We start from the raw sequence: 69,702 nt of genomic DNA on the forward strand, positions 1-69,702 counted from the left end.
AAACTAGGAGCTGTGACTAGGATGAAGAGTTGCTTGGTTTCATTAACTTAAGTGTGTATCACACCTCCTCAAATCTTGTTCGTAAAGAATCTGGGAAAAATAAAGTCAAGCAGTCAAAATGAATCAGATTCCAAAATGTTCTCATGACAACCGGGATCACCGTGCACACTTATGCTGATGGGCACGTGGACGGGAATGGTGTCAGCAGCATGCTTTTTGAATATCACCAGTTATGAGAAGTCCAAATTTCCTTGAAAGGACAGAAGGAAGCTGTTTAAATTTCAACTTGAAGTAATTTTCGAAGCCCACTTTGTTGAATTGCAAAGTCACCCGGCTAGGCTTACAATTAAACCAAAAACAAATAGTTTTTAAGTCCTTTAACTAAATGTTCCCTTGTTCCCTCTTTTTGGCTTTTCCCGATAACTTAATTCTTGGGCCCCTCAGTTCTGTCCCTCCGTGGCTATTTGCACTGTTCATACTCCTAGATAATTACTATTTCCTTCTTTAGTCATCACCCACAGTCCATACATTTCATTACCATTATCTTATCTTGGTGCAAGAAACTCATCTAATTATACCTACGCACTTCCCTTTGAAGATGGTATCATACATTAATAATTTGTCTCTCTTATAATTGAATAAGTTACCTAAAAATGATTTCTATATATTATTTCTATTCCTCTCTTTATAAAACCTCTGTCTCTGTTGCTGATTTGTCACCTGCTCAGATGCCTAAGATGAAATCTACTTGTCGGGCAGGCAAGTAGTTGACACATGACTAACAGGCACTTCTCCTCCAGGACACTCGAGATTGTGTAAGTTCGCCTGATTCATGCATCTGCAGCTCATGTGTACTAAGAGTACGACAACAGAGAGCGACTGATGACAAGCCTGTCAAGGCGACTGGTTCTTTAACTCCATAAGCCAACAGGGAAATTACGGCTTGGTAAAACAAATAGCTCCCAAAATCATTCTGGAAATTCCAAAGAGTGATGGGATGTTTCTTCCCATGCTTGCAGTGAAGAGACTATGTTATTTAATTGATGCTTTTCCTTCAAGTGTGCTCCATTGTTTCTAGACTTCCCTCGAAGGCTCTTCACCGTCAGTTCAATTTCTGTTCACCAAAGCATCCTTAAGCCTCTTCTACATGCTAGACCCTGTGTGAGGAGCTGGGCATGAGCCATAAACACCGTCCAGTGGACCCAGACACTAGTCTCTGCTGCTAGATTCTTCTATTCATTGAATCAGATTCACCTATCTTTGAATATTTTGGTAATGAGTCAGAATGTACAAGTATGGGCCGAGAGCATGGGTTGTATCAGACCTGAGTATGAGACGGACGCTCGTCACGGCCACCTGCATGTTCAAGGACAGGAAGGTACCCCTGAGCCTTCGGATTCCCATTTCTAAAACAGAGATCCCATTGTTACCTTGTCCTCCAGGGTGAGTGTGAGGATTCGAAGAGACAGTTCTTATAAAAGTATTTGCACCAGTGCCTTACATTGAGCAAGTGTTCAAAAAGTGCAAGCTCTTATCACTTAATAATATAATTTTCCCTGGTATGTGTACACACACCCAGCTGGTTTTCTGCCAGAAGGCGGGGTCTCCTTGAGCCATCAGCCGGGCTAAACTTAAAAGATGTCAGCAAAGGCTGAATATGATGTGTGACTCATTCCATAACCAGCCTGTGGCTGAGGAGTCCACCAGGGGAATGCTCAAGTGAAGATTTCTCCTGGCAAGTGAAATTAAGAGAATAAGAACTAGAGCTGTGATCTAGAGTTCCCTCTCTCCAGCATGATATTTCCTCAGACTCATTCTGGAGAAAATAAGTCCTGAGAGAAGGTGTGAATCAATTGTTCTCCAGCCAAAAACCTTTGGAAAATGAAATATCACATATTTTGTGCCTTGCATAGTCACAGTGCATAGTAGCATATTCACGATCCACATTCTAGCAGCAGCAAAATATTTAAACTTTCTATCATCTTCAGAAGCCATATTCATATCTGTAGAGAAAATTTTTTTTTTTAATAGCACCAATTAACATCTCAAGAAACATCCTTTGGGAAATGCTGCTAAAAGAAGCTGGAGCAAATTGACCACACGATCATCAAGCAATGAAAAAGATGTATATGCAGGGAACAGGTCAATTATTTTTCTGGCTTTGACCCTTACCTGTAGTGTAATCTTGAGCAAGTCACTTGATGTCTCCACATATCAAATGAAATGATAACACATCCTCCTCAGGTAGCCAAAGATAGTAGAGTCATTATGAAAATTCATGTAAGGGAGAAATGGAAGGTACCAAATAAAAGTTAATATTGTTACAGCGTGCATCCTAACTTTTACCAGGATAAATGCCAGGAAGCATTTCTTAAGAGTAAAAAGACTTTTGATACTAGATGGCTGGGAGGAGGTTGAGGTATGTTTAGGACATAACCATTAACAAAAGCATAGGGTTAGTGTTGGAGATAAGTAGGCATGAACCCCAGGAAGGTGGAGAAAAGAAGGAAGATAAGTCAGTGCTGGCATGCTGAGGTCACCAACAGAAATGTTGGGAAAAAACGAGTCCGAATTGCAGAGGGGCAGAGTGACACTCTTCTTTTGATGGGCTAGTTTTGAAGCTAACAAACCACCCGGTTGGCGATTTCATCTATCTTGTCTTAGAAAAGTGATCAGAGCTTAAGAAATAAACTGGGGAGTCTTTAGCATATTATTGTGAATGTTTTAAGAAAATACATCTTCTTCAAAAATAATGTCTTCCTCAGCTCTTTATCTTCTGTGTTCAACCATGTGTCTGGTATATGGTAGAAGCTTTTAAAATGTTTTGAAAATAAATGAACAGATTAATACTCTGCAAATCTAATCAAGTAGATTCCATGTCAGATGGCCAGAGTAGGGCAAGATAGCAAGGGAATAAATAAAATGACAGTTGAAACAACAGAATTAGGAAGACCAACAATGAAAGGTGTGTAAGGAAAAAGAAGGAGACCAAGGTCTAAGACAGGAACTATAACCAGCAAAAACAGAGGGAATCAGAGAGGCTGATGGGAGAAATCAGTGTTTTTGTAATTTAATAGGAAAGAAAGGAGAAAGTGGGTAGTCACTGATATCAAATGCTCTGGGAGGTCAAGCAAGATGAGAATTCACTTTCAGTCATTTTAGGAAGAGCCTCAGGACAATAAATCCAAAATCCTGATGTCTGGGAGGTGGTGATGTAGTCCATGCAGAAAGAAGTCCCCTCTTCATGCACATATGGTTAGAACATGAACATAAAACAAGCTCACTAATAGGAGGAAAGCCGAGACCTAACTCTTTTTGTTGTTTCTAACACAGGATAATTCTTTTTAAACTTTGGAGTACATAAAATTTTGAACATGCAAAAGTAGAGAGAGAAGTATAATGAACTCCCAGGGACACAGCACCCAGCACCCAGCTTGAACCCCGTCAACACTATCAACTTCATTTCATCTAGACCTCCACCCGCTCTCCCACACACACACTGGATTAGTGAAGATGGGCACAGGATACCATGTTATTCCAATCACAGATATTTTTGTTTCAGACTGAAGGGTATAAGGGCAGGCAGCAAGAAAACCAAAAATTTTATGTGTTAGGCCTCCTTCTGGAGCAGATGACCACAACAAACAAGAATCCAACACCAAGAAAGAGCCTCCCCCTTCCTCTCCCAGAGCATGTGGCTACAAACAGCAGAAAACCATTGGAGTGGGCCTTTTTTTCTGAATGAGAAAGTAGAGAAAAACTGCTACCTTTATTAAAGAAGAGAATGCCTTTGAATAAAGTTGAAATGCCTTTTTAAAAGATTTTATTTATTTATGTATTTATATGTTTATTTATTTTTATTTTTTTTAAGATTTTATTTATTCATTTGACAGATGGAGATCACAAGTAGGCAGAGAGGCAGGCAGAGAGAGAGAGGAGGAAGCAGGCTCCCCACTGAGCAGAGAGCCCGATGCAGGGCTCGATTCCAGGACCCTGGGATCATGACCTGAGCCGAAGGCAGAGGCTTTAACCCACTGAGCCACCCAGGCGCCCCTATATGTTTATTTATTTATGAGAGATTGAGAGAGAGAACATGAGCAGTGGGAGGAGCAGAGGGAGAGGGACAAGCAGACTCTGTGCTGAGTGTGGAACCTGTCACAGGGCTCGATCCCACAACCTGAGATCATGATCTGAGCTGAAATCAAGAGTCAGACACTTAACTGACTGAGCCACCCAGAGGCCCTGAAATGCCTTTCTCCTAGGTAGATTTATTGCGGGGGGGGGATTTTAGGACATGAATTTGAAATAAAATTTTATCTATGAAATTAAGATGAACAGTCTTGAAAAAAAAATCTGAAATCAGAAAAGTTTGGTACTTGAACTTAAAAACATTTAATGATTGTGTATGGAGAGGTATAAAATGTGGATCAGATGATTCAATATTGTTTTGGTGTCAACTGACATTCTCCTAAATTTACCCCTTCCCCTCCCCTTGCTCATGCTTTCTTCCTTGCTTGCTCTCTCTCTCAAATAAATACATAAAATCTTAAAATAAATAAATAAATAAATGAAAGGCTTTCAGATTAGGTCAGAATACCAAATCTAAGTAAATGTCATTTCTATAAGACATTCTTAAATAAAAACAATGCTTAAACATTATAGGATGCGTAAAGAAAAACCAAGAAGGGAAAAGGAAAGGAAGAGGTAGCAACACCAGTAGGAGATAAAACAGGATTCAACAACTATAAACACTAAATAGGATATTAGGAGGTAATAAGTGATAAGTTAATAAATACACAATTTTATACACTAGAGAAAATACATCATTTTGAAACAACATTACAATTTTACAAAAAATTCCAATGCATGGAAGTTGTTCATACTACATTCTCTGATTATAGTCAGAACTTAACAAAATATTTAATAATAATAGAAAAACATTCATATAGATCTAAAGTCACTCAAATAAATTTGGGGTCAAAATAGAGATTACCACTATAATTGAACCTTGTTTGGAACATGGATATAATGAAAAACCCTGAGTACTGAAATTTGTGAGATTACATGCTAAATGAGTAAAGAGGAACCAATATATTTTTTTATAGCAAGAGGGATCTACATTTTATGACATTAAACATTAGAAAGCCATAATAATTAAATCAGCTTTCCTCTAATTCTTTTACACAAAATACCTGATCAAACTCAATCTGGCCTACTGACCTTTTTCCTCCTTTTGATTTCCATCCTCACCAGCAACACCGCACTCCCTACTGGATATTTGATCCTCTCAGTCAGACCTGATTCTCTCTAAAAGATTAGAGAGGTAAATCGTGGAAGGATGGCAAGGGAAAATGACAAAATGAAAACGGCCAAATCCGTATATGTTCCATGAAAGTTCCCTGGCCATGGGGGTGACTTTCCAACCACCTACTACCTAAAGTGAGTTGTACTGACTGGAAGCATCAATAGGAAACTTGTCAAAAATGCAAATTCACAGACCTCACCGAGACCTACTGACTGACTCTGGAGGTAGAGCCCAACATGGACTCAACTATCTCTCCAGATCATTCTTACATATGCTGAAGTTTGAGAACCACGGCTCTAAACTTTAGAACCTCCCTTTGGAGTCCTGTTTTGTCTAGTACCTACCCAGGCTGGGTTTCCCTTACTGAGCCAATGTTCTCTTTAGATAAGCAACAGGTGTGTGGGGTTAGAGTGTTAAGTGTAAGGAGAGGGGAAGGGAGAGATGGGGAGGATGAGGAGGAGGGGTGATTACGTATTTTTCCTAAGAGATAACACTTTATACTTCCCATTCCATATGAATAGAGAAGCTAAACAATTGTTTTAAACCAAATTTAAGCCCAGCATTGGGCTGGATAAGCAGGCAAAAAAAAAGAATCTTGGGAGATTATCTCCCAGTTGCACCTTTCCTTCTTCTCACTCTGGCATCTAAAGATTACTATCATCAACAGCATTGTACTGTGGCTTAAATATTTCTTCCAAGGAGCAGCAATTTTCTTGCATCAGAGTCCCAGTTCTCAGGAAAAGTAGAAGGCCATCTGTTACACTGGGGGTCCTCTATCCATATGCTGTATTGGACCATCGCAACCACGTGAATTCACTTGCCTAGAACACAGATACTACAGTTGTCTCATGTGCATTTCCTGCAATATTATCACCTTAAAAAATACCCATCATAAGACTGAAAAAGAAGCACACATCTCTTTTAAAGTTTGGAGAGACTATGAACCACTCAGCACAGGGGGATAGATCCTAACTAACACTTCCCTTCAAAGGGGGCAGACCCACCCTTCCCAGGAATGAAGAGTAGTCGCTGCTAATCTGTGACAAAACAATCCACGTAGGATTCCTAATATTTTCACAAGGAGTAGCCAGGCTTTAGGAAACTTGGCGTTGCTCATGTGATGTAGTAATTTTGCTGGAGGCTTAGCATAATTATTTCAAACAGGTCCCAGAATTTGCCTTTTGGGCGGAGTCCAGCAGAAACATTAAGTGTTTACACTAACCAAAAAAACAGTTTGAGCACTTTTCAGCATGTTGTAAATACTTTCAAGGAACAATGAGATTTTAGAAATGACTTGGAGCAGATGCAGATCATTTTGTTCCCCTCAAGATCGTTGCTGACAATAGAGTCAGGATGTCATTTACCTTAAATTTTTGAGCCAGTTACTTGTGTGCTGTGTGTCATGATAATTAAACCAAATTTAGTTTCTCTTGCTCTTACCTTTCATATTTCTTTTTTTCCATTTGAGACTAAGGACAATAAAGACTGTCTCACCCTCTATGTCGTTAGAGCACATGTTGTACAAGGTAAAAGCTAAGGATTAGGTTGATGAGTCAGGTGTAGCAATGAAGAATTGGGTGGAGCTTAGCAAAATTTTGAATTTCATGAGGAGAAATTTTATTACCAAAAAAAATTTTTTCCAGGTGCTTTTCTTTAGGTTCGAAGGTAGATTACTATTATATAAGAGCCATAGCATTTTGATGGAAGTGTTTTTTCAAAGACAGTTTATTTGCAAACATAAATGACTAACTCTTACATCATGGTTTTCCTGTTTTCATCCTTGCCTCTTTGTTAAGCTCGTGTCTTGTACCAGAGGCAAAACCAACCAGAACTGAAAAACCTGGTAACTGTAACTCACTGTGGTTTGCCCAGGTGGCCACACCTCACGATAGGAGCCTGGAAATGCCAGTTTTGCTCGTCCCAGTCAAAAATGTTCCACACCTCAGAAACTGATCCTCTCCATTTCCCATCTCGTCCCTCTCTCCTTATGCACCACTTAATTTCCTCCAAGGATATGAATCTGCCTCTCCTTTTCTAGAAGGACCTGTGCTGCTTCTATCCTGAGTCTGATGCTTTGAGATCATAATTAAGAGAAAAAGTCCAGGACGTGGTGTCCTCTCAGGAGGCCCGTGTCTAGCTCCACCTCTGCGCTGTTTATCCGTCTGAGGTGGCTGAGAGGCACAAGCTCCCCTGTCCTCACTTTCCTCACCAGCAGGATGAGAGGGCTGGCATGGATTCTGACCAACATTCTGTGACTCTGGTTCTTCTCTACACTGTCCCCAGCTGACCTCCTCAATACGTACTTTACAGTTTGCAAAGCTCCTTCTTACTTTTACAGTTTAAAAAGCCTTTTACACAGCTGATCTCCTTAGATCTGTATAGCCATTCTGGGGAATAGGCAAAGCAGTTTGTATTACCTTCATTTCGGGAGGCAAGGAGACAGGCCAGCAGAGGATCTGCAACATGCTCAGTGGCTCATGGACTCTAAAGGGTGAATCCAGGACAGGAGCCCCGCTGTTAGTACCCCATCCCCTATCCCACGGAGCTACATCTCATGGTATGTCAGTATGTAACAACGTGGAGGCTGCGTCCTTCTACTCTCATTTCCAATAGCTGAAAACACAAACTCCAATTTATTCATTTTTTTGTTTCTGAAATATCTTCCCTCATCTGAAGCTCAGAAAACTTAAAAGTAATTCAAGGGATACATTCCAAAACTGATCAGTATAAATGGGTTGAACAAGGATTGTTGCAGGAATCGGAATAGGCAGGGACAAGACTGGAATAAAGCAAATGAGGCCTTTGCTTTAGGCACAAAGTTTAAGAGAATATTAAAAAATCAATAATCCAGATAATATTATAATGCAATATTTTTATAAATCAAAATTAATGGAAAAGATGCATCACAAACAAGATATCAACATCTTAAATTTGGAATTAGTAGAGAAAAGGGGATAAAAATTATTTTAAGTCAATACTCCTAACTAAATCAGTAGTTTTGAGTCTCATGGGCTGAACATACCTATTCCCTAGGACAACATCTTATACCAAGGAGATGCACAATAAATATTTATTGATCTGAAAGAAATTTGTATTTAATTGAGGATATTTATAAAATAAAATGTTAACAAGTTATGGGAATAATTTGAAATTTCTGGGGTAGACAGACTCGAGAAGCAGTGTTGAAAGGGCCATAGCAAGTATTCAATCAATAGAAGTATTAATGGTGATGCTTACTATTGATTATGTTTCAGGGAATGTTGACTTTATTTCTGAAGCTTTCTAAAAATGGGATACCCATCTTCTTTTAGTTCATGGATGTAGTCCAAGTTATCAGTTTAGTCCTGAGGTCAATTCTATATTAATGACTTTAGCCACTGTTAAGACTACACAGCAGGTACTTTGACACACCTGGTTTTGCCAAACCCTAAGGCCTGACACATCTATTCAAAGATAAATAAGATATTGCTCAGCCCTCAAAGAACTCACCATCTGATAAGAGGCTTATAACTGGGTGGGATAGAGCTGTCAGAAATGCTGTGTGGCTCCATGGATTCCTGCTTCCAGTGTGGTGGGGACGTCAGCGATGGAATGGGCACCTCAAGTTAGAGCTCTGAAAGCTTTTTCCTAGATAAATACTGTTGAGTTATTTGATGGTTAAGTTTCAAGTACAACTTTTTATTCCAGATTAACTCTGAATTCAGTAGTCCCTGTGGGTATGCCTGAGGTTTGATACCTACATATGACCCTTTTAGCTGGAGTGTCAAACAAATGAATAATTAATACATTTTTGAAACACAACTCAACAATAACTTTAAACTACTGATACAGATGTTTGGTGGATTGTGTAATATCAGCATGCCCAGAGAACATTCCCATAGTACCAACTTAAACTAGTAACAATGAATCCAAACTTGCTTAGCAAGGCAAACTCTGTCATCACCCTTTATGGATAATAAACACCTGGTTAGTTACTATTGCATAAATTAATAATTACAAAATGACCTGGATCAACTTGGTCTTGACTAGCTCTTATTTTAACATGTTTAAAATTTTTCTTAACGTTCACAAGCACTTATTACGTATGCTCTTCTAGCAATATGTTAGCACTTGGCCATTTTCCACAACTACATATTAAAGGAATGGATTAAAATAGAGTGCATTTCCAGCACCATATTAACAATCCTTATTTCTGCAACATTAACTCTAGAAATTTGTAACTAATAGTAAAAATCCACTGTACCAGTTTTAGAGGTTCTTTTTTATTTTTTTAATTTAATTTTATTTTTTTCAGTGTTCCAAAATTCATTGTTTATGCACCACACCCAGTGCATAAGGGTATTCCTTAATACCCTAGAGGTTCTTTTTAAAATTGTACCATGTTCTTATATTAAACCATAATCTTATTTCCAGTAGATATGAAACAAGCTGACAAATTACCTGCTTCTTTGAGCTGATTTTATTCACCTCTTTCCCATGTAGTAATGGCCTCTAATTATTTAAGGTGACAGTACAGATCAGGAAAGAGGATTCTGAGATTCTGGCTGGCTGAAGAGCTTGGTCAAATTTTTCTCATTTGTACTGTATTTTTTTTAAACATAGCCAAAATAAGGTGATTCTTAAAAATTAAATGTCTTCCCAGATTCATGTTTCCATTAACAAGTTTCATTCAATGAATTCTTCACTTAGTTTATAGAAAAGTAGCATGTTTCATTAATGTTGTGTCAATAGCTTCCATTATATCTGTCACATATGAGACTTCAATGGCTACCATAAATGTTAAATACAAATCTCCTCGTGTCTAAGATATGAAAATATTATTCCCAAAAGCTCTTCACAAATTGGAAACAATCTTTCCTGAAGTGGTTAAAACTCTCATCTTTGTCCAGACCTCTATCTTAGCACGTTTTATAATATAATTATTTGTTTCTTTGCCCATCTTCTCCACAAGTCAGTGGCTTCTTCATAAGCATGGGATGTATATTATTATCTCCCTCAGCCTAGTACAATAATTGGTACATAAAATTTGTTTTAAAAAAGAACGAATTTGTTAACTATTTGTGAAATGAATATATGCGACAATAATGTTAGTGTATAAAGTGAAATTACCATAGAAATGATAGTCAAAGTTCTCTTTATACATATATATTACAGGTTCTGACATAACCACACTACTTCTTGACAAGGAAATGTTTCCAGAATTACATTGTTGCCTCTGCCCAAATGTTTATATAAATTATGGTTATAATTTGGAAATCTCTGACTTAAATCTGAATATGAAAGGGTAAAATTTGCATAAATTGTTGCAATTTTAACCTTTAAACAACCTTTACAACTTTTTTAAGTTGTAATTTTTTTAAAAGATTGTATTTATTTATTTGTTAGAGAGAGAGCACAAAAGGAGAGCAGCAGGCAGAGCAGGCAGAAGGAATGCAGTCTCCCCACTGAGCAGGGAGCCCAATGTGGGGACTTGATCCCAGGACCCTGGGATCACGATCTGAGCCAAAAGCAAACACTTAACTGACTGAGCCACCCAGGCGTCCCTTAAGTTGTAATTTTAATAATCTCTGAAGATGTTAAAAATTAAGTCTTTGAAAGATAGTTAATTTCAGGTGGTAATAGAATTCCATAGACACACCTAGTTATCTTAAGAAGCACTTAACACCATAATTTATCTATCTATCTATCTATATATATCACACATATATGTGACACTTCCAGATTAAAATTTTATATATAAATAAACTTCCAAAAACTAAAACAATATATTGCTTTATACTAAATATTTAACAAATCTATGAGAAAAATATTAAATGACATGCATATCTGCTTTGCTTTTTTTAATCTTCCCCATGTTACTATCACCTCTTTCCCCTTATTATAAAAGAGTTAACATTGTACACCTGCAATGGTAAGAAGTCCCATTAGGTCCTGGTGACCCACTTTATATAATTCCATGAATAGGAAGATCAAACTTTCCTCCATTTGCATATGATATGCTTATTAGTCATCCTTGAGGCTACTGCCTTAAACAGGCTCCCAATCTACGGTACGTTGAAGGCAATCCCTTTCTTATACTGAGCTGGTCACATGGGGCTGTGAACTTTACAGCAGATGAGCACTGCTCCCCAAGGTGATTTATGTTGATATTTATTTATGTTTGTCCCAAGTATAGTTATATTGATAAATATAAATCAAAATGAAACAAGTTATAAGTCAAAATAGTTATTAATTAGGATTATAATTATATGACACTAATCATAAGGATTACTATGATAGCAATATTATGGAAACCCTATGATAAAATTGACTATTTTTTGAGCATTCCATATGTGCCAAGCCCTAAGCTAAATGCTTTTCAAACATCTCATGAATCCTCATCAAAACCAGAGCCACTCATGGGGTGCCTGGGTGGCTCAGTTGGTGGAGCCGTGGCCTTCGGCTCAGGTCATGATCCCAGGGTCCTGGGATCAAGCACCACATTGGGATCTCTGCTCAGCAGGGAGCCTGCTTCCCCCTCTCTCTCTGCCTGCCTCTCTGCCTACTTGTGATCTCTGTCTGTCAAATAAATAAATAAAATCTTTGGGAAAAAAAAAAAAACAGGGCCACTCAGTTATGATAGAGAAGTAGAAAAACTGACATGAATTTTTAATACAGAAATGAAATATGAGGTGAACTCAATTTCTCATTGGAAGAAAGAATTCCTCTGTCCCCTTTCCCTATCCAGTCTATAACACACTGATGGCACAAAAATATGATGATTCAATCAATAATATCTACATAAAACTAAAGGAGTAAATGAGGAACATAAATAATTAACTTTAAATGTCTGTGACTGTTTACTCAGAGAAGCATGTGGTATTGCTTAATAATAGTTTATGGTTATTATGACAATATATTTATAAAATCACGACTTGTCTCTACTAAGCAAGAATGACACAATTTTGGAATATATTTGCTCCAGGTCATGTCCCTTTAAAAAATGATACCTTACTGAATCCAAAAAAATAGAACTTACCAAGGCTGAAGGAAGACAAGTCACAGACTGAGAGAAAAAAATTGCAAAAGAACACATCGGATAAAAAACTGTTGTCCAAAATATACAAAGCAACACTCCACAAGAAGAAAATAAACAACCCGTTTTTTTAAATGGGAAAAAGACCTGAATAGTCACCTCCCCCAAGAAAATGTACAGATAGCAAATAAGGATATCAAAAAATAATCCACATCATCTGTCATTAGGAAATTGCAAACTAAAACAACAGGGAAACACCACTACACACCTATTTGCCCGGCCTGATAACACCAAATGCTGCGAGGAACTCTCATTCTTGGCTGTGGGAGTGTGAAATAAAACAGCCTCTTTGGAAGACGGTTTGGTGATTTCTTACAAAAGTGAATCTATTCCTACCACACGATCAAGCAGTTTGCTCCTGGGTATTTACCAAGGACTTGGAAACTTACGTCCACACAAACCCTACCTATGGATTTTATAGGAGCCTTATTCATAATTACACTTGCACTCAAACTGTAGGAGACTTATAGATGTATACGGGGATGGGCATGGTATTAGTAATGGTTCTTAATCCAGGGATCCATGGCAGGTCCCTCTGGATTTAAAGTCATTAATTTCTATTATTGTCACAGTGCCCAACCATGAGACCGTAATCTGATTATCTCTCCTGTTATTCTAACCATAGCTATTGCAGCACTGTCTTATAACAAGCACAAATTAATTCCCAATATAAAACAATAAGAGCTAATATAGAAATTTATTACACTACTAAATAAACTTCAAAATGCTTCTGTCTTTGATTAATAAATCATGCTCTTTCCTTTAATGATTTTCTTTGCCTGAATTCAAATTATGGTATACTAATTCACTATCAACAATGTCAGGACAGCAGAGGTACAATTAAAACCCCAATAACTCTTTAATTGGAAGGTCTCCCTCTGCACTAGAGATTTTATTATTTGCATCTCATTATAAACATTTTCCTAGGGGGCCCCAAATTCAGAGCATCACTGTAACTGGTTTATAATAAATCATAATGACTAGCTATGCTATGCAAATAACAATGCACTGAATTCTTTACTAAGCAGTTAATATACACAGTGTCTTATGTTATCTTAAAAAGGTTTAATACAATCAATTCATAAGAAAGGCTCTGCAATTTTCTAAATATAGCAAAGCCATTTGAGAAGTAGGTTTTAAGCTATAAATAGAAAACAAGAAGAAAATCATAAATTATCTTAAATAAATAATGACTAGTTTGTCTCTTTGAGGGGAGAAATAATCTTTTTTGGAGGTGAATATAAAAACAGATTGTGAATTACTTCCAATTAAAGAAAGCCTAGGGTAGTAGTCTTTTTCCTTTTATAACTGTGAAAAGAATAACAGTTCTGAAAATGGCTAAATTCTCCCCATTACTGCCACAAAGTAAATTAAGAGATAAAAATAAAACAATTCTTCCAGATCTGAGAATGAATGAACTTTCAAGGAGATGCCAAGAAAGATGCAAGGAATTCACATGAAGCAGTTTCTACGAGCAACGTTGTACTAAATACTTTATATACATTTTTATATTTAGTTCTTATATATTAACTATCTGAGTTAGATATTGTTATCTCTGCTTTACAGATGAACAAATAGACCCAAAAATATTAAAGAACTGTTCAAGGTTATATCAGTAACAAACCTTGGATTTGAAGTCCCCATTTGTTCTAAGAATGTCTTCAAGAACGTTTTCTTCTTCAGAAACATTAAAAAGCCCTCTGACTCAAGACAACAGAGTGAGCTCACCTATTTATTCTACCTATTTTTTTAAAGCTGTGTACCTGTTTTATAATTAATACCTACCATTTATCCCTCTCGAGGCTCTATTTAAAAGATAGTAGGGCGCCTGGGTGGCTCAGTGGGTTGGGCCTCTGCCTTTGGCTCGGGTGGTGATCTCAGGATCCTGGGATAGAGTCCCGCATCAGGCTCTCTGCTCAGCGGGGAGCCTGCTATCTCCTCTCTCTCTCTCTCTCTGCCTGCCTCTCTGCCTACTTGTGATCTCTGTCAAATAAATATATAAAATCTTAAAAAAAAATAAATAAAAGATATTAAAAGAGTAGTAAAATGTCTAATCCTACAACAGGGAGAATATGAAGGGGCCATCACAGGAGAGAGATTTCAATAATTTTCTGGAAGATGGGAAGCACATAGTTAAATTATTGATGCACGAGGTAAGATAGAGGAAGCTGTTCCTGAGTCACATGCAGGGTTGGCTATCGTGAAGAAGGGACCCAACATTCCCTCATAAGGCCTGGAAAATGCCACCCCGATGGACATTGGGCATGAGAATTTGAGTTAAAGAGACAGGCTTGGAAAGCCTGTGTATGGCACAATGAAATCACCTATTCCTTTCTAGCACTTTCATCCAAAAAATTTATAGCACTACCACACCAACCTTTACTTCTTATGCCCTCCCTGAAAAAAGCAAAGTTCTTATCTTGGACCAAAAAAAATTACGGTGAGAACTAAGGCAGCTAGATAAGTATTGGCACTTTAAATTATAATCACCCTCATTCTGGCAATGAGACCCGCCCCCCCTGGGGTGACAGCCCTGTCCTTGCCCACTCACAGTAAAGTAGAGCTTACCAGACAACACACCCTGCCAGGAGCACACAACTCCAAATGAGCCTTGGTCTGGGGTCATGCTCAAATATGAATGACAGCATAGTATACAGCTCTGAAATAGTAAGACCAAGATAGATACACTGAAAATTTGACCTGAGAGGAAATGGGTAACTCGGGGAACAAGAATAATTTTGAAAAATGCTTTAAGAATGTTAGAAAGATTCCAGAATGTGTTGCACCTATAAAACAAAAATAAATGCTGCGGGGAAAATAAATAATCAGAGAATATAAATGTTCTTAGAAATTTTAAATGTGATTGATGAAATAATAGAAAGATGGGAATATACACTTAAAGAATGAAGAAGAAATAAAAGGCAAAAAATATATATTAGTGAAAACATAAGGGATTCAGAGGATCAATTCAGGTGCTCTAAAGTTTACCAAATAATAGTTTTTCAGAAAGACCAGAAAAAAGATGAAAGGGAAAGGAATTGTAGAAATGGTAGAGAATATTAATTTACTGAAAAGAAACATATTTGTCAAATTAAAAGAGACTTCTAGGTGTGTAACAGAATACATAAAAAAAATAAATAACCACACCAAGACAAATTACTGTGGAATTTCAGAAACTGAAGCATAAAGAAATGCTTTCAGACAAGAGAAAACATGTCACTAACAAAGGAATAAAATTCAAACTGGCATTTGATTTTTCCTAAACAACATTAGTCACATGAAGACAATGAGTGTTTTCTTCCCAAATTCCCAAGGAAAAAATACTGATATTAAACTTAGAATTCTGCACTTGGCTGAATTATTAAGCACATGAATAGACAATTTGAGAGAGATAAGCACTCAGAAAATATACCACCCACATAACTTGTCTTAGGAAAGGACATGGTCCAGAAAAATGAGAGAATGAACCAGGTAAGGGATGACATTGATGCAAGAAACAGCAGTTTTAACCCCTGGGAACCATGAAGGGAATTACTAGAATGACAGCTGTATAAAAGGCCTAGGGAGAACATATTCTGCAAACAACAAGGTGTGAGATAGCTAGGGACAAAAGAGCTTCTGTAGATTTTGTAGTACCCTTGAGACACTGGAAAACAAAGAGGAAATTCAAGAAAACAGAAAGGCAATCCGAAAGTCTAAGAATAACACAAAGCTATATAAAAAAGGAAGTGTGATCAGGACATAGTACTTGGTTTTAAAGACCACTGAATTTACATACTCTAAATAATGCAAATGGATTTTATTGATTTTTCAACTTTTAGAATAATCTTGAAGACAAAACATAGGAGACCTAATTATTAGCACCACGTTCTAACCAACTGAGCTAACCGGCCAGCTGGTAGGAGACCTAATTACGATAACAGAACAGAATGTAAACAGTATCACCATTGACAATAGAGGCCAAAAAATACAGACAAACTGGGGAGGAACCGAGAGAAAGGAAATAGAGGGGCATTTATACTCACATCTTACAAAATGTGAGATCACAGACACTTTCTATAGCTCATGTAAAGAGAAGTAGAGGCGCAAGTATATCATTTGGACTTAAACAAGGTGGGTGTGATATAACAGAGCTCAATCCTCATCTATGGGAGTGGAACTCGGTATATAATCCCCTTGAGTTGGCAAATCTTGGAAAACTGTATTTATTATTTAGAAATCTAAATATTAGACCACCAGAAGATAAGAGATCTTCAGAAACACAAATAAGGGGTGTCTGGGTGGCTTGGTTTCAGCTCAGGTCATGATCTCAGTGTTGTGGGTGGGATCCAGCCCAGGTTGGACTCTGTGCTTTGTGGGAGAATGCTCAAGATTCTCTCTCCCCCTTAGCCTCTCCCCAGCTTGTGTGTGTTTTCTCTCTCTCTCTCTCAAATAAATCTTTTTTTTTTAAGATTTTATATATCTATTTCTCAGAGAGCGAGAGAGCACAAGCAGGGGGAGCAGCAGGCAGAGAGAGAAGCAGGCTCCCCACTGAGCAGGAAGCCCAATGCGGACTTGATCCCAGGAGCCTGGAATTATGGCCTGACCGAAGGCAGAGGCTTATCTGACTGAGCTACCCAGTTGTCCCTCAAATAAATAAGTCTTAAAAAAAAAAGAAAAGAAAGAAAGAAAAGAAAAAAGAAACACAAATAAAAGGCCACAGAAGAAATCAAACAGAAAAGTCAAAAAGTGTTGCTTCTGTAACAGAACTGAGGCAGGAGAGGAAGGAAGTGAGGGACTATTAATTTAAAATTACAAGATTCTGTATACTTTTTAATTGTTATATACATAAAATTTATATCTTAGAAATTTTTAAGTAGTCAATCCTATCAGATGACTACTTGTGACAAGCAATGAATGAGAGTTATACAAATTCTCGAAGCAATTTGCTATCACAGCACCTGTAATGACCCTTAAAAAGCACTACAAGCTACACGATGACTTTAGAAGCAACTGCACATACTAAAAACTACACTATAAGCAAGTGAGAGTAACCTCTTTTTTTTTTTTAAGGCAGCCTTCTTAAGAGTCAAGTCAGATATAGAAGAAGCATTTGTTGCTAGAACTACATTCCCTCAATCTCTCTCTAATTTCAGTTCCAGAAGGGACAGTTCCTTAAAAACAGGCAGTGTCCCACTTCAAGCTCATTTTGGTTGCTTTTCTTTGTTTCTGCCTCAGGGCCGTTACACTGAGAACAGACAAGTTGCAGAAGTCAGGGGCAGGGGACAGACACACAGAACACTCTCCAGTGCAATCAACGAGAGACAGAAATGGACAGATAGATGCCTGGGTCTCCCATTCTCCAGATAAAAAATTCTAAGATTTCTTTATGGTTTGTCAGAGAATTCCCAGCAGAACTGTATTCCAGTCACCCGCCATGCTAACTAACCTATTTGGAGCCTTTATTGGTTTTTCCTCTGTGCCCATCTTACTTTCTTTACACGCTCACTCAGCTTCTTGGAATCAACTCTCAAATTATCTGTATCTAAGACCTTGTCTTAGGCTCTTCAGGAACCTCCCCCCAACTGCAAAAAAAAAAAAAAAAAAAAAAAAGCAAGAGGTCTAGGAATCAAGACTACTGAAACACATAGATGCCCAAGTTAGGCCAATTATTTGGCACCCCTTCAAATATAGAGAAACATTTCAGTACTTATTTTCCAGCACGCCTGGACGCAGCAAGGGAAAAGGTCATGTCGAAGATAAGAATGACCATTTTAGATGCTAGAGCCATATGAAATTGTATTGCTGCTGCCTCCTTTGAGTGGTTCGTATCATACTGTACTTAAAATGTAAGTACTTGTGAAATTTCTCAGTACTCATTTGTACTATTTAGGGTTCTGTGCAGGAACCAGAAACTCGTGTTTTCAAGCAGAAAGTGTTTTAATAGAGGAAATCAGGTGCTCACAAAATGGTGGAAGTCTGGAAGGAGAGAAGTTAAGAGGCCACCACTCTATTTCGTAATCCAAGGAACCACTCCTGTGACTGGGATTCAGGGTCAGGAAACTGCTCCTGCCATTGCTCCCACCAATGATGACATCACAGCGGCTCCACAGTAATGAAGCTGATGATGAATGAATGTACACGGAGCTGTTATCAGTGTTAAGGTTTGGACTGCCTTCTCCCTCCAAAAAACACAGTCATTAAAGGGCATTTCATTGGCGTAATATAAACCAGTTCCAGGACTCTAACTTCAGAGAAGTCTGGAAATGTGGCTTTTAGCACTCCAGCCCTTGCAATATGTGATGAGGGGAAGGGGAGGATGAAGGATGCCATATATCACCAGGCAATATTGGGCACAGTCCACCCAGCATCCATAATCTTCTGCCCATGTTTAACTCCCAAACACCAGAGCAAAACCAACATGTTCTCAATCTTGCATAATATAAGTAGCCTGCATATAAACAAAAATGTTCTCACTGTCTCCTAAAAGAGAAGATCTAAAGTCTGTTCATTGTACTCAACAATGTAATATTCATTTCTCTTCTTGGTCAGTTATAATCCCACCTTGATATCCTTTATAATAAAGAAAAAATTATACATTTTACCACCATTAATATGCCTTATTTCAAGCAGAAGTGAAAGAGAGCAGAAATTTTGGGTTAGGATATACAAATATATACATCAAGCAAGAAAAAAATATGCAAAACAATCTCAGATCTTATTCCTGCAAGAACTGGTCATAAAACCATAAACAGTATGGTTAACTTAATTTTTCCACTGCTCCTTCCAATTGTGTTTTGTCTGGGCCATAACTTAAGTTGTACAGGCTCTTCTCATGGTAACCTGAACCTTTATCGCTGAAAGGTTGGAGCACTTGATAGCCCTGTCACTTGGGATTGCTAAAGGAATCCATTAAATTTTGCCACTGGCCACGCGAATACTTGGATCCAACAAAGAGAGTCGGTTACAGATATAATCCTCTTTTCTCCCTTTTGCAACAGCAATTAACCCAGCCGGTGCTATGTTCCCTTTTTTGCCTGCTTGCTCAATGCCCTAAGAATCCCTAAATTTCAGGTAGCAGTTTCAACTTCAAGTTCACTGAAATAATAACTATATCCCTCAGTAAAGATGCTCCTTGTATGGAAACTCAGCTATCTAAACCAATACAGCACAAAGTTGCAAAGGTAAAAAAATTCTCAGTGTTGCATGTAGGTGTAATCATGAAAAGATCCACTTACAAACCTATGCCTTGGTTGCCAAACCCAAACATTCTGGCTAAGGGAGGAATAGTGCCATACATGTGAGACTGGCTCAGAGCATATACTGCATTGAGTAAGAAAGCACCGAAGCTTCTCCGACTATTGTCTTCATCTATAGCTGTTATAGTCTTCAAGAGAATCTTTTACTGTTTTAAAGGTCACATGCTTCAGGGAACAGAGTATGAATATATGGAATGTTGCAGATAATGGCTAGAAGCTCACAAACACAGCTCCTCCTAGAAACATATTTAGATTACACTTCTCGGTGTCCCTTGCTCTTAAGTGCTGTAATTGAATGAGTTCTTACCAATGGAGTATGAGTTGTATTTGATGACTGTCACCTCCAAACTAGTTCCAATTACAGGCCACTCCTTCCATAAAATCTTCTGAGCAATCTCTGTCTAATCGCATTTCTGTGACTGAATGCAGAAGGCTAGTGGAAGGAAGGAGACTTGGGGTCCCTGAACAATTACATGGGGTCCGAGCCTTCCACCTCTACTGCCCTGCCCTGATGATTTCTTCTGGCTTGTGGAGTGCATGCGAAATAGAATTTTTTAAATTATCAATGTATTGTATTTATTATCCTTTCATTTGGGTGTGTTTGTTTTAGTAGTTGCCTATCCTGAAGAATAAATGGATGTATAATTGAAATCCCAGAGGTGCAAGCCCATTACCCCAGTTCTTCTATTATATAATAATTTTCCAGATGAGAAGCAATGTATTGTGGCATACCATTGTGTTGAATAAAACACTCAGTAAGTCTGCAGCTGGATGGTGTTTCCTGGAAAATACACTTTAGAAAAAGTGTTATTCTAGTAAGAATTAATGGATGCCCTCTCCATAGTGGAGCCACCAAGTGGATGGCTAGTCCAGCCATGGTCCCATACCACAAGGACTGTGTTGGTCTCTGCTGTTGGCAGGTTGGACACTCAGTAGTCCTAGATACATCAGCCTTGCTGGTTAGTCCACACTGTTTGAGTCCCAGTATAACCTCCCTCCCTATATATATTAGTTCCTGTGGCCACTTAACAAGTTCCCACACTACTGTTAGCTTAAACAACAGAAATTTATTTTCTCACAGTTTTAGAGGACAGAAGTCTGAAATCAAGGTGTCAGCAGGGCCACATTTCTTCTAGAGGCTCTAGAGGAGCATCTGTTCCTTATCTCTTCCACTTCTTGACCTGTATCACTCTAAACTCTGCCTCCATCTTCACATTACCCCTCCAACTTGTGTCATTTCTCTATTAGAGGAACAATTACAATGCATTTAGGGCCCACCTAGATAATCTAGGGTTATTGTCTCGCCTCAAGTTCCTGACTTAATCACATCTATAAAGAGCCCCCCCCCTTTTTTTTTAATCTAAACAGGGTAAACTTTTTAGGTCTTAGGCATAGGCCTTGATATCTTTGGGGCCACCATTCAGCCCATTACATTCCACCTGGCTTATTTTGTTCATGAACCCACTGAGCAAACATGGGGTGGCTCGGAAAATAGGCTGATATCCGTAGAGTCCGTCTCTCTGTCCCTCTGTTTGTTGAGAACCTCTTCTGTAGTGGGTGCCTTTGGTAAGCATTTACATGGGACACAAATAATGTTACATTCAGAGCTTCTCAGAACTTCTTATTACTAACCCTCAATTTTATCTAAGCCCTCGAACCTCTGGCCAGACCATTGTCAACGATCCAAAAGCCAATGTATATTTATAACTCTGGTAATTCTTCCTTCTGGAAAAGTATGCAACAAGATGTACTGCTCAAAGTCCTTTCATTGGGAGCGTTTTCCTTCCACGTATCTTTCAGGGTCACTCCTAACTAGAGCTGAAATGCCACCACAGTCCATTTCCAGCTTGTGCTTGTATATTATGTGGAATAGTTAGTAAACTGGGATCGATTATTTTCTTTTCCAGTTTCTCAATCAGGGTTCCAGCATAAATTAAAATTTATCTTCTGTGGTTTAAATGAGCTTTCAATGAAGAATTGCTTCTAGAGGTATAGGCAAGGTCAAAGGATCAAAGGATGGTGAGGTACCCAAATGACATCAAGAGTGATGTTATCATTTCTAGGACTGAAGAAACAAGAGAAGAAACGTGATCCTGGAGCTCAATGAGAATTAAAACTATGGCAGGGACTATGTTTGTGGAGGGAAATACCTAGAGTCAGAGATAAAACACGGAAGTAGGGAGACAGCATAGAAGAGATGTCCTACCTACTCTATCCATCTACCTATTGGTCTTCTATAGATTTCACCCAACTGGAAACCAGATGGCAAGGAAAACAAGGTGATACAGTGTCCATATGGGTCACTATCTTAGGACACAAAAGAAGGGCAAAATGAATCAGAGGAGGTGTGCACACACAACCAGCCAACATTTCATAGCAACTTTCAAGAGGTCAAGCATGTGGGTTGAGGGAGAAGTGACAAAGTATCAGGAGTGATGCAATGGTACTTAGGCACTGATCCTGCCACTTACCTGTGCCTTCATAACCTTCCACTTGATGAAAGAGTGCGGCTGTGTATGCCCTAGTTTATTACATGGTGGATCAGATAACACCCAGTCCATGACATGCAACTCAGCTTACATGATCATTTGATATTCTGTGATCAGAAATGCAAATTTCTACCAGGGTCCAGAATCAACCCAGGATCTGTTTCTTAAAAGAATTGTTATCAGGAGAATAGGTCACAGCTTTGCTCTACAGTGTAATTCTAAATCAAGACTTTCTTTTCCCTAGAGGATTGCTTTCTGCCAGACACTTCAAGCACCATTTCATCTACTGGATCGTAAGGCTCAAATGAAGGACAACTTGCACAGCAGTCCACAGCAGTAATGAAGACTTCTCATAGTGTGGCCCTATGCAGAAGTGGCAGCCCTATGGGGTTACTTGACAAATGAGTCATAGCAGTACCCTGAAATATATATATGTTGTTTCAAAAGTCCAATGAGATTTACTAGTCTAAGAAATTCACCTCTTTAACAGTGATGGGTATAGCAATCATCTTTCACTGAGGAAGAAAAGTCTCAATCTTCTATAGATCACAGGACTACCAAAAACTTTATTGATGTCATGGCCCCTGAGTTCATATTTTCCCTTCCTGCCCTCTGGCATACATGTTCCTTACCAGGGAATCTATGATACTTGTTACCTCCTACTCACCAAATGCAGTCAGCATAATGGACCAAAGCAGGGTCTTAACCCACGATGAGACAAACGAGGTTCCTAGATTATTAAAAAATACTGAATAATTGATACTGTCCTGAGGCAAGACCGTGAAGGAATACAGGTGAAAGAAACTTCTGTAATCTCTTAATTGGAAAGGAGAAGAAAGCATTTAACAGATTGGTCACTGAGTATCAGGTGTCAAAGTCATGTTGATTTGTTTCAGTTAATTGAGTACATCAGGAACAGCTACTGAACTTGGAATTACATGGTTAACTTAATGATAATCCACTGTTATTCTCCAACACTCTCCAATTTCTGTTCAAGTCAAGCAGAAGAGTTATTGGGTGTATGATTAATGACCATCTATTTCAGTCCTAGGAACATCATAATAAATTAGCCACCATCAGAGCTACTCATATACTAAGCCATTCTAACAACCACTCTGACTCTGCTGCCCATTACTGTAACCATACCCCTTTCGTCTCTGGCATCTAAGTACTGCCATTTGGCCTCTAGTCTTCTGTAATACCATCATCGCTACTGAAGTCAAAGAGCCCAATTTAGAGACAGCATCCTCCCACCCTCATCATCCTGAAGGTGATCAGAATATGTCACCCTGAAATGTGCTGCTTTGACAAAAAGATTATTTTGAGCTGAAGGCAATTGAGAAAAAGCAGACAGAAGAAGAGCTCTTTGCCCTCCCTCTATCTGCCTAACAGCAGGCCATAAATATGTGAAGCTGTCCGCCTCTCCTGTATCAAGAAAAAGAAAATAAGCCTTATCTCTGGAAACAATGATGGCACTGAGGAGAGTCTGCCCAAACAGAAGCTTATGAAATAACCTTTATCTATCATTAGTTCCCACCACATTCCCTCGTCACTTTCCCAAAATTTATCAGACTCCCTTTCCACAATGGATTGCCTTTTGTTACAATGGTATGTAGTATGTAAGTCCATAAGGCTAACGACTTCTTTGAGTTTTTCACTTTTTTTCCATGAAGCCGCCATACACATAAAATTAAAAATATTAGTATCAACAAAAGTGATAAATTTTTCCTCCTATTGTCTTTTGTCAGTTGAATTAACAAGTCTCAGTCACTAACCTAAGATTGTGGAGGAAGAGTTTTCCTCCTTATAGTCTCCAGCCTACAGGAAATAGCCACTAGAGAATTTTTCAAGCACCTATTACCAACGTACATTTGCCTATGTAATTCTCATAGGGAGGGAGTGGTCAAGTGTGTTGCACAGGATAAACCATCTCCAACATTCCTTACTCCCAAGCTTTACATTATTCCAATGAATCTCTAGCATATATTTCATTTTAATGTAGGCCACCAAGGATTTCAAATTTCTGTTAAAAACTGCCAAGTCATTATAGTTACTTCTGTTCAGCTATATCCTCAAATTAAAAATTTCTGGTAAATATACCTATATTAATAATTTCAGTCCAATCTAAAGGTATGTTTCTTTCTTCTTTGTTTAGCACTCTTTGAATCTATTCCTATGCATTTCTGCAGATGAAAACTAGTCAAATCCTATCATTTTGTACTTGTCTCCCTGAGGCATGCTATGTTCTAATTATCTTTACAGATCTGAGGGCGCTGAAAGAGTAGAAAGCAGGCATAAGGAAGATCGGTATCCCTTTGGTATACCTTGGAATACCTTGGTTGAAGCCATTACAGGATCTCAAGCAATAAAGAACTGAGGTTATCTGACAAGGGAGGATGGGCTGCTTTTCTTGGCCAGGGATATTTAATGGGATTTAGAGATTCAGGTTCTCAGATTCATCTCAGTCTATCTAAGTGTCCCCATTCCAATTCTTCAGGTACCTACCCCTCCAACCCTTCCCAATTAGTGCCACAACTTTTGCATAGAAAACTATTGAGGCTGTGAACTTAAGTTATAATTCTGCAGCCCACTTTGAATCATCACCCTTTGGATCTTAAGATGTTTCAGAACTGTACCTACAAGATACAACAGGGCCTTGTAGGGCAGCCAAGAATTTAAGACATAAGCTAATTTTTTTTTCTGTAAGAGCTGCAGGGCAATCAGAATCAACTGTCTCACTCAAATCTCTATTTTCCTCATTTCCATCACAATACTACAATGCAGCAGTCACTTGTTTGGCCAAAGGCTTTGCTTGCAATAATGATTTTTTTTTTTAAGATTTTATTTACTTCCAGAGAGTGAGAGACTACAAGCAGGGGGAACTGCAGGCAAAGGGAGAAGCAGGCTCCCCACTGAGCGAGGAGCCTGGTGCAGGACCCAATCCCAGGACGCTGGGATTATGACCTGAGCCACCCAGGCATCCCTGCAATAATGATTTCATTCCACAAGGTCACAGGTGAAAATCAGGTATTTGCTACGTGGAAAACAGTATCCCATTTCCCAGTGGTCATTAAGTTATCACTGTCTGTAAACTCAAGTAGGTCAATAACCAATTTCATAGTATCTTCAACAGTCTCTTTCCTGATCAAATTCTGGCACGGACTACTTAATTAGATAAGGGTCACTGTATGAAATAGATACCCCTCAGGTATTTCAAGCAGAGAGTACTTTAATTCAAAGGATTAGATTATTGGTGACTTGGAGGGGTGAGTCAGAAGGCCACCCTAGTCTTTGACTTCAAATTAGTATGACCACATCTGCCATGATCACTGTCACATTACCACCGCCTGATTTATAAAAGTGGTGTCAAGACAGTGGATCACGTAATTCAGGGCTGCCAACACTTATGTCTATAAGGAGCCCATTTATATAATTGCATTACTACAGAAGGATGGCATCCACCTCCCTTATGCCTTCCAAAAATTTCACGAGTGCCTCTTGTTGACATAACCTAAATCTGTGAGGGAATCTGAGAAATGTAATTTTTATTTCTTTAGACTCTGTAACACTGGGGGAGGGAAGAAGGGAGACATATTGAGGGGATAGAGATGGATTCATAAAACCAATTAACATCTAGCAAACTAACGTGGTGCTGGCTTTCTGAAGTAGTTAATATGTAGGGTAGACGCTTGTATGTAAACTCCAAATCTCTACTGTAATTATAAATTAGAAATGTGTTCCCCAAATTCTTCTGTCTTTTCTTTTTGCCTCACAGGCTCCCATAATCTTTTTCTTTCTGGAAAAAAGACCAGACGCCACGTTTACGTGGGCCGACAGTAATAATTCAAGCGTAATGAAAACACTTACATGTTCGCGAATAAATACAGCTTTTAAGAGTAGCTAATTGTTCTTTTGTGATCGTGTAAATCTTTATTAAATTTTCACTATGAGGACTGAACTAAAAACATATTTAAAATCCAACTGAAAAAAAATTTTTTTAATTTAAAATCCAACTGTATTTGTACAGCCGATAAACCCCAACTATATAACATACTTATAAAAATGTAAACATTGTATTTGATTCCCAGAATAAGTAAATTAGAACACAAGCCACTTTCAAAGGTGAGGTGCGAGTGTCACTAACATAATGCTACCTCCTGTGCGAGACACATAATCTACCACCCTCTCATTACCAAATAGCTAAGTAATCAGTATTCCTGAAAGACTGGTTCTTAGGATAGCTTCCTCACAGGGAGGAGAAACTCAGTTTAAATATGATGCATCAGGGATGACAAGGAAGGAATTTCAACTGGGCGCTTTCCTCTTTCCCAAAGGCAAATTCAAAGCAAAACTTTAAAACTGAGAAAAAGAGCAACCTAACTAGCTTCTCTCAAATTGCAGAGAAGGTATCCAGGGATTCCTGGAGAGAGACAGAATATATGGAATATGCATGTGGACTGACAAATTCTCTTTACAACTCAGTCTTATATTTAAATTGGGAAATACCCAATAATTTCCACACTCTTTTTAGAAATGGCTGTATTATTTAAACCTTCCAAGATAATTTAGTTTTCGAATGGCTTTTAATTTGGACATATTCTCTGTGTAGATGTTCAATTACAATGTGACCTTCTGGTAGCTGCATTAGATTATTATAATTAGGTAGAGAGATATCAAATGGTGTGTTTCAGCATGTATTTATTCTCAAAGGAGGTACTACTTTAAGGACACAAGCCCTGGGAGAACCTCATCTATGAGAGTGAGAAAAAGAGAAAAAATTCTGTTGAATTTCTATTTAAGACAGGACGGATCTCCAAGGAGTGAAAGTATGAAGGAAATCTGTTCACATGTGGACATCTAAACATGCCTTCATCTGGTAAAATGAAGAAGACAAAGAGAAAAGGAGACCTAAGTTCTAGGTCTTTTTTTTCTTAACAGATAGAAAAAAGGTTAGTGACTTCAGGGTGGCTCAGTCAATTAAGCGAACACTAAGATGTATTTACCTCAGATCATCCCTTCCAAACCTAAAATTCCCATTAATCATCATCTAAAGACAGCTATTGACCACCTTCTTCGTAACTCACACACTCTTTTAATGAAATAGTCTAGAATCTCAGTCTTTATCTGAGTGGTTCTATACGTCAATTACAATTCTTAACTTATACCCCTGAATCCCCTTCAGATATGTAGAATCATGTTACATCCTCCTATTTTTAAAACTTGAAAAAAAAAAATGTATGCCTTTCAATTTACAGCTGAGTCTTCCCTCCGTAGTTTAGGAAGGAAATTAGGAAATTCGGGAGAGAACTAGGAAAACCAACTTCTAATACTTCTATGATTTTGTTGTGTTTTGAAACAATGATATCGGTTTATATTTCTCTGCCTCTTCATAACTGCTTTTCTGGTTCAGATGGCATCTGCCTAAAATACCTAAGGTTAAGCATGGATTCTAAAATATACTATTAAGGACTTGATTTCCAAGGTGACTTGTCAAAATCGCTTGCATGCTGAGGGGGGTGACCAGATCAGGAAGCAGGTGTTATGTTCCTGTGTATGTAGCTCAGCACCTCAGCCTGCAGCCCTATCGACCATCTAGCAGGATCCCAAGTTCACCTCACCCAGGTCAACTCCATTTGAGCTCCTACACAATCTGTGGCCATCTTTTTCTCAAGAAGGACGGTGTGAGGCATTCAGCTGGCTGAGCTTTAGGCTACAACAAGACATGAGCTGAGAGCAGGACAGCTCAGCATGATGTCACATTCTCACAAAGGTCCCAATCATCAGTATGAATGTAATGCCTGGATTGTCATATTATCAGACGGACAGGGCAGCAAAAATCACTTCCATCTCTATGTTCTCATTATTTATAGGATAACTGAGCTGCATATCTGAAACACATCTGTAAATTAAACTATTCCCAATAAACTACAAAACACTAGATTCTATGTTCTAAAATGTGAATATAAAAGTCCGTATGAAAATATTTTTGAATACCCAGAAGTATGCAGAAAGAGAGAAAAAAAGAATGACTGAATTAATAATGCTAAAACTGAAACCAGTCATCATTCAGCATCTATCAGCAAAACAAAGTCAAGGGTAACACAGAAAAGAGAAAAAAGAAGATACAGAAATTGATGATTCTACTGGAAAATGCACTGTACATGCCTAAGGTAGTTCTAGCCATTGAAAATATTTAATAAATTCCATTTTTCTGTGTAAGAAAACATTTCTTTAGTTAGTGACAAAGTTTTACCAAAAGGAAGGATGCAGTCCACTTCCACTGATTTTTAGGTATGAGGCATGCAACTCAGTGTGATACCTGAGAAATTATGAAAGCTACCAGAACAGGCTGCATATCACAGCTTAGAGTCATCTTAGATAAAGAACCTAAAAAACCATAGTAAGAGCTGAATGATCTAATGTAAGAACATAAGACCTCCTCCATCTTATTTTTGGAACAAGAAAACCCCATAGCATTAAAAAGTGTTAAAGCTTACATTTGAAATGACAAATATAAGAGTAGTTTAGAAGAAAATTATATGTTTTATGTCTGGATCCAAAAGCTCTTCCAAAGGCAACTAATTTTTAAAGCAAAAATATGCCACCATAAAAAAAAAAATAATAAGCTTTTCTCCAGGAATCTTCTAGTTACACTTCTTTTCTACAGTAGAAATTAGCAGCAGAAAAGATATTTGAATATTAACAACTGAATCAAATAAACATCTAGCAGATGATTTATGTAATAAACTGATTAACAAAAAAAAAATCATTTTTCCCACAGCAGTTGTATATTTATTGTGCTGAAATCAGGTAGCAGGGAATGAATAGGTCTGGGGAACCAATACAGAATGTTCACAAAGATTTACAGATCTCTAGTCATTACACACCGAGCAGCAAAGACAAAGGGGTCGAATCCTTTCAGGTCAAACCATTTTTAAGTGTTGCAAATATTCTGTATTTCTCATGACTGCATGCCTTCAGGGGGAAAAGTGTGTAATTTTAATGCACAATAAATATTTTATAGTTAACAAAATATTCTAAAATAGTTTGTCTGCACAAACAGCATACATCCTGCACATGCAGTTTTGACATGTTGAGATACTTAGAAATAGTCATGCTTTTTTTTTTTTTTTTTTTTTTGTCACATGTTCTCTTTCTATAATGATCCCTGGTCAACATCTCTTAACAATTTAACCTATGCAATAAGACAATGTACAAGTTCTCTTTGCTAGTATATTTCCAGTTGTTCATTTACATTACATGAAACACTTCATTTGTAAATAGTAAACTTCATTTTCTGGTTCTGACTACCCTCACTTTTATTCACTTTGCATCTTAACAATTAACACCTTGTAACAATCACACACTAAATTTAATGATCTTTAGCACCAAGGAGTCAAGAATATTGCACCAAAATGGGTTTACACTTCATGTCTAGTTAATAAATAAGATCTTGAACTTTGTCATAAGGAAAATAACACTTCAAAATTAAACACATTGAAAGAGAAGGATAGTTTCACAGAAAAGTTGGGTGTATGCTATTTGTAAAAAAAAGCAAAAAAAAATACTAGTGGATTTGAAAGTTAATATTAAAATTTACATTAAAGGACTCCTTGATTTTTTAATTAAAATTTATTTAATTTTCAATGTTCTTTCCAACAGAAGAGGTAGGTATATTTCCACATATGAAAAATCGGTAACAGCCACAAATCAAAACAAGGAAAGCCTGATAAAAATCAACATACTCTCTTCTAACAGCACATAAATGTAACTCTTTTATGATGTTACTAATAAAGACATGAGTTGTTTCATGTTCCAATCAGACAATCTTAATTTTCATAATATATTTCTGATAGTAATAGGAGTATTGAAAGGCTGCCTTTTCATCACAAAAATTGTTTCCTACAGTGATTTGTGCCACAAGTCATGGTGACCTTTGGGTCGCTAGACAGGATTTTACTGTAATTCTTTCTTATTTTCACCAACACCATCATCATCAAGCCTCTAGGAATCTACAGAGATCATCAGATTTTTTAAAATTTAATTACAACCAAAAGGGTATATTCAGACTAGAGGTGGAGAGATTCGACCATTCCAGTCAGCAAATGAATTCAAATGTGCAAATTTTAAAGTATCTACAGTTTCAGCTTTGGACCAGAAAATGTAAGGTAACTGATTGTAATCAGTAGGTAATAGTAATTTAGCCAAAAAATTCATACTGTGTTTCTGTGATCATCAGACTAAAGAATGACTGTATATAAGATCCATGAAAAAATTCCATGCATTAGACAAATGGATGTGAACAGAGGGAGAGCCTCCAAAGTCACATAATGATCGCTTTGGTCTGGACAACATCAAAGCTAATAAAAAAATGTTTAAAATAAAACTTCATAAATAAAACATCCGGGCATTGCATTTAACACTTTACTCTATCTAAAGATTACTAAGACATAGAGCACATTTGCCTTTTTCTCCCCACCCCAAACCCTCATTTGCTTGTTTTCCCTGAAATTTCATATGAAATGGGAGCTTCCTCACTGTCAACAACAGTTAAGGCCCAGTTCAATTTACTCTCCTTTTGCTTTTCCGTTTTTCAGCTTTTTTCCATTTTCTATCACTAGTTGTTTCTCTGATTTGCTCACACCATTTGCTGAAATACCATTCACAGCTGTTTTTCCAGTTTTTGCTTTCTTAGGCTCTTTGTATGTCCGAACATAGAAGTTAAGAAAGAGAAATATGAAGCTGATCGCGTAAGCGATGAGGGCCCAGTGCATCCATTTGGGGAAGGGACAATCCGTGTAAAGAGATAGCGCTGTGTGGCCAATGGTCACATGGAACTGAACCTGAAAAACAAAACAATGTAGGAATAGTGAGTAACTTTTAACAAATCAGAATCTTCTATCTAGCTAAGATAGGCCTGAATCTTGCCACACTGTGCAAAGTTCAATAGAGTCCAGCCCTCTCTCATCCATCAGGTGGCAGCTCAGATGTCATTCCCTCAGCAAAGGCTTCCTGCCTGCGAGGACCAAGCAACTCATCCACCTGGCCCTCTCAATCCCATTAATGTGGGCTTTTGTTTGGTGTGGGCTTTTTTCCTGAGAACAAAACCATCTGGACTTCTGAGCTTCTTGACTGTCCATCATTCCAAGAGTATATAACTTCGGAGGGTATGATTCTGTGCTGTTCCCTGAGGAGTCCTTGGCACAGGGTCTGGATTCATAGAGTATTTGCTGGATAATGTTAAATGATGTTATTAGTAAGAGGGAATATCAATCGCCTAAGAGAATAAACTAATAGTACCATATACTCTTTTTGTTATTTGCTTTCCTCCCATATTTTAGACTGACCTCTTTCCACAAAACTATCAGCAGAATGGTACATATGCTTTTAAAAATGAATCTATCAAAAAGATTCATTATTTATTTCTTACAAAATAGCACACAGGTAAAACTGTATTTGAGTTAACATTATCTTTGGGGCACCTGGGAGACTCAGTCGGTTAAACGTCCAACTCTTGGTTTCAGCTCAGACCATGATCTCATGGCTCATGGGACTGAGCCCCATTTCCAGACTCTGTGCCTGAGATTCTCTCCTTCTCCTCCCTCCTACCCACACCCCTGACCCCAGGTACTCACTCTTTCTCCCTCTCTAAATGAATTAATGCTATCTACAAATTAAGATTTTTGCTAAAATTTAGTAGATATTTGAGAATAAGTGCAGAAAGACTCACTGTCCACTTTAGAAGTTTTTAAAAGAAGAAAAACCAAAATTAAGATGCTTTGTAGTTCGGATAAGGCAAATCAGTTGAAATTTTAATATATCAATAAATGAGTGGTTCTCAATACAGGAATTATGAATTCCACAGTGTTAAACAAGGGTAACTTTTTACAAGAATAAGTTACATGATTAACCGTTGTGAGAACTTCTGGCTTGGAAATATTCTACTCTTCATGAAACTAACATCCTATCTGGAATGGGCAACTGTGTTTTCTCTTTGAAGCATAGCATTATCCATATTAACTATTATATTAAATATGATTAAAATAATTTATTCTATGTAAGCCCCAAATTTAGATCAGACTAAAAAACCTTAAATTCTCCATGGCAAAATCCAGATTTTAAGAACTTCTGCTTTCACAATGGTTCTTAGAACCTAAATCACCAAAAGGATTATGTATATAGAGGTGACTAAGAATGGCCTCACTCAAGGAGACTCAAGTGAGGACTCCAACAAAGTAGATAACAAAGAGTTCAGATGACTTCTGTCATCTCTTCATTTTCTTGTGCCCATTTTCTAATTACTGAGAGAAATGAATTACACAAACTATATAAACAGCTTACACAAAAACTGGAGGAAGCTTCCTGTAGCATTTTAGTTATAAATGAATCTTTCCCACCCAGCATTCCCCAAAAGTTGTGTTTCCTGTTCGGCCAGCCAGCTGTTTAGCAACTTAAAGCAGAGATGAATAGTATTTCCAAATGTGATTCCACTGATAAATTGTGCACATGCTATGATTATAGCAAATTATAATAAATTCCAAGGCTTGAAGAATAGCTACCAGGTTGGTTTGGGATTTCCAGTTTGATGACTGGGCCAGTACCTTGCTTGAATATTTCACTGAGGTACCCAGATGCTACAAGAAGTCCCACTAGGGGTATGTGCTGAAAATTATCTGCTCTAAAGGCTAGCATTTAAAAATATCTAACTCTGTTCTCTAAGGACTATGTGTTAGAGAATTAAGAGTTCTCTTGTCTCTGTTCCTTTCCTTTACCCCACCCCTTCCTCGGTTGTCTGGCTTCTCTTCAACTTTTATATCCTGAATGTATGGGATCTGTTAACAGGGACTGAAATAGAATAGATAACAAAATTCAAGCAAAAGCAGGATGAAGAGAGGTAATAATAACATTTTAAGTCTTAAAAAATCAGCTGAGAGAGAACTTATATTATTTTTTTGGTCATATATGAGTCTATGTACTTTATGGAGTACTTAGATCTTGACTCATCCATTTCACAGATATTTTTAAACAGCATTTCTCTTAGACAAGAGTTGTGTTTAGTCTTTTAAGAACATTAAAAAAAAATTAATGGCAGTGACAACTAGGTCTATGAACAAGAAGCTCAGAGCCAAGAAGCCTCAACTTCCACAGCTGGAACACACAGAAAGTCAACTTTGTAACAGAAAACTGTCAAGGGTAACTTAGCCGTTTAAAATCAGCAAATTCAAATATATGCAGTGTTTCACCAGAAGAAACTTTAGATGCATTTAACTCACCAGCTGCAACATGGTCAAGTATCTTTTCCACCAAAGATACTTCTGAATCCATGGGCCAAATGCAGTTAGCCCATAGTATGAGTACATAATCACGTGGATAAAGGAATTCAGCTGTGCTCCAAAAAATGCTTCAGAAAAACAGAGTTAGAAGATACAGAAACATTTAGTAGTCAATAAACCATCTGGACATAAAATAAATGAATTCGCATTATTTTCTAACTTTTAATCTTGAGTACAGATTAGGGATAAAAATTGTAAAGTAGGGGACGCCTGGGCGGCTCAGTGGGTTAAAGCCTCTGCCTTCGGCTCAGGTCATGATCTCAGGGTCCTGGGATCGAGCCCCGCATTGGGCTCTCTACTTAGCAGGGAGCCTGCTTCCCTCCTCTCTCTGCCTGCCTCTCTGCCTACTTGTGATTTCTCTCTGTCAAATAAATAAATTCTTTTTAAAAAATTGTAAAGTAGGAATAATGGAAAAGACTTCTCCTCAGATCAAGTTAGGTATTTTTACAGTTTAGACTCAGGCTTTTAGCATATAACTAAAAATGAGTGTTCTTAAAATGCAAAGGACCTTCACAATGGCAAGTTTCCAAATGGAGTACCCCAGTGATTTAAGCATGCCATAATACAGAACTATTGTCTTGTATTATTTTTCATGCTATTATTCTTGGGGGAAAAAATCATGGTACCATGTAATTGTTTAAATAGATATTTAATGGGGCAATGGGCTGGCTCAGTTGGAAGAACATGGGACTCTTGATCTTGGTGTGGGTCATAAATTCAAGCCCCACGTGGGGTATAGAGATTACTTACAAAAATAATAATAAAGTAAAAAGGACCTTTTAAAAAAATGGATTTTTAAAGCCTCATTATTGCCTTCAGAGGGCATATCAACTTATCAACATACATATATCAACATAAACATATCAACAACAAAATATTATTTATTTCCTAGGTCTCTAAACAGTTTTAAACTTCTAAGAGTAGAAGGTAAACTGTACTACTATAATGACCTGTACCCTGGGTCCACAATAGAGAAATAATCTGTTTCCAGCTCAATCACATAAATCATCTTCAATTCAGGCATCTGAAAAGCTGCAGACTTATCTTGACCAAACTGTGAATTCAGATCCTCTTTCACAAAGCTATTTACAGTTTCCTTTGAGTAAGAACCAATAGGTTCATTTAAGGCCCATTTTAGAGCAAGAGTGGGCTCTGGGCTTGGAGTGGTGATGGAGGCTTCAAACTGAGAAGTTAAAGTTTAGTATCCTTTGTCACTCTTTCTCTTTTTTTTTTAAGTAGGCTCCACGCCCAGTTTGGAATCCAATGCGGGACCTGAACTCACGACCCTAAGATCAACACCTGAGCTAAGACCAAGAGTCAGATGCTTAACAGACTGAGTCACCCAGGTGCCCCTAGCTCAGTATCCTTTGACTCAAAACTACTATAACTGCTCCCCATCAAAATATTAATTGCTACATTTAAGCTTAGTTTATGCTTATCTCTGAGGAAAATCTTTTGGTATTTAAGTACCCACAGATAAAAAGCCAAAACTTTACTTTCTTCAAATTTCTTTTTCTTCTTCATATTTCTTTAAAATGAAATTAACCCCAATGTTCATAGCAGCAATAGCCACAATCGCCAAACTGTGGAAAGAACCAAGATGCCCTTCAACGGACGAATGGATAAGGAAGATGTGGTCCATATATACTATGGAGTATTATACCTCCATCAGAAAGGATGAATACCCAACTTTTGTATCAACATTGATGGGACTGGAAGAGATTATGCTGAGTGAAATAAGTCAAGCAAAGAGAGTCAGTTATTATATGGTTTCGCTTATTTGTGGAGCATTAGGAATAACATGGAGGACATGGGAGATGGAGAGGAGAAGTGAGCTGGGGAAAATCGGAGGGGGAGACGAACCATGAGAGACTCTGGACTCTGAGAAACAATCTGAGGGTTTTGGAGGGGAAGAGGATGGGAGGCTGGGTGAGCCTGGTGGTGGGTATTAAGGAGGGCACAAAATGCACGGAGCACTGGGTATGTTGTATAAACAATGAATTCTGGTACACTAAAAGGAAATTTAAAAAATAAATTTTTTTAAAAAAGCTAGAAAAAAAATAAAATAAAATTTTAAAAAATTTAGTCAGATTTCTTATAAAATTTTAGGCAAAACGATAGAAAATTCTGTGTTAAATGCACATTCTTGTTGCATCTATGCAATAATCAGACAGAATTAATCGTGACCATACTTATTTAGTGATCCTAATGATCTTTTTTGAGATTATTTTGCCTCAGAAGAAAATTCTACATTGTCGAATGGTATCTAGAGGACACATTTCCAGATTTGCCACTGGATTACTATATAACTTTAAATAAATTACTTCTCATCAAACAAATAAACAAACAAAGAAAAAAATGAAATTAATGGAGAAACAATTACTCAAGAAAGCAAGTTAAAGACCAAGTCAAATTTCCAACTTCTCATTACTTTTCCACCCAACATATATACATAATGTATGCAGATATGTCCCAAAATGCTCACCTTGTCCCCCTGCGACCCACTTAATCCCAATCCACCACAATGTAAACATTGTACAGTGATGGTATACATGAAGGAAAGAGACTTGGTTGTTTTTCTTCCTCAGGATAAAAAACACCGTGTCCAAATACTCAACCCCTTTAGACACAAAGTACCACCACAGAGCAGCAGCTATCTGTAAAAAGAAAGGAAAAGCAGAGTGACACTATCATATGGTTTTCTATTTACTGTTAAGTTAGTCTAAGCAGTCTTTATTGCACAAAATGTAGAAGGCACAGAATCATTTTTGCCTAAGTAGGTGTGAAACCTAGGCATCTATCCATGGGGGAAAAATGGGAAAGAAGGAGTCCCAAATCCCAAGTGGCAATGATTTAGAGAAAATGTTTAGTCTTTTACATAGCTAGATGTCATAAAGTACAAAACTTCTGAACGTAGAGCTATAAACACCTTCACACTGCTGTTTTTCCGCATAGCAGAAAAACCGAGATATTTACTTCGTAAAGGTATTTCAGTTGTTCGTGCTTAGCCTACATTCTATGTCAGATATTCTTGCAAGCATGTTTGTGTAGCAACTGGCCTCTGTTGGCTTCTGTCTCTCACTTTAACACGTGCAATAAAGTAAATACCTCACCACAGTACTTTGCATTAGGCAGTAAAATCTTTAAAGTGGTAAATTAAAACACACACACAAACAAAAATAACAAATATTTCCTAGGTCATAAATATAATCCTACTTACATGAATAAGTCTTTTCTTTTCCTGGGCTCAAATTAAGACACCAGATGGTACAGAAAGATTATGTTACAATGCTGAGAGATTAAGGATCCAAGGATCCAGTGAGAGGTGACCTCTATAAATGTTTTAAAATATTTTACAAGAACCCTATTATAAAAGTAACCTAAACTCAAAAAAAAAAAAAAGTAACCTAAACTCAACATTTTTTATGTTAAGTACTTTTATGATGTATGTTCTACGTACAAACAACAAAGAAGACAGTATATAACTGAAATCTATTTATAAATCTTTGTATGTCAAGGGTGACTAGAAAGTAAAATACAACATTATATTACCTGGTTTATTTTTCTGCAAACATAATAAAAACTGAGTTTATACCTATACGTATAGTGCTATGCTTAACTTACTACACATTACATAGTTTATAGAACATTTGTTTATCCTCAGACTCTTAACAAGTGAATTAGACTCTCTTTATGAGTTTCTATTCTTGGCCCAAAATACGAAATCAAAAATATCATCTTTACACTAAACATGGAACATTTTTAAGTACTGCATTCTAGTAATCCAACACATACTCACTCTCACACAATCATATAGGACACTATAGTTATGAAAACATTTTTAATTACGTACTTTTAAAGAAAAGCATAGGTTTCCTGACTCAACACAATCTTATACACTTTTACACCATTTTACAGAAGCATGTTTTTCAGACTGGGGATTATAAAATTAAACCCATTTCTATTAATTAATGGTATCTTGAATGTACTTACCCTAACTTCATTAACATTATCAGAATAATCCACACTCTGGCAAATATAGCTGTATCCTGCATTATATGATCCCATGAATAACTGGAAAAAAGGGGAATAGTATTTAAAATAAAGTTTTAGTAGATATGGAATATAAAACACTAAATATAATATGCAACCTTTGAAATTATTTTAAAGAGCAATCTTGTCTAAAAAAATTGAAATGCATTAAACATTTAATGTGTTGGGAGTGTCTAAAATTTGCTCTGTGTCAATTTATTCCAAAGTTGAAATCTAAGTTAAAAATCACATGTAACTCTTGGACTGAGACTTCAACTCTTATCTACTTTATAATATTAAGAGAAATTTTGATTAACCATGACTCAGATCTAACACTTGCATTGATTTCTATTCTTGATCCAGAGTGGTTTGCATCTAACAAACAAGGTCAAAGTATCCAAATAAATTAAAGTTTTTATGAAGTTGGGATTCTATAGACTAAGTTGTCAATTACAGATTTCTTTAAAGAAGAGTAGTGTTTGTCTTCCTAGCATCACCAATCCAGTTCTCTGGGTTCATACAGAATTTTAATGAGGAATCTCTTGGGAAACAAATTCCTTCCACTTGGGAAACAAATTCCTTCCACTCTTACAACTTAAAAAATGTCTATGTCAATCTAATCTTTAGAATTTCTTTTCAGAATGTCATAGAGAATTTGCTGGATTCCAGAAAAGAACAAGATGCAGCAACAGTGTATAACAATGAACTCATTTTTGTTAAAATACAATGACATTATGTAGTAGGATTTAATTCAAAAATCAGTATTTTACATCTGCAAATTTTGATCAGTTACCAAAGCTGAAACTGTTGAATAAGAATTATGAAAAAGAGCTACAACTATTTACCAGCTACTTAATATGTGCCAAACACTATGAAAAAAATCACTTCACTTATCTCTATCTAGAAGGCAGGTTATTTATCCCCAGTTTACAGATGGGGAAAATAAGTCTCAGAAAAGTTAAATAACTTCTCCTGTCAGTTAATAATGGTTATTTTGGAATCTAGTGTGTCTGCTTCAACATTCCATTTTAAACAACTGTCCTATACTTTCCATATGCTTCATATTTTTGTTGTCCAAACATGAAAAATTTCAATAAAGTGAAATTTACTTTCCGAGTAGCCAACAGGTATCTTGGGATACAATATACAATAACGGCTTTACGTATTCTAATTTCTTTTCAATAACCCTGAGGAATAATAAAGTGATTTTAGTAAACCTACCTCTCTGAAGATAAAAAGGTTAAGCAAAACCATTCCAAAATTATAGATAATGAGCACTAAACGCATCTGGAAAGGTTCTCGGTCCTTCATCCATTTTGGACCCAGCCACACGAACAGGAGATAAAGAGTACTTATACAAAGTGTAGGCAATGGAGACTGCATCAGAGGCCAGCTCTCCACACGTTTATCTAGAGAGAACAAAATAACATTAAATTCATTTATAAATAAATGAATTTGTTTGGAATGAACCTGTTAGGAATTACAGTATTTCAACTTAGCTTTCTTCCTAATTTGACCAAATGCAGGTTACTTTTCCTTGAGTCACAACAAAAATACACGGCATTTAAACTACAGAAGCGAGACCAATTCTTGTGAGGAGCTTTTGAAAATAAGGTTTTATTACATATAACACACATTAAGTTTTATAGAGACCTAGAAAACAAAGCCCAGAAATAAAACCTGCTAGAAATATAGGACAAGCTGGGGATGAAAAGTTGATCAAAGACTTCATACACAGAAAATAAATATTATAAGGAGAAACTTGTCTTTCATATTAAACACGTGAAATATATCAGTACAATTTGGAAGCTGTGTCCTCCTTGCCAAAAGCAGGAAAAGAATAGTAAACTGAAGAGGTAGAGCAATGGAAGCCATTCCCCGGAATATTTTTTGGATACTGAGGACAAGAGTAGAGTTATATTTGGAGGAAAAAATTAGGGGGATTACAGTTCTATGATTTCTTTACATGGAAATCACCATATTCAAGACATTTTCCTTTTTCTTTGACAGCATGAGCCTATTTTGCTATGAATATAACCAACTTATGTGCTTTTCTTTAAAGCTATAAGCATTTACATCACATATGTGTAAATATTTCATTTAAAATGAGTCGACTGTCCCTAATATTCAAATATGCAACCCTGAATAAATTTTATAATTAGAGTTCTGCCACAAATAACATTTCTAAGAAAAGAGTGGTAATGAAATATATGGCTAACAAAAATTTATTTTCTAATACATTATAAAAAGATACTAAAATTTATATTTCTAAAACCTAAACAGCATTTTATAGGTTGTGAATCTAATATCTAGTTTATGCTTAGTAATACAAAAACATTTCTATGTTCTATACTGAGGAAAAGAATGTATTTTTAAAACAGCAACAACAAAAGATCCTACCTTTCAGTTAGTTCCCAAGACCTAGCTAGCGTAAATGAATTAAACGAAATTGCTCATTACAATGTCCCACCATCTAAACTGTCAGTTTTAGTAAAACTATATATGCAAAACAGCTCTGGATTAGATAACCAGGTTTCAAAATATCTTACTTAAAATTAGTCTGTTTCTATATACTACTGATAGAAAATAAAACAAAGGGAAGGAAACAAATGGAACAATGTGGAAGGAAACAAGAAGTGACATAACTATGGTTTCTATGAAATAAGAGTTCTTAGAAAGATGCGCTAGTGACTTGAAAGAAGAACACATATGAAAACAAGAAAAACAAAAAACTAATTTTATTTTAGAGTTTACAGGAGAGGCTTACTATCTATATTTATGGAAATTATGGTTCTGTTACTCAAATCAAAACATATTCCAGAATTAAAAATAAATGAAGGGGCACCTGGGTGGCTCAGTGGTTAAAGCCTCTGCCTTTGGCTCGGGTCATGGTCCCAGGGCCCTGGGATCGAGCCCCACATCGGGATCTCTGCTGAGCAGGGAGCCTGCTTTCCTCCTCCTCTCTCTGCCTGCCTATCGGCCTACTTGTGATCTCTGTCAAATAAATACATAAAATCTTTTAAAAAAAATAAAATAAATGAAAACACAAGACAAAAGAGAATAATCCTCTTATGAGAGGGTATGGCTTAAAAGATGAGTGGCTGACTTTTATTGAAAGCATTGTATCACTATGGTCTTACTACTGATTGTTTGCTTTTCTTCATTATCATATTATCCTGCTATGTACCTCTCTAGGACAAAGCCTCCCTTAAAACATGGAGTATTTATCTACTTACATATTTATTTTCTATAGGAAAAATACTTAAGACAAACTCCTAAATCCTAAAGGCCTGCTCTACTTACTTCAGGAACTAGAGAAGGAGTAGCTGTGGTTTCCTATTCCTATCCAGACACTAGAGGGTAGACACTGTTTTTTCCATGCTCTTTGATACAAAGAGCAAAGGAATCTGTTATAGGATAATCCCATGTAACAAAGAAAGGAATATAAATTTAATGGTAAGGAGATTCTAATTTCTAATATCATGGATTAGATCACACTTTTTTTAAAAGAAAAGATTTATTTAGGGGCCCCTGGGTGGCTCAGTCATTAAGCGTCTGCCTTTGGCTCAGGTCATGATCCCAGAGTCCTGGGATTGAGCCTGGCATCAGGCTCCCTGCTTGGCAGGAAGCCTGCTTCTTCCTCTCCCACTCCCCCTGCTTGTGTTCCCTCTCTTGCTTTGTCTTTGTCCAATAAAAAAATAAAATCTTTTTAAAAAATTTATTTATTTTAGAGAGAAAGGAGAGAGCACGTGCATGAGTGGGGGAAGAGGCAGAGAGAGAATCCTCAAGCAGATGCCCCACTGAGCACAGAGCCCAACGAGGGGCTCGATCCCAGGACCTTGTGATCATGACCTGAGCCAAAATCAAGAGTTGACTGCCCAACCCACTGAGCTTCCCACCCAGGCGCCCCAATTCTATCACTCTTAATCACACACAGGATTCCTGCTGACTTCAAAGTAAGTTCTGAACAACAAGTAGAAAAAAATCGAGAGAAACAGGTCCAAAAATTTTCCCAAAATCAAGAATAAATAAAAATGCTCATTCTTTTTGATGTATAGTGTGGTTAACCCATGCCATTCTCTCCTTCAACAGAGAAGTTTAGAGAGAGAACTAAGAAAGACAGTGAGAGGAAGAGAGATGAGTAAGAAGCTGAAGATCTGACAATGTGAAACACTAACAGAGGCCAACAGAAGAATAAAAAGGTAGAGGGAAGTAGATAAGAAATAACAGAGATATTAGAAAAGGCATTTTAGACTCCATCAGTAAACAGATGGCCTGAGTTTTACTATCAGCTCTGCTATTGCACACAGGGCTTGAAGGGCACAATCTGTCTTAGATCCCTTTACCTAAAACCTGCTCAAGAGAAGGGGAATGAGTTAGTGTTTCTCCAACTTGCATGAGAAAAAGAATCACAGGGGAGAGGAGGTATAGTCAAAATGCAGGTTCTGACTCAGTAGGTCTGGGGTGAAGCCCATTTTTAGGAAGATTCTGCATCTTCTAGGAAGCTCCAACTGATGCTATGTCAATATTCCATGGACCACCCTCTAAGTAGCAAGAAACTAGATAATCCTTTAGGATTTTAACTTCTGAAAATCATTACTTTTAAACATGATAATTAGGAGGAAGAATGGAATTGAAGATGAGGAAAACTGGATCCAAAAAATGGGTAATTTTCATTGGGCAAGGGGCCCATTGTGCTCGCAAGTTCCTGCACATTTCTGTTCCACTACAGTGCTCATCACACATTATATACTTGAAAATGTAATCTCCCTGAAGGCAGGGGCTGGGTCTCTTGTTCATGTACTGCAAGGCTTAGCAGGGTGCCTAAACAACATGTATTTGATGAATAAATGATGAGTGGGTAATTTTTTTCATATCAGTCCTTTATTCTCTATCCCTTCAAATAAAATCCAACAGTACATTTATTGATATTCCAGGTTTTTTCGTGCAGCAACCTTTTCCTACAGCTCTTCCCAGATCCTCCTTTATGCTGGCATACAACTTGAACCTGCTGTCACCAACACTTCAGTCCAGTTTTTAGGGGTACAGGCACAATGTGTTTACTTCATTGCTTTCTCCAGGGAAAAAAAGCAAAGCTCCCATTTCTTTACCCAACAGCCCAAGTCATGCATTCAGTCAGCAACCACTTAACAAAACCCTATCTCCAGCCTTTAAAAGGCCTGGTTCACACCATCTCTTTCTCAGATTAGCCCTTCCAGTTCACCAGGGTGAGAAGGCTCTTAAAAATTCCACCTCCAATGAACACTATGGACACTACAGTAACTGTCAGCTACCTGAACCACAGCATCACAATCCCATCCCATGATAATATTTGCGTGATATTTCTCCATGTCTTTGCTGTTATGTGTGTCTTTCTAAATTTGCACAATTTTTTCTTTAGTACTTCTGACAAAATTCAAATATTCATGCTTCTTTTTACTTGTTCCCTTTTTCACTTAAAAGGACTGAGTGAGTGACTGTAGTGCCATACAATGATATGAAAATTTACCATTAATAACAGATACACCACAAGTCTTGAACCAAAAAAAAAAAAAAGAGAAAAAAAGATGTGGAACTGAGGAATTAGAACAGTAAAGGATTATCATGAGTACTGAAGCTTTATGTATTTTATATAACCTTAAAATAATGAATTATCCAGCCTTTCATGAACTCAAATGATTCAGTAACATATTTTTATATGTTGCCTTTCTTCAAGATGAATTTGCTTAGATTCCCTCTCCCCAGTATTATTGAGACATAATTGACAAACTTTACTGTGTGAGTGTAAGGCATGCAGCATGATGATCTGATTTACACATATTGTGAATGATGACCCTAACAATAGGTTCAGCTAACATCTATCTTCTCATATAGTTACAAGAGAAAGAAAAGAAAGAAGAAAAAAAATACAGAAAAAAATGATTTCCTTGTAATGAGAACTCTTAGGACTTACTCTCAACAACCTTCCTGTGTGCCATCCAGCAGTGCTCTAGTTATCATGTTGTACAGTACATTCCTAGTGCTTCTTTAGCTCATAACTGGACGTTTGTACCTTTTGACCACCTTCCTCCAACACTATCCTCTCCCTTCCACATCTAGTAAAGACAAATCTGATCTCTTTTTCTATGAGTTTTGTCTGTTTATTTCAAATAACATATTTCAATGGTAAATTTTCTATTCATTTCAGTTAAACTGAATCCAAATATAGATTATGCACATTAGAGTAAAAAGAAGACATATTTCCAGTATACTGTCACTATCCGAATTCTACACAGTTATTTTTTGAAGATTTTTAAATTTATTTATTTTTGAGAGAGCAAGAGAGAGTACGCACAAGTGGTGGGGAGGGGCAGAAGGAGAAAGAGATTCCCCGCTGAGCAGGGGGCCTGACGATGTGGGATTAGATCCCAAGACCCGAAGGGAGATGTTTAATTGACTGAGCCACCCAAGCGCCCTCCATGCATTTATGAATAGGATTCCATTTATTAGGGGAATGAATTTATTAGGGGGAAAAAAGAGAGAGAAAACAATTCAACTGAAATGCTATTCTTCCTACCACCACTGAAGTCAAACTCTGTCATCAAGAAATACCAAGATTCAAATAGGTTTTATATAACATTCTTAGGAATTCTCTATTTGTAAAGCTTTGGGTGGACGGAGAAGGGAACAATATGTGGCACAAATATAAATTGACTCTAGTTGATTTGTCAAATTGTCCTATATTTTATAACTATTAATATGTTTATTAACATGCTTATGCCTTCATGTGTTAGTGATTTTGCCATTATTTTGAGCTTATTAACAATTTTAAGCCATTACATGTAAACCTTTACCTAACCTGGGGCTGCAGAATTTTAGATTTAGATATGATCTCTTTATCTTAACAATGAGATTCAGAGAAGTCAAGAGCCTCATGCATCCCACCAGCTATTCCAGTACCACTCAGTCTTTAATTTTAAGGGAGATAATTTCCATCAATTTCTTTCTCAATCATTGGTATAAGTGATATTTTAAGATAGAACTATGACTACCAATCATGTTTCTTCAAGGGGAAGAAAAAAAGAGAGACCTACAAAAGTTCTCTTAGTAGAAAGAAGGACAAGAGATACACTTCCTTAGGTGCTGCATCTGACAGAGCTGGTCTAGGATCATGAATGCTTTGGAGGCCATGCCACAAAGAAAGTTGGGAAAAAACTAAGGATCTCTAGCCTGGAGAAAAGAAAGAGGCCTCATCAATTGCTAAAAGATCTAAAGAGAGCTCAGATTTATTCTCTATTTCTAGAGTGTAGAATTAGAAACAATGAGAAGTTGTTTTAGGAAGCTGAATTATACCTAAATTCAGAAAATTTATAAGCAGAGGGCCTTTCTGTAAGTAGAAAGAGCTGTCTTCTTTGGCAATGAATTCCTTATCTTAGTTATAAATTAAATTTAAACAAACCTCAAGCTAAGTTTTATAGAAAACAAGTTCAGGAGCAAGAAACTATATTTTAATAATAAGAATTACTAAGACACATTACCTTAACCCTTCTGGATCCTTAAGGTGTATTCCATTTAGAACATTTTGATTATTTCATAAAGTTCATGCCAAATAGGATTGATTTACTTGCAAACATTAGTTAGGTCACAAATCAAACTATTTTATCCCATATGATAAAGGTCATATAATGCTTACACAACTGTATGTAATGGTCATGTAATGGTTACATGGTTACAACATACAGTGGTGTTTGTCAAAACTCACAAACTTGTTAACTAAAAAAGATTTAGTTTTATTATGTGCAAATTATACCTTTATACAAGTGGGAGGAAAAATGGTATATCTGATGTGGGGCTTCCTTCAAATACCCTCCACCAACAGGTTTTTATTTTTAACCTGATCTGCATCTTAAAATCACACAGCATGACAGATGGATAGAACAGACTTTCAGGTCAAACTCTCCACCCCTTCTAAGCTAGGTGACTTGGGGCAGATTATTTGGTTCTTGACCTCTCAAAACTCATAGGTTTTGACAGACATAAAAGGAGAGAGACATAGAAAATCTACTGCTTTGCAGGATGGTAAGTGTAAGTCTTAAGAACAAGGGATCAGGAGCTCCTGGGTGGCTCAGTGAGTTAAAGCCTCTGCCTTCAGCTCAGGTCATGATCTCAGGGTCCTGGGATCGAGCCCCACATTGGGCTCTCTGCTCAGCAGGGAGTCTGCTTCCCCCTCTCTCTCTGCCTGCCTCTCTGCCTACTTGTGATCTCTGTCTGTCAAATAAATAAATAAAATCTTTTAAAAAAAATAAAAAAGAACAACAACAAGGGATCAGTCTTAAGAATAATAGAAGGGCAGGTGAGAGGGGACAAGATGGACTTCAAAAACAGACATTTGAATTGTTTCTTGAAGAGAGAGCCATATATATAAAATAGCCCCAAAGCAGGAAATAACACACTTATTCTGGAAACTAAGCAGGCCTGAGGTAGAGGATATTTACAAAGGAAGATGACTGGAGCCTTATGGGTAGAGCAGACCTGGGAGAGTCTTACAAACTATGCTGAAGAGGTTAGAATCTGTCTGATAGCTAACAGGGAGATGCTTAATTGCTTAAAAATAGGGGATCACATTTAGCTTTTGAAAGATAATAGCAGAAGCAATGGGAGATGGACTGAAGGGGAATAGGAGATACCACAAGGTGGGGAAACCAGTTGGATCAGTGGTTCTCAAACACCTCTATGTTGCTGGGCCACCCACATAAGAACCGTCTGCTTGTTAAAAGTGAAGATTGTTGGGCCCCACCCCAGATCTACTAAATCAAAATCTCTGTGGACAGGGCCCAGGACTGTGATCTCAAAGTTCCTCTGGTGATTCTGGTGGGCAGCCAGGTTGGGCACCACTATAATGCAGAAGTTATAGAAACCTGAATTTAGAGGGCTGCACTGGTGATGATCAAGACAGGCAGATATGAAAGTAAAATCTAGACCTGGTGACTGATATGGATGTAAGAGTTCCAGGATTACTCCTAGATTCTGGCATGGCTGGTGGTGGAGATAGAGAAGACAGGATCCAGGACAGAGCATAAAGAGGAACAGATCTGGAAGGAGATGATTGGGTGAATTTTTAAACATCCTGTGTCTGAAGTACTTATGGACACCTGCTGGGTGGAAGTATCCAGTAGGCTCTACCAGCACTGCAGACACACGGAAGAGTCATTGGCAATGAAAATCACATCAGGTATGAGGTCACAAGGGAAAGAGCACATGGAATGACAGAAAAATGAACAAGGATTGTACCCTGGGGAACACTTAAGGTAAGAGTGGGAGAAATGGCAGTGAAGCAAGTAGAGAAAAAGGAAAAGAGAAAATAACATGGAGAGCAAGAGAGTACGATGTTTTCAAAATGACGGGGTAGGCAATAGATGATTATAAATGGAGACTCACCTGCTCTTTTCTTTTCAGTGAAGAAATAACAGCTATTTCACAAGGTTGATGTGTGATGATTAAATGTAAAAGTTATAGCACACACAAATGCTGCAGAGTTGTTCCTTCTGTTGTAACCCATCCCCTATCCATACCACATTTTCACACAGGTGTGACCTTTCATACAGGTCAGGAATAATCTGAGCCCCTTCCATTAAAAGTCAAGTCCTTTGATGTCTTCTAGGCCTTTTCTTCCTGATCTAGAGAAGTTATCTAGGTTCCAAATATTGACTCTCAAGTCAGTCTACCAACATTAGAATCCTAGCTTTCTTTTACTAGGTAAATACACTGAGTGAATTACATTAACTCTCTTTGGCTTTATGGATGATAACAGGGTTGTTGGAAGGAATAAGATATTGCTAAATGTATGGTGCCTGACACAGAATAAGAGCTCAGTAAATGTTGGCACTGGTATTATCATTGATAATAATCAAACCACTAAATCCTCTTTTCCAAGAGAAGAGTTTAACCAATTAAAGAGAAAGTACCATTCATAATTATAAGAGTTTAAACTGAGAAAACAGAACATTTTATAACTTATATACTGAGAAGACAGAACATCCTATAATTTATGCAAGAGAACAATACATAACAAGTCTAAATCTGAATTTTGAATTAGAGAGGCTGTTTTAAAAAAACTTTTTTAAGAAAATGTAAACCAAATTTTAATAATATTTGTACTCCAGTAGTTTTGAAGTAATTCAAGTCTTTTAGAAATACATACTTATATACAAACAACTGTAATTAATTCTTACAACAAATTATCCCTATGTATATTAAAAGAACTTTTCTTAAAAATCTCTAATAGGTTGGGGTGCCTTGGTGGCTCCAACAGTTGAGGGTCCAACTACTGATTTTGGTTCAGGTCATGATCTTGGGGTCCTGGGATGGAGCCCTGCACAGGGCTCTGTGGTCAGCAGGGAGTCTGCTTGAGGTTTCTCTCTCCCTCTTCCTCTGCCCCTCCCCCCACTCATGCTCTCTTTGTCGGTCTCAAATAATAAAAAAAAAATCTGTAATAGGGCTCCTTTTTGTTTTGGAAAGGCGGATTTTCTTAAAGCTTTTTAAAATTCAGGGTATCTGCCAGTCAGAATGAACTTTATCCCCTAAGTAGTCTAAGCTAGTTATCATTTCCCAAAAGAAAAATCAGTAAAATTTTTAATTTTTAGGACATCCAAATTCTTAGAATTAACAAGAGTAAGCACAAGAATAGGAAGTAAATCTAGTCAGTGATGACTTAAGACACACAGAACAGAGGGAGTGTCGTAGAGGGGCAAGAGATAGGACTTAAATTAAGAACAACTGGATTCCAGGTCTATCCATAATGTGCTAGTCCCACGACTTGGACCTGAAACTCTTGGAGCCACAAATCCTGCTATGTAAAATGGGAGTAATAATAAGATTATTCCAATCACAGTGTTGCTTTGAGGTTCAAACTGATAGCCCTCTGTAAGAAGCCCCTCCAACATTAACTCTTTTTTGCACTTGAAAGTACTGAATATGTATTTCCTTTGTAATCTTGAAAGCACACTATGATTACCTCTATCATACCATGCAGCTGCCCTTTTAGTCTGTTTGAGTGTGTCCCACACAGGCTGTGCAGGGGCCTTATTGTTATTTCTATAGCCACAAAGGCTTGTAATACTGGATGTACCCAGCAAATGGCTGAGGACTAGCAGACCAAATGAAGGCAACAAAGGATCTAGAAAATAAATATTTTGGCAACTACCACTGTGAGAATACATACTGGAGACATTTCTCAACTGTCCTTTTGATTCAGGTAAAATTAGCAAGAGTTATTGATCAATATGGTTCTAAAAGATACACAAAGTTCCTGTGGGGGTAAAAAAAAACAAAAAGACCTAAATGCTCTATAGAAATGTATCCCATTTTTCGGTTTTCTTAAATATATTTTTAAATCTAGAGCTTAAGAACATTTTTAATTCTTCTTTTCCTGTATTAGTACATAGTAGTAGATTATCAAAGAAATTAAGAATCCTCTATTCCCTTCCTATTCAAAGTGTGGTAGCCCAGCAAAAAAGTATGTCTACTAGAAATGCAGAATCTCAGGCCTCACTCCAGACCTAAGCCAGAATCTGTGTTTTAGTAAGATTCCCAGGAGATTTACACATTAAAATCTAAGAAGAACCACTCTAGTCTACTCATAAATGTGAGCCTATTTTATATATTTGTTTTGTTTATTTGTTCCTAGAGTCTACCTGAATGAATCAGTCACTTATTTTTTTTAACAATATCTACATCTATTTAACCTGCCATAACCAAAAGAAAAACACATGCCTAACAACCAACTAGAGATACTAAGTAGCTTCTTCTAGGTTCTAGTCTAAAATGTGATGCATAATTCTCCACCCCAGTAAGATCCTAGGTATCAGTGAGGGAAAGAAGGCAGAAGTAGAGGAGTGAGGGTCTTCATACAACTGGGTACAATGGACATGTAACGACCTGAGATATACGCTAGAACTAAAGCACAGATTCTGAAGAACCACTGATCCAACTGGTTTCCCCACCTTGTGATATCTCATATTCCCTTTTAGTCCATCTCCCATTGCTTCTGCTATTATCTTTCAAAAGCTAAATGTGATCCCCTATTTTTAAGCAATTAAGCATCTCCCTGTTAGCTATCAGACAGATTCTAACCTCTTCAGCATAGTTTGTAAGACTCTCCCAGGTCTGCTCTACCCATAAGGCTCCAGTCATCTTCCTTTGTAAATATCCTCTACCTCAGGCCTGCTTAGTTTCCAGAATAAGTGTGTTATTTCCTGCTTTAGGGATGCTATGAACATGCTATGAACATTAAATAAAGTGTGTAAAATGCACACTACAGCATGTCATAGTCCATAAGTGTCCCATACTACAAGCTCAATAAATAGCAGTGAGTTTCACCATGTGCAGAAGATATCTAAATCCATGGTAAAAAAAAAAAAATATATATATATATAAGGGATCTATATATACATATTTTGGACCCTTGAACAACATGGGTTTAAACCGCAGGGAGCCACTTAAATACCTGAATTTTTTTCAATAAATACAATACTATAAATGTATTTTATGTTTTTCTTAATAACATTTCTTTTCTTTATCTTACTTTATCATTAAGAATACAGCATATAATACTATAAGAATGTATGTTAATCAACTGCTATGGTAAAGTTTCTGGTCAACAGTAGGCTATTAGTAGTTAAATTCTGAGGGAGTCAAAGGTTACACACGGATTTTTGACGATGCAGGGGATCAGCATCCCTTAACTCCTGAATTATTCGAGTCAATTATATATTTTTTCCTCAGACCTATTATTGCCCCAGATTCCCCTGCCTTTTGGAACTGTTTTCCTTTTCCCTATGAATGGGATTTTATGAATATATCATATATACATATGTGTGTTTGATATAAAAAAAAATGATGCCTCACATCCTGGAAGCCAAGATAAAAATGCAGATAAGTGGTTTCCTTCTCACCCCACTTTCATATTTTGTTTGTCTTCTCAGAAAAAGCAGTCATAAAACTTCCTCCCTTTGTTAATCTGGGAGTTCAAAGTCCAAACATTCCCCTTAGTACCACTAATGACCTTACAGATTTAAGAAAACTGAAATGGGAGGCGCCAGGGTGGCTCAGTGGGTTAAGGCCTCTGCCTTTGGCTCAGGTCATGATCCCAGAGTCCTGGGATCGAGCCCACATCAGGCTCTCTGCTCAGTGGGGAGCCTGCTTCCTCTTCTCTTTCTGCCTGCCTCTCTGCCTACTTGTGATCTGTCTGTCAAATAAATAAATAAAATCTTAAAAAAAAAAAAAAAGAAAGAAAGAAAAGAAAAGAAAACTGAAATGGTGTTTCCTTTTAGCAATAAATAAATAAATAATAAAAAAGATTGAAGCTACCATTGGAGCGTGTGTATATGTATATATATATATGGGAACTGTGGCCATAGTCTTCTCTTGCTTACAGTTCTATAGGCTGAATATCCAATGGGTAAAATATTATTTTACCTGAATTTATTCCTTTTCACTAATTACCAATAGTTTCAGGTTCTTACCCTGTGAAATTTAGCAAACATCTCCATAACTCTCTTTGAGTATACTTTCCTTGTCCTAGCCAATCCATAATATAGAAGTCAACTTCATCTCAGGCTAAATACCATTTTTTATACTTTATATATGTATATCCATGTATATGATTCAAATAAATAAATAAGTTTCACTTTTTAGTTTAATTGACTACAACAGCCCTTAGAGTACCTTTGAGTATTTCAGATGTTTTTCTTTAGTTTACCTCTGGTGGTAATTGTTCAGATTTAATATTCTAAGTACTGATACTATATAGATAAGATAGCACTATAAGACAAGGTAAAGTAAGAGAAAATATATAGGTCAGAGGACTGATTATTGCTTTCCTGCTTCGCTAGTGTGATGGGGAGACAAGAGCGCTGGGCTAAGAGACAAAACAACTTGTTAAGCCCATTTCCACTACAGTGTTCATCCACAAGTGACTTAATCTCTGTGATTCTCAGACTTCTAAAAATATGAAAATAATAATGCCTCCCAGGCCTATCTTCCAGGGTTGTGAAGTTCTTGGAAAAATTGTCCAACAAAAAAATAACAAATGTTATTTGCTACTTTTTAGCCATTGGGTACTTTTTTTTTAGGCAACAGTTATACATTCTCTTTATAAAGCCATTTTACTGTAAGCTGAAAAAACAATAAAAGATTGTCAACAAAAATAAACTAGCCAGTTTATCAGCAAAATGAGTTTATGTGAGGACAGCAGAGGAATTACAATTTTGGACATGCAAACCATGGTGAAACATCAGCAAGCCCTGAGAACAAAGGAGGAGAGCATCCTTTTAATAGAGGGAAAAACAAGTTGGGAGGGGTTGGTTAGAATGATCCATTGGAAGAAGGTGAGAGTTCAGGGTTGTGGCAACTTCTCATGGGCTGGGTAGTTACTGGGCAAGGGGAAAATCTTCCTCCTGCTGAGGAGTTAAAGTAAGCCTCTTCCTGTGGGTTAGAGTATGTAAAGTAGGCCGTGACAAGTGGTACCTGCCTGAGAGTTCCCCCTTCAGAACTTCCCAACTCCATTTTAAAAATTGTTATTTGTTTTTTTTTTATTTTTAGTAATCTCTGCACCCAACATGGGGCTCAAACTCACAATCCCAAGATCAAGAGTTGCATGCTTTTCTGACCGAGCCAGCCAGGTGTCTCCCAATTCCATTCTGAATGGCTTCTCCTTTACTCATTTTCACAGAATCAATGGTTTTACAACTGAACACTGAAGAAAGATCATATCTAGAGGTACTATATTAATTTTATATGAAATGTTTTAAAAAATTATGGTAAAAAAGACATAATGTAAAATGTACTTAACCATTTTTAAGTATACAGTTCAATGACATTAAGTTTATCACATTGTTGTACAACCAATTTCCAGAACTTTCTCATCTGATAAAACTGAAACTCTATACCCACTGAACAACTCCCCATCTCCCCCTTCCTATAAACCCTGGCAATCAACACTCTACTTTCTGTTTCTGTGAATTACACTACTTTAGAGACCTTATATAAGTGGTATCATCAAGGCTCAACCATATTGTGGCATGTGTCAGAATTTCCTTCCATTTTAAAGCTAAATAACATTCCATCGTCTGTATATACTACATTTTGCTTATCCATTCATTCACCGATGGATATTTTCCACCTCTTGGCTACTGTGAATGCTTCTATGAACACTGGTGTGCAAAACTACATGAAATTCTTTAACAATATCTATCTGTGCTTAAGTTTTCATTTGATAAATAAAAATGAAAACAAAGCTTACTCCTTTGAATACCCGAGTTCAAAAATCACAAATGCCTTTCTGAGTACATCTAACAGGGAGTAGATGATTCCTTCAGTGGACTAATGCATTTGTGTTTCAAATTCCAAGACTTATATTCTAAGTAAAATGCAATCACAAAATATATTGAGAGCTATTTAAGAATAACAATATTCCATAAAGAAAAATATATGACAAAAACAAGATTTTTTAAATTAACATTTGGTTAAGGAACATACTTATACCAAAATTATTTAATTTCTTTTGTCTCCCCATATGCTACAACCTATATATTTGCAGCAATTTTACAAGAATTTTAAGCCACACTTCCAAATATTAGAAATGTTCAAGTGCCTATAACTGAAAATCTTTTGTAATGACATATGACAAAATTTTGCATTTCTTGTAGAAAAAAATATAAAGTAAGATTAAGGAGACACTATAGGAGACGTTATAAGGACTCAATAAAGTGGCCATAAGAGATGATATAGTTTCAACTACCTCAGGGGACAGGTAGCAATATGAAACCCAAAGGATCAAGAATAACTTGCCCCAAACCACATAACAAGCCATCCTTAGAAGTGGTATGTTACATAATAAATATAATGTATAATTATATATATTACATAAATAATATATATTAACCTAATTATTTAAAGTTATTGCTATTATTTTTTACAAAATAGATAATGCTTGGTTTTTCAAGAAATATCTAGATAATTAAGTAGATACAATATTATGGCAACAAACAGTGCTATGTCAAAGCAGATACTTAAATATCTGTATCCCTTGTTTTTCTATTCCTTTACCTATTTCTTATAGAGCAGATAAGAAAGTAAAAAGGATTAAATATGAATCTTTTATTTGTTCTATCTTAGCAAACTAATAACAGGTTTGTTGGGAAAGACTGGAATTATTGCACAGAGTGAGGTTTTAAAATCACTAATCAATGTACGTTTATTTGAAATTGCTTGACCTATGTAAATTTTTTTTTAATTTCACATATACCCAGAATTTAAGAGCCAGCTGAGACCTTAGAAATTACCTAATTCAACTCTCTCAATTTATAGATGAAAAAAGTTGAGTTTGGAAAAACAAAAGGACCTGTCCAAACTTTCAGAGCTAATTAGTGAGAATAATGCCTAGGACATCTAAATTCCAGTCCAGTTTTCTTTCCATTCTTTATTTCATGCCGCCCTCTTCACTTCCACACCCATCACAATATTTCTGCATAGACAAGGAAGACAGAATTACATCTAATTTTATGTCTCTTGAAAGTAACTATTTTGTGCTAATAAATGATTTAATAGTTTGATTCCTTCATTAAATATATCAACATCAGCTGAATTTATTGCTAACTTATGACAAAGATCCTTAAAAGAAAAAAAAAAAAAAACTCCTTACAACTTAGTGTGGCACCAAACCTTGTTAGTGTTTAGCAACCAGAATATATCACTATTTGAAATTATGCTAGATTATGGGTGTTATCTCTTGATACATATTAAAGCAACAAATACAAGAGTACTCCCTAGTGTTGGGGAGTAAAATACAAAGCTAAAGGGCAAATAATAAAAAAAAGTTAAAATAGTTCAAGACGATAGAGTTACAGAAGGAATGGCACAAGGAAGTGCACTTGTAGTTGCTGAAGGGAAAGGGATCCAATGAAGAAATGAACTGCTCTAGGGTACCATGGCCAAGAAAGGCTTTGTGAAGGAGGGTTCCTGGAAAGATGGAGAGGAGAAAGGGCAGTGAAGGCAAAAGGAACAGTGTGACAAGAAAAACAAAGATAGACACGTGCATGTTTTACTCAGTGGGGAGGTATCCAAGTTGCCTGGAGCTGCAGGTCAATGGGCAAGGATACACTGGCTGACCAGGTTAAGAAGGAATTTGTAAACTTGGTTTGAAAGGCCATGTGTTTCCTCCCTTCTCTTTTTTTAAATTCAAAACCCTGATGAGTTTTAAAATGTATTTGAATTCATTCTCATTCCAAGGGAAAATAAAATAGCATCTTGGATTTTTAAAAGGGGAAATGTCCTGATCACGAAAAGGAAAAAAAAAAAAAAAAAAGAGCCATAAGAGTCTTTTCAGTGAGAAGAGACAGATTCTGACACACAACACTTCTCTATGTTCTTATATGTCTAATTTGAAATAATAAATGACTCAGTTAATCCTAAAATAATACTTAGGTTAATGATATTAAATCACTCACTAATGACATTATCGTGTGACTTGAGAAAAAATCTAACAAGTTCAATTTTAAAAGGATGACCATGTCTTTGTGGCTTAGAAAGGCATCGTCTGATATAATCACATATGTAATTCTTAAAACCCTGTCTTCCTAAGCCAAAAAATCTAACTGTATAAAACTGTGTCCTGGCACCAGTTTTAGAATTTGCATTGTTTTACCCTTCTGTAATTTCATCTGTGATTGGACGTTCTATGATGAGGCTGCTGAGGAACAGACAAGAGTATCAGATATTAAAGTCTAAGAGTCTGCCACCAAAAATAAGAACCAACCAAACAAACAAAAAGTCCTAAAATGGTATGGACCTCCTAGAGGTTTCAGGGAGGTAATGAGAGAGAAGGATAACTCTAGGACCTCACTGAAAACATGGGTAAGGGAGATCCTAGGTTAGGAGCTGATGTTCCACATATTTCTCTTTAATTAGCTGCCTAGAATTTAGAATTTCTTTTCTCAAAGAAACATTAAAAATGGTAACTAGGTTTCCAGGCTAGGCTAAACAAACAAACAAAACATAATTTAGATAATAAGAGATTAAAGACTATACATTGACTGTGACTAATACTAATATAAATATACTGTAAGACACATGTTCCTCTGGGACCTCGAACTCCCTGGGACAGACCTTTTACCCCAGCTTATTTGAGCTGAGTTAAATGTCCCTTCCCACAAGCCCCCAGTTTCACCAAGCAAGGGTGACTCACTGACTGTTAAAAACATTCCCAGTTTCCATGAATTTTTTGTCTTTGATGCCCTTCTCCTTAGTCCATCTATCCAAATACTCTCTGACAATATACACATCAACTCCACATGGTGACAGTTAAAATATTCTAATAGAATCTTACAACTCAAGACTGTGGTGCAGGTAAAAGTGAGGATAAGAATAGTAAAGAAGAACTCTCTGTCTTCCCTATGTGCCAGCGAGGCCTGATTCTGACAGATCACAGATCATGCCTTCAGACCATGATACCAAGCAAGGTGGAATAGCCATGACTTCATAAGTTCATGGGTGGCAGTGACCAAGTGTGCTCATTCTCTCCCCAGAGCCCACAACTATTCCACACATAGTAAGTGATGAGGAAAGAATAAATTATTACATAAGCCTTGCTTCCAAATTTCATCATCATCCTACAGCAGTCCTCCTCCTTCCTTATACTACTCATCCCCTTCTGCCCCTCCAAAGTGAATTTATGGCCAGTTTAGTTGGCCTTCTATGCTCTAAGTTCAAATCCCAAGTAGACACAAATTTTGCATCAAAATATGGGCTACTATATCTGTGAACAGAGAGTAATGCCAAGCACCATCCCATACACACACACACACACACACACACATATACACACGCATATGTGTGTAAATATTTCATGAACAATGGCTGTTTAAAAACATGTGGTCAAAAAGAAATATGGCAGCTCAGGAGATATCTGGCCTTATTGTAGGCAGGCTGGCTATTAACTTTGCAGGATGCTTCTTAGCTAATTTCAGTTACACAAAAGGCTACTAATAAGCATTTATTAAAATAAATACAATGGATAATGTAGATAACTTGGGTATTTATAAATTGGAGAATATTAAGATTCACCAGTTTTAAAAATTTACATACAACTTTGAATATATATATAGAAAGAGAGCATAGGATCCCAGTCCTAATAATTTTAATGTACTCATAAAGTAAAGGAATAGAAGAATAAAATACAATGAGATCAGAGTTCCTACTCCCATGCCACTAGCAGGTATAAAGTTATACATCAGTCTATACTTTCCTATTAATATAAACTGAGATTAACTTACTTGTTCAAAATATCTAAAAATATAATATAAGGAAGTAGAAAATTATTTTTCTTGTTTTTCTAAAAGTACAGCTTTTTCAGAGTTTTAGTATCATTGTATAAAGTATTAACAATTATAGTAAAAGTAAATTTTCTGTGTTAATACTCTATGGGTCATATTGTATATTTGCTAGATATGCACTTTTGAAAAGCCCACTTTTTTATACGTTGCTTTGAACATTGTTTTGTGTTTTATTAAACAGCACCATTTGATTATGATAGCACAAAATGGTATTTTCCCAGAAACTGTTTGCCCTAGGTCATAAGTCTCTGGAATCACCAAATATACTCTACAAAATCTATAACTATTCTTATCATGACAGTCCAAAGTAGATATATACTCCTTTACACTTAGGTAGAAACTTCAGTGAAGAGACATAGTTAATGAACAAATAAAACAAAGGCAGAAGCATGGAACTACAGTCTAGGCATGAAAGCACTCAAGGGCACAGAGCCTAGTTCATATCTTGTTCTCTGAATAATTTGTATCCTTTCGCCACACTAAGATTTCTCAAGACCATCTTTCTCTCCACCCATCTTTATTTCCCCCTCTTTCCAAACATCTGACTCATCAACTTTTTATTCAGCCTCATGTAATAAGGCTTCGAAATTCATTCACTCAGATTTTTGTGAAATTACAGCAAGAGGAGATCCTTGTGGAATCAGAGCATTGTGAATGAGTCAAAGAAAGGGAACATGGAGAGCATGGGATAGGGATGAAAGGAAATGGGAAACCACAGGGTACAGGTCCATTCTGCCTGAATCTAAAAAATATTCCTCTTTTCACTTTTTCACAGTAGCAAGGCAGAACAAACTATATCCCATTAAGCCTCTAAGTTGGTTTAAGAAATACCATCTACCTACAGTAGGTAGCTCATTACAGAAAGCACGGAAGCAGTCTCAGGTTTCGTAAGTGGATAGCCAGAGCATGGGTGAATACCTCCTTCCCTGTGACTTACTAGTGAGAGGTCACTTGTGTTCCAGTGGCTACTCTCATTTCTCAGGCTTAGCCTACAGTTATTATTTTATATGCCCTTCCCAGGGTAATAGCAAGTTTTCACATGAAGCAACTACATAAAATTTCCTATTTCATTCGTGATATTTTTTACACCAGCACCATTAGGAAGGAATTAACCAACACAGAAAGGTGTGTTCTACCTTTGTGCTAAGTTTGTCTTTCTGAGACACAAGAGGTAGAAAAGCTCTGAGATAGGAAGGGAATGATAGACAGGAACTTTGGGGTGTGGCTCTGACTGTATGGAGATTGGAGAACTTTGACAATGTCTGAACTCTGAAGTATGCAAAGTGCAATTATCTGCCAAAGCTGATGTTCAGCTCCGCACAGTTGTGTAATGGGAAACCCTGATGCAATGCCTAAATAACCAAAATCACGGAGATGAAGGGAAGGGTATATCCTACCCAGTTTTTGTAGGTGCAGCATAACTTCAGTGTAACAGCACACAGAAGAAAGATTAAGGGAAGATTCCATTAAAAACTGCCTTTTAACCACTTTCAATTGCAATGTCTAATTAAATAGCTTATTTCTCAGTGCCAAACTTGAGATTCCTACTAAAGAAGTTAAAGCCACATCAATGTCAAAGAACAAATTTTGTCACATACAGAAATAATTCCAGCACACATTTTCTCCACAATACAAATCCCACGTATGGTAATCATGCTGTAACCACTGCTCCATTTACACTAACAACAAATACAAAACTACAAGAATATATTTTCATTTCTAGGGAAGGGAGGCAGAGTCACAACATGTAACATTAGTCTCTTCGGCTACTGGGAGGCAGTGCAATACTGCAAAAGGACTAGGTAATTTTAAATCATAAGATCATTTCTAAAATTCTGTTGGGCTAATTTTTTATTTCAAAAGCCTTTAGATGCTTTAAAACTAAAATAATTGAAGCAAATTAAGAAAATAAATGGTAAAGTGTAAAAATAACATAATAGCACAACTACTTCCACTAGAAGAATCAACCAACTGAGGATCCCTATCAAACTCCAGCCGCTAAAGGGAAAAGTTGCTAATACAAGAAAACTATATATATGTAGGCTGCTGGACAACTTCTAGATGCTGCTGTAGAGACCCCCTTCCTAAAGACTTATTTCTTCCCCTCTATTTTAGCCTCCCCCTCCCCCTAACTGCACTGCACTGCGCAAAGCCATTACAATCACTTCAAACAACATATTTGCTGTTGAAAAAGCCTCAGAAACTGACATTCTTCAAGGTTCAAGAAACCATGGCTTTTTACTTTTTACTCCAAATTACACTATAGATGGATGAGCTAGACAAAATACCAGCCGGTTAGCAGGTTGTGTCAAAGCAACGAGGAGGCCGAAGAAGCAAAAACACAGCTACCACCAAAGCCCTCCTCCTTCCCCCAACGCCCCCTTCCCCCCGGCCACCTCGCTAAATGGACTATTACTAAATGTTAAAAGTCAATCCTGTGCCTAAGTTAAAACTGTCAGATGAGACTGGGAGATGTGGGAGTAGGGCGGAGTGGTTCCTGCGACGAGCTCTCAGCAGCACAGACTCCATCTGATACGTCAGCTCCAGCATCCGAGAAGCTGAAGAGAGATGGAAGCTCAGAGGAAAACCGTGCAAACGTCGCGGGGGGAGGGGGAGGCCTTAACGTTCGGATCAGATTAACCAGTGCCCGATCGCGGGCCCCGCGCCCCGGCATCTCCTCTGATCCGCAGCATCCCAACAGCCGCAGGGAGCGAGGGACTGCAGGGCCCGGGACGGGTGTCTCCCCGCAGGGCCGGACGAAGACAGGGAAGGCAGCCGCTTTACCTGCGATGGACCAGGTCCAGCGGTAGAACTCCACGGTGTCGTTTAGCGCCGTGGACACCACGTTGAGGACACTGCCCGGCTCCGAGTCCAGGAGCCCCATCTCGGCGGTAAGCGGGCGCCGGCGGCAGCGGGAGGAGAAAGCGGAGACACCGTGGGAGGGTTGACCTCGGAGGCGACAGCCGACCGAGTGAGCGGCAGCCGGGGACCCCTCTAACGGCGGCGGCCCAGTTGCGTCTCCTCCTCCTCCTCGGGGTGCCGCGGCGACAGGGATGCGGCGGCCGCTTCGACTAGCCGGGCGGAGTAGAAGGTACCGTCCAGGCTCTTAGGAGAAAGCCGAGGAGGAGGAGATCCCGCCGTGAGCGCCAGGCGCTGCACCAGTCTGTCGCCTCGCGCGGCCGCCGCTCCAATCTCCTCGGCCCGAGTCACGTGGCCGCGCGCGAGGCGGAGGGGCTAGTGCCCCTCCCCCCGCCCGCGCGCTTAGGACTCTTGCGCAGGGATGCGGCTGTCGTGGGACCGCGAGAGTCAGGTCGGCGCAGGCGCGCGCCGTCCCACACCTCTCGTCTCTCACCCTTTCCCCAGTCGCGCCGGAGCAAGACACTTGAACCCCTCTTGGTTACCTACGACCGCCAGTCTCCCCACCCCTCTCCTTCTCCGCCCACAGGAGGAGGGTACGCCGCCCCTGCGGAGGGGTATGCTGCCTTCCCACGGGTGACCTCGCGTCCGCCCCTGATACATCTTAGGAAACAGGACGGGGAAGAATGGGCGTTTTGTGGGCAAGGATGAGGTAGGCGAGGTGCTTTGGTCCTTACCTGTCATTCACTTCTATCTCCTTTGGGTTCCTTTTTTTTTTTTTTTTCACCCCCACCGGCACATGCCTGTCATGACAGGAGAAATGCACAAGTTATCCCTCTAAGTTAGCCAAGTGATATTTGTCTTCCAAGCAGCCTTGGTGGAGAATGATGGACTGTGGGGTCTACTCATTAACCAGTTTACAAATAATTTGACTGAATGCTTGCTTGTGTTTTGTAAACTCTTTTAATATACATGGAATAATCAAAGCAATATAGTTGTATTAAATAATGTCGTTACAGCTTCAGAGAAGAAGTAGGACCGAGAGGGGATTTAGGATTAGAGAAGTCCTCTTGGACCTGAAGGATTTGAGATGAATGTAAAAGGATCATTGCTTAGGAGACAAAGGACAATCTAGGTGAAAGTGGAAAAAATATTTTTTTAATTTAAAAAAAATGTTTAGATGGTAAGGTGGGAGTCAACAGGATAATCTACCCCTGAAAAGTGAACCTCCTGAAAAGTAGCAAATATACACTACATACAGTTCTTAATTTGATAGTTTTTGACATCAAACTAGACCTAGGAGAATAGTTTGGTAAACTTCTTACCTACTTCTTGCTTAAATACTTGACCTACTCTCTGTTTAACCTTTTGTCCAATTGTTGGTTTAGGATGCTCCATTTAGAGGCCACGGAGTCAGGTGTGTGATTGCGTCTGCTCTTTGACACTGTTAAAATAATGTGAATACTGTTTTTTATCACATTTATTTGTTTTCCAGTTGATTTGGTTGTATATCCTTCGACTTTATTTTATATTGGAAACATCCTAGAGAATAAGAATTATTTTCGGCTCTTCGTTGAGGACTTAACCCAGTGCTATAAATAATAATATTTATGATGATGTCAAATTTATAACATGCTTATTTCAGAACTTGAAGACTGTTTTAAGTGAGAGGAACTTTAGGAAGAGAAAAGGTAATTAAATGTAATTGGTTTATTGTCTCAAGCAACCACAATCTTCTTTAATGCTCTGTTCCTGAAATTAACCAAATAAAATGTAATTTATCAAATATATTTACCAGATTAAAGTTTTTGGATTGAATTATGGTTTCTCAAGTCTCAACCCCAAGTTTTGTGTATCATACTGATTCTAGTAGATATATATAGGTATAGATATATAGATATGTAAATATCTCTCTGTATATACATACATTTTTTAAAATCCAGTCAAGTCGTAATACCTGGAGAGTAGATAAAGATCAGGGCTCTACTCATGTACTTTGATGACCTAGCATAGTTCAGTTTAGTTTGGCCTGCTTCAAGAAAATTGATTACTACTTTTATATTGTGAAATCCTGGATGCTTTTTATGGAGAACAGATCCCCACCCTCACCTGCATTCACACGCACAAAACATTAGCATCTTTTTTTCCCAAGTTTTTTAATTTAAATTCTGATTAGTTAACATGCATGGTAAAATTGGTTTCAGGTGTAGAATTTAGTGATTCATCGCTTACATATAACATCCAGTGCTCATCCCAAGTGCCCCCTCTATTCTCTAGTTAAGAGTCTATTATGAGTTGCTTCACTGTCTCTTTTACTTGTTTAATACAGTGTGAACTTGTTAAAACAGCTTCAGACATTTTTCTAGCCTCTTTGTAGTAGAGGCCAATTTAAGTCCTTTTATTCACTAGGGGGCGCCTGTCACATGTAAGAAACTCCTAGGCAAGTAATGACCAATCTAAGTTAGGGGTGGCACTTAACATTTCCTCCCCACTACCTGGAAGAGTAGTAGGTTTATTTGCATTTATGAGCTATTAAATATACACCAAGAACAAGAACCCTAGAACTTACTCACTCAGAAGCTCTATTACCCAGCATAGAGACTAGCAGTCCAGTACATACTCAATTCACAAGTGGTTTACAAATACTAAAGGCTGACCAAACCAGTCTGCCTAATCTGTGCAGAGGGAAAGAGACCTGCATATTTACTCACCTAGAGTGGCAGCCATTTAACCAAGATCTTGGTGGCATCCTGACAGAACAAAATCAAATATAAGCATTCATAGTATCTGCAAAATTTTTAGGACTAGAGTTCTTTGTTATGGGTTAAATACAAGTAAGATAAAGTTATCTACAAAAACTGAGAGAGGATATGATTATAGTACAAATTGATTTTTATCTAAAATAGCAAAGTATTTTAACATTTCTTACAGCCCATACAGAATTAACATAAATCAAGCTATCCACGGTTTCTCTAGTGTGTCTGCCTTTCCACATTGTCAATAATATCAGCAACCTGTGCTTTCAAAGGAAAGTGAACTTAAGAATCTGTTGAACCAGGAGTGAAAGCAGGTAGCTTGATGAATTGTAGAAAGACCTTAAATCTTACAGAAGTAAATTGTAGCTAATACTTAGAAGAAAATGGAGAAAATCATTGGTAATACAGTTGACCCTTGAACAACACAGGTTTGAACTGAATGGGTCCACTTATGTGGATTTTTCCCGATAAATATATTGAATAAATTTTGGAGCTTTTTAACAATTTGAAAGAATTCAAAGATGAATCACATAGTCTAGAAATATGAGAAAAATTAAAAGGTATGTCACGATTGCATAAAATATAGATAGATACTAATCTATTTTATCATTTGTTACCATAAAATATATGCAAATCTCTTAACAAAAGTTAAAACTTATCAAAACTTACCCACACAAACATTTAAAGACTATACATGGCACCATTCACAGTTGAGAGAAATGTAAACAAAGGTAATATTAAATCATAACTGCATCAAATTAACTAGTACATACTGTAGCACTCTAATAATTTCATAGCCCCTTCCTGCTGTTACTGTGGTGAGCTCACGTGTGCCAGTATCTGCTTAAAACACTGTGTGATACTAATCATCTCTGTGTGAATAGTTTGTCTTTCCAGTAAATTGCAAATCACAGTAAAAAGGGATCCCTTAAGGTTCTCACATATTTTTCATCATGTTTAGTGCAATACTGTAAACCTTGAATAACAAGGTTATAAACATGGGACCTATACAAAGTGTCACTAGTGATGCTAGAAGTGCTCCCAAGAAGCAAAGTCATGATATTATAAGAAAAAGGTGAATTGCTTGCTATATGTAGCATAGATTGAGGTCTGCAGCTGCAGTTGCCTGCCATTTCAAGACAAATGAATCCAGTGTAAGGACTGTTGTTTACAAAAAAAAAAAAAAAAAAAAATGAGAGAGAAGGGAAGTCACGAAGCTGTTACTGCAGCTCTGCCAGCAGGTGCAGAAACCTTGCATTTTTTGCAAAATCCCTTTCATCTTGTACTGAAAATGCAGCTTTTATGTGGGTTCAGGATTGATGTAAGAAGGGCATAGCTATAGATTCTAATATGATTTGGAAAAAAAAGCAGCTATTGTATGACAGCTTAAAACAAAAAGAAGCTGCAGTATGTGATGTTGTAGAATTTAATGCCAGCAAAAGATGGTTTGATAATTTTAAAAAGAAGTTTGGCTTTAAAAATGTCAAGATACAGGAGAAGCAGCTTCTGCCAACCAAGAAGCAGTAGATGAGTTTGCAGACACCATTAAGGAATTAAGAGAAAGAAAGAAAGAAAGGAAGGAAGGGAGGGAGGGAGGAATCATTAAGGTGAAAGGATATCTGTTTAAACAGGTTTTTAATGCAGACAGAAGTGCCCTATTCTGGAATAAAATGCCACAAAAGACGTATATTAGTAAGAAAGAGACATGAGTACCAGGATTTAAAGCAAGAAGGGATAGGCTAACTGTACTGTTTTATGCAAACGCAGTCAGGTTTATGCTCAAGACTGTTCTTATCTACAAAACTACTAACCCCTGAGCCTTGAAGGGAAAAGATAAATACCAGCTGCCAGTCTTTTGGTTGTACAACAAGAAGACCTGAACAACAATAACCCTTTTTTCTGGATTGGTCCCATTAATGCTTTGTCCCTGAAATCAAGAAGGACCTTGTCCATAAGGGATTGCCTTTTTAAAAAATTAGCATATAATGTATTATTTGTTTCAGGGATACAGGTTTGTGATTCATCGGTCTTACACAATTCATAGCACTCACCAAGGCACATACCTTCCCCAGTATTCATCACCCAGCCATCCTATCCCTTTATTTTAGAGACAGTGTGTGAGCAAGCAAGGGTAGAGGGAGATAGAGAACCCCAAAGCAGACTCCCCATTGATCACGGATCCTGACAGGAGGCTCAATCCCAGGACCCTGAGATCATGACCTGAGCCAGCCACTTAACCACCCAGGCACCCTGGAGATTGCCTTTTAGCATTGTTTTGATACTGGACAATGCCTCTAGCTACCCAGAACCCCATGAGTTCAACAGCAAAGTTGTTGAAGTGGTCTCCTTGCCCCCAAACACGGTATCTCTAATTCAGCCTCTAGATCAGGGGGTCATAAGGACCTTTAAGGCTCATTACACAAGATACTCTGTGGAAAAGATGGTTAATCCTATGGAAAAGAACACTGATAGGGAGAACATCATGAAAGTGAGGAAGGACTACACCATTGAAGATGGATCACTGTTACAGAAAAAGCTGCGAAAAATGTCAAGCCCAAAGCAATAAGTTCCTGCTGGAGAAAACCTTGTCCAGATCTTGTGCATGACTTCATAGGACTTATGACAGAGCCAATCAAGGAAATCATGAGAGAGATTGTAGATATGGCCAAAAAAAAAAAAAAAAAAAAGTGGGGGGTGAAATTTGAGAGCTAATAGACACCACACAACAAGAATTAACAGAAGACAACTTGATGGAGATGAGTGCTTTTGAACCAGTGCCAGATGATGAGGAAGAAGACATAAAAGAAGCAGTGCCAGAAAATGAATTAACATTAGACAATCTGACAGAAGTGTTCGGATTATTCAAGACTGCTTTTGAGTTCTTTTATGACAGAAACTTCTATGACACATTTGCTTTATAATTAACAGTGGAAGAAAGAGTGGTACCATATAAAAACATTTTAGAGAAAAGAAAAGGCAAAAAATTCAGACAGAAATTCCAGTGTATTTCTGTAAAGCTACACTGGGACACCTAGTGTGTTTGCCTCTCCTGCCTCCTCTTCCACCTCCTTCACCTCCCTCCCGAGACAGCAAAGACCAAAGCAAAGACCTTTCCCTCCTCCTCAGCCTACTCAGCGTGAAGATGTTGAGGATGAAGACCTATGTGATAATCCACTTGCACTTAATGAATAATAATCATCATTTCATACACTTAACAAACTTATCTGTTGTGTATGTATGTATATCTTTGTGTAAAAATCTCGTAACTGCAGCAAGAACTGTGAGTTGTTTTGTGTCATCATCATCATCATCATCATTGCTTAAGTATTCATTGTCTAAAACAAGGTATGTGGGGCTTGGACAGAGTTGGAGAGCCTATCCTTACATAGATATAAGGTGAGTAATATTTAATGATACCCCTATATACACAATTTTGTTAACTTGTCTAATTAATTTCTTAGCATAACTTTTTACAAGGAAAATTTCCGAGTCAGAAAGCTTTATTTATTTGTTTATTTTTAGCGAGCTTTAGTAGCGAGCTTTAGTGTAAAATTTTTGATACATGATTACTCTCTAGAAATGTTGTATCAATTCACAGTGCCACCAAGATCTATGAAAGTGTGCTCATATCCCCACACTCCATTCTCCTCACTGAATTTAATTATGCTTTGTAATCATTACCAATCTGATAGGCAAATATTATTTCATTGTTACTTTGTGGTTTATCATATTTATTGGCATTTCAGCTTCTTTCTAGAACTGCCTTTTTACATTCTTTGCACAACCATTAGTTGTGTCTAATTTTCTTATTGATTTGTAAGAGATTTTATGTAATAAAGTTAATAAGTTTGTCTGCTATATATGTTGCAAGTGTATTTTCCCAGTTTATTTGTCTCTTACTGGATTTGTTATAATACTTTTCAACTGGGTATATTGGAGGCTGGAAATAAGTTAGACTCACCTACAACCACCTCCAAAATAATTATGTATCAGAAAGTCTTGTGATCATTCTCAAACTGTAGAACCCCTGGAATTTCTAATTGACATTGCTAGAAGCATATGCTACTCCCTTTCCAAGGAGATTTCCAAGAATTTTTTTTTTTTTCCTGAGCTGTCCAAGTATGTTAACTGCAAATAGCCTGCATTAGATAATCATCATTTTGGGGTCATCCACTATGTACACCTAGTATATAGTCTCTCTGTTATGGTCAATGCCAGTGTCCAGTCCTCCTTCACATAGCCATCCTTTAAGGCCATTTAGCCACACTTCTACTCATGTGTTACAGAACAGAGAGATAAATCTGCCAAACCATGGTATTTCTGCTAGTTTTTCCTGGCTTGGTTACACCAAGAAAAGTTCTCTCACTCTCAATTAAATATTGTCTGGGTTTCCAGTTCCTTCATTTACTATATCCTGTAACATATCCATCTTTACCAGTGATCTAAACCTTGACCAAGAAATCAATAATAAATGGAAATGTTGAGGAGAATGCTTCTTCACCCTCCTCTTGTCTTCCCATTACTAAAAGTGAGTCTGGTTTTATTGTAGGAAAAGATAGACGGGCTCCTGAGGGGAAATTAATTCATTATTATAGAGGAAAGAAATTGGCTATTTTTCAAGAACTTAGTATAAAAATCTGACCCTTGGTTCCAGGCCAATGTTTAGCTAGTTCCAGAAGCCATCTTTCATGAGACATCCTGAAATTCTGGGAATGCCTTAAGGAAAATGACTGTATTTAAATGAATTTAAAGAAATTTTCTAGTAATTAGCTGTAATGTTTTGGGCCCAGCAACTGTGCAGTGGGACATACACACAAGATAAATAACTATACAAAAATGAATAATGTCCTTCAGACTTTGTAGAAACAACTTTTTGTCTGAAGAATCCATACACAAAACCAAAAGACATCAATAGAGGGAAAGTATTGACTTTTTTTTTTTAAATCTTTACTTTTGTACCATCACTTATATATCTGGTCCCTTTTTCTGTTGTTCTTTTTTTTTTTCTTTCTCACCAGCTCCTTCTCTTCTTTCTAACCTTTGAATGTTAGAGTTCTTTCTAGCTGCTTTAATTGTCTTCTCTTTTTCTTATAATCACACTTCCTACCTAAATTATTTGATCCATTGTTTTGGCATTAGTTGCCACCAGCTTATAACTCCAAAAATACATATCCCCACCCTAGATCCTTCTTTCAAGCTCATATCTTACATGACACCTTCTCTTTGATGTGCCTTAGACATCTGAAATTCAGTGTACTAGAACCTGTCCCCCCCCCACACACACACATCTGTTCTTCTTTCATATTTCTCTATATTTCCATATATGCCAAAAGTCATTACTGGCACTTTATTCTCTCTTACCAATCCATGACCAACTCTCAGTTCTACATGCAAAATTTATCTTTGACTTCTTCCACCCACCTCAGCTCTACTACATACACTTTAACCTAAGCCTCCATCATCTCCTGCACCTTAATCACCTCAATCACCTCTTAACTGAACTCCCTGCATCCATTTCTTGCCTTCGACAATTTATTCTCACAACAGTTTAAGTCCTTTTTTAAAAAATTGCACACCAGGTTATGGTGCTTCTTTGACTTAAAACTTCTTAATGCTCCCACTGCTCTCAGGAAGCTTCCAAGCCTCCACATATTCCCCTGCCCCTTCTGCCCTCATCCTTTGATGAAACGATTCTTGACTTCTTTCAGTTTCTTCAAAGAGCCAAGCTCCTCCTTGCCTCAAGGCTTGTACACACAGATTTTCCCTTTCTTGGAATGCTCCTTTCATAACCTCCTCTATTAAAACTAACTTCCACTTTACTGTTAACATATCACTTCCATCAAGAAGCTCTTCCTGGGGGGTGCCTGGGTGGCTCAGTGGGTTAAAGCCTCTGCCTTTGGCTCGGGTCATGATCTCAGGGTCTTGGAATCGAGCCCCGCATCAGGCTCTCTGCTCAGCAGGGAGCCTGCTTCCCTTCCTCTCTCTCTGCCTGCCTCTCTGCCTACTTATGATCTCTGTCAAATACATAAATAAAATCTTTTTTAAAAAAAAAGGAAAAAAGAAGCTCTTCCTGGGGCAGCTGAGTGGTTCAGTCGTTTAAGCATCTGCCTTCTGCTCAGTCGTGACCTTGAAGTTCTGGGATCAAGCCCTACATCGGGCTCTCTGCTCAGTGGGGATCCTGCTTCTCCCTCTCCCTCTGCTCCTCCCTGTAGCTTGTGCTTTCTATCTCAAATAAATAAATAAAATCTTTAAAAAAAGAAGAAGAAGAAGAAGCTTTTCCTGATTTCCATGACTAGGTTTTATATGCCTTCATGGTATCTTTTACTTTTTTTTAATCATACTATTTATATTATTTAGTATTATGTATGTATATATGACAGAGTAACTGCAAATAAGAGTGCTTAAAACATGATGGAAGTTTTTCTTTTTACAACTTACTGGAAGTTTCTTTTTATGACTTAGGCTGACCAAAGCTAGTAAAGAGAAAAGGGTCAGTAAAAAGTAAGCATCTTATAACAACTTCAAAATACATTAAGTAAAAACAAAAACAAAACATTAAGTAATTTTTAGACTAAGGTTAAGAACTAGACAAGTTCAAAATCATTGTCAGGGACTTTAATACCCATCTCCTACATTTGAATAAATGGACCAAAAAAAATAGATTTGTATCACAAGAAACTTACATGTATATGGCTAGTTGAAAGAAACTAATCTGAAAAGGCTATATATTATATGATTCCAATTGTTTGACATTTCTGAATTTCAATTTCTGAAAAGGCAAAACTATAAAAACAGTAAAAAGACCTGTAGTTTCCATGGGCTCAGGGAGATAGAAGGAAGTTGAATATGTCTAGTACAGGACATTTTGTAGAACAATGAAACTATTCTATATGATACTGTAATGGTAGATAAATAACACTATGCATTTCTCACAATCCATAGAATTTTACAGATTTTTTCTTAATCATTTAGGAGGTTGGAGAATCCCAAGACGGAATACAGACTGTGACAAAAGAATCTAATTATATTACAAAATGTATAGTACGACCTCACTGAAAAGGGGTCAGGGTAAAATTTGCAGATGTAAGTAAATTTGGAAATGAGTAGAGTCTGTAAGACTAAGGGCAAAAGGAACTGCTGATAGTCAATGTACTCTAATTGATAAAGTGGTTTCCCACAGGATAACAGGTCAACAATTCTGATAATGTTATATGTGTATACTAGAGTTGAACAATTAAGCAAATGCAT

The 69,702-nt window shown here is 37.4% G+C and overlaps 1 protein-coding gene across 1 annotated transcript; it reads right to left on the reverse strand.

Annotated features, from left to right (window-relative positions):
* Nucleotides 1-28,873: 28,873 nt before the first annotated feature.
* ELOVL4 (ELOVL fatty acid elongase 4) lies at nt 28,874-60,054 on the reverse strand. Its single transcript, XM_032873211.1, has 6 exons — nt 59,627-60,054; nt 38,694-38,881; nt 37,434-37,514; nt 35,926-36,097; nt 33,381-33,508; nt 28,874-30,950 (listed from the first exon to the last, which is right to left on the reverse strand). Exons 1-6 carry the CDS (start codon nt 59,724-59,726, stop codon nt 30,675-30,677), a joined length of 945 nt encoding a protein of 314 aa, XP_032729102.1. The 5' UTR covers nt 59,727-60,054; the 3' UTR covers nt 28,874-30,674.
* Between the last annotated feature and the right edge of the window lie 9,648 nt (nt 60,055-69,702).

Source organism: Lontra canadensis, unplaced genomic scaffold, assembly GCF_010015895.1.
Source record: "Lontra canadensis isolate GAN:19392208 unplaced genomic scaffold, GSC_riverotter_1.0 scaffold47, whole genome shotgun sequence".
NCBI lineage: Eukaryota > Metazoa > Chordata > Mammalia > Carnivora > Mustelidae > Lontra > Lontra canadensis.

Bases quoted from the DNA above. Each gene is read 5' to 3' on its own strand.
- ELOVL4 (XM_032873211.1), bottom strand. From the start codon at position 59,726: ATGGGGCTCCTGGACTCGGAGCCGGGCAGTGTCCTCAACGTGGTGTCC. The intron at 37,515-38,693 runs GTAGGTTTACTA...CCTTTTTTCCAG, and splicing joins ACCTTTTTATCTTCAGAGAG to TTATTCATGGGATCATATAA. The intron at 30,951-33,380 runs GTGAGTTAAATG...TTTGTTTTTCAG, and splicing joins ACTTGACCATGTTGCAGCTG to GTTCAGTTCCATGTGACCAT.